The sequence below is a fragment of the Pogonomyrmex barbatus genome, unplaced genomic scaffold (genome assembly GCF_055798465.1).
Source record: "Pogonomyrmex barbatus isolate J1 unplaced genomic scaffold, ASM5579846v1 scaffold2, whole genome shotgun sequence".
Classification (NCBI taxonomy): domain Eukaryota; kingdom Metazoa; phylum Arthropoda; class Insecta; order Hymenoptera; family Formicidae; genus Pogonomyrmex; species Pogonomyrmex barbatus.
Window position 1 is genome coordinate 1,315,398 of NW_028297116.1, and position 72,089 is coordinate 1,387,486.

The 72,089-nt window shown below is 34.7% G+C and overlaps 8 protein-coding genes across 9 annotated transcripts in view; 4 read left to right on the forward strand and 4 right to left on the reverse strand.

Moving 5' to 3' along the window:
- The window catches only part of LOC105430449 (uncharacterized), a 3,664-nt gene extending 1,227 nt beyond the window's left edge, over positions 1-2,437 (reverse strand). Inside the window, 3 exon segments of the mRNA XM_025219147.2 lie at positions 635-842; positions 919-1,811; positions 2,185-2,437. Of these exon segments, the coding sequence (XP_025074932.2) occupies positions 635-842; positions 919-1,756 (1,046 nt within the window). The 5' untranslated portion in view covers positions 1,757-1,811; positions 2,185-2,437.
- A 5,586-nt stretch (positions 2,438-8,023) lies between these two features.
- LOC105430448 (uncharacterized) lies at positions 8,024-9,432 on the forward strand. Its single transcript, XM_011644016.3, has 3 exons — positions 8,024-8,110; positions 8,563-8,713; positions 8,854-9,432. Exons 1-3 carry the CDS (start codon positions 8,099-8,101, stop codon positions 9,162-9,164), a joined length of 474 nt encoding a protein of 157 aa, XP_011642318.3. The 5' UTR covers positions 8,024-8,098; the 3' UTR covers positions 9,165-9,432.
- A 1,701-nt stretch (positions 9,433-11,133) lies between these two features.
- Positions 11,134-17,535, forward strand: tko (30S ribosomal protein S12 technical knockout). The gene is made up of 5 exons (XM_011644015.3): positions 11,134-11,302; positions 11,506-11,547; positions 11,609-11,656; positions 16,916-17,140; positions 17,268-17,535. Exons 1-5 carry the CDS (start codon positions 11,239-11,241, stop codon positions 17,396-17,398), a joined length of 510 nt encoding a protein of 169 aa, XP_011642317.1. The 5' UTR covers positions 11,134-11,238; the 3' UTR covers positions 17,399-17,535.
- A 223-nt stretch (positions 17,536-17,758) lies between these two features.
- Positions 17,759-28,820, reverse strand: l(2)k10201 (zinc finger protein 511 lethal (2) k10201). Of its 2 annotated transcripts, XM_011644014.2 has the most exons (4): positions 28,504-28,820; positions 27,845-28,046; positions 27,584-27,772; positions 17,759-18,194 (listed from the first exon to the last, which is right to left on the reverse strand). In XM_011644014.2, exons 1-4 carry the CDS (start codon positions 28,773-28,775, stop codon positions 18,132-18,134), a joined length of 726 nt encoding a protein of 241 aa, XP_011642316.2. In that variant the 5' UTR covers positions 28,776-28,820; the 3' UTR covers positions 17,759-18,131. The 2 variants fall into 2 exon arrangements, with proteins under 2 accessions (XP_011642316.2, XP_011642315.2); XM_011644013.3 differs by lacking the exon at positions 17,759-18,194 and having other exon boundaries at positions 18,727-27,772; positions 28,504-28,819.
- Positions 24,972-26,924, forward strand: gt (transcription factor giant). Its single transcript, XM_089075981.1, has one exon. It carries the CDS (start codon positions 24,972-24,974, stop codon positions 25,941-25,943), a length of 972 nt encoding a protein of 323 aa, XP_088932107.1. The 3' UTR covers positions 25,944-26,924.
- Positions 28,821-29,120: 300 nt separating the features above from the next.
- LOC112552867 (uncharacterized) lies at positions 29,121-39,168 on the reverse strand. The gene is made up of 3 exons (XM_025219149.2): positions 38,966-39,168; positions 38,745-38,810; positions 29,121-29,920 (listed from the first exon to the last, which is right to left on the reverse strand). The coding sequence occupies exons 1-3, from the start codon at positions 39,059-39,061 to the stop codon at positions 29,828-29,830; spliced, it is 255 nt and encodes an 84-aa protein (XP_025074934.1). The 5' UTR covers positions 39,062-39,168; the 3' UTR covers positions 29,121-29,827.
- On the reverse strand, positions 29,920-34,338 carry LOC105430443 (uncharacterized). The gene has a single exon (XM_025219148.2). It carries the CDS (start codon positions 33,949-33,951, stop codon positions 30,775-30,777), a length of 3,177 nt encoding a protein of 1,058 aa, XP_025074933.2. The 5' UTR covers positions 33,952-34,338; the 3' UTR covers positions 29,920-30,774.
- Positions 33,731-38,725, forward strand: LOC105430444 (uncharacterized). Its single transcript, XM_011644011.3, has 4 exons — positions 33,731-33,868; positions 37,173-37,356; positions 37,915-38,138; positions 38,238-38,725. Exons 2-4 carry the CDS (start codon positions 37,345-37,347, stop codon positions 38,332-38,334), a joined length of 333 nt encoding a protein of 110 aa, XP_011642313.2. The 5' UTR covers positions 33,731-33,868; positions 37,173-37,344; the 3' UTR covers positions 38,335-38,725.
- Positions 39,169-72,089: the final 32,921 nt, after the last annotated feature.

Sequence of the window (72,089 nt, forward strand, 5' to 3'; positions counted from 1 at the left end):
TGTGAATTAGAACAGTAAATAAGACCATTTAATGAAGCATGAATAATTCTTGGATATATTGTAGGAACAATAAATAATTTAACAGACTATAGCCAAAATAATCTAATAATGTTATTAATACTTGTGGAATTATTTCAATTAAAAACTTTAGAAAATTATATTATTAGATTATTACTATTATTAGATTACTATTACTTATTATTAGATTACTATTACTTATTATTAGATTACTATTAGAAAATAAATTATATATCGATATATAAACATAAGCTTTTGTTTTATTCCTTCTTTATATTAAAAATTTATATCTCACATTTACGAGTTTCAAAAAAGATAATAATTTCAATCACTTATAAAATTTTAAAATGTAAAGTTTTCATGTAGCAAGTAAATTACAAATATGCAAGAAAGTATCAATACAAGAGCCTTAGTTAAGTACTTTAGTACAAAATTATTTTACTCTTCACATCTGATTAAAAATTATATATTATGTATTTATTTTATATAAAATATAAATTATATCTTTTTTAAATTATGAAATATAAAAATATTTAAGGAACAGATAGTGACCTCTGCTCTTGCTAATTTAGAAATAAAGTTTCCTTCGGATGGCAAAGCAAACTCTCTGTTTTACCTATAACGAGCTATACAGTCGACTACACCTTTGTAACATAATTTCGTGTGAGCCACATGCGTTTCGATTGCTTTCACATAGCATATATCTTTCAATATATATTGAACGCTCTTAAAAGCAGGTTCAATTCTCGGAGGAATCTCACATTCTTTTCCAAGCAAGCTTTCAGCTATGCATGAATGCAGTAACTTTCCCTCTTCTAATAATACTGTATCAGGAACACAAATAAATTTGTTTATTAAACTTATAAAAATTTCTCTTTCATGGAAAAGCTTATTAAGTACCTTTCTGATATGCCGTGAATCCTTTTTCTCCGAGCTTTTCTATCATTCTTTGCTTCCATACTTGTAGAGCCAACTCTGACTCTGATGACATGGTTTGCGCAAGGACATTTGTTACACTGGGAAATCTTATCGTTTCTGAATCATCTCTCCCAGATATAGATAATATTTTTGTTGATTCTATAGAAGAATTTGTTGATTCTATAAACTCTTTTTTGCTGCTCATAATTGGAAAAGATAACAAATTCTTTACAATAATGTCTGGCAATGTCTCACAGTTAGGTCTATCATATTTTCTAGCTATGTCGTCAGATCTATTTGAATTAAGTGACGATGCAGTTTTTTGATTGCAGTTATCTTTTGTGACTACTGACAAATTAGAAGTTGTATTAATAAATCCAAGATCTGTTTTTTCAGTATTATGATTCGATTCAGAATAAATAAGATTTTTTGTATCTTGTCGAGTTGAATTTTTAATTTCCGTCTTACTAAATCTCTTTAGAGACTTCTGATCTTTATCATTTACTTGTTTATTTTGCAACTTTGTAGTCACAATTAGTCTTTGGAGTTTGTTGTTAGAGTATTTTTTAACCCATAACAATTCTGCATCTTCTGTATCTTCCATACTTGATTCTTGATGGACTATCTTCTTTTTTTCTTCTAACTTTTGTTTCTTTTTTCTTTGCTTTTTTGTTTCGATTAATGGACCAAATAGTGATTTAGAATCTCTCATTAACTTTTTGATTCTATCAGCTCTTGAGATATGCCTTTTAATAAATGGTTGGCGCATACTTTGTACATTAAAAGATATATATAGAACATATTTGGAAGTAATCAACATAATTGTAGTTTTGCAGGTTATAGTCTGTACTTTACATATACTTAATTTCAGTGATCTATATTAATAAATAATTAAATATGTTATAAGTATACATATAATTAATAATATCATGTTTTTCTTTTAAATTTATGTTGAATAAATTAAAAATTATATATATGTATATCCATAAAATAAACTATCAAATTTGACTATACTGAATTATCTATAAATCATTGTTTTACAAAAAATTGTTTCAAACAAAAACTAAAATTATTTACATAAATATAAAAAATTATACACAAATAAAAATAAATAAATATAGAGAAATATATCCATAATATATTGTGTATAATTTTGTAGGGAGATAACAGTGTGATATTTTATTAAAGTATTTTATATAAATACAGAGTTATCTCTTAATTACAATAAAATCTAAGTAAAACTCTTACCGGCAAAAAGCTTGTATTTCTTTTATCCTTTGCTAATATTATGCACTATAACATGATTTATCTATAAGAAAATTAAATAGCTATAAATAGCAATAATATATAAGGAAAGCTGTTAAAATTAATTCAGTTTAATTTATTAATTATACAAAATAATGCATTCACAGCCAATCTTCACGATTGTAATAAAAACCAATGAAAGAGGTTATGTACACGTGATATCCCCCCTTCCGTCGATAACAGATTCCTATTGCCATCTAGTGTGAATTTTCTATATTGTTTTGTTACCAACATTTGATATGAAATCTCAATTTTCGTATTTTCATTTTGAGAAATTATCCTAATTTTATATTTAATTTATTCTTATAAATATAGAAATCTTTTAAAGTTTTTATAAAGATAAATTTTAATAGAATCGTTCAATAATAATAATTTTATTCATCTGTTATATTAAATATATTTAAATACTAATTAATCAATTAAGAAACTATTTTTTTTTTATAAATATTTAATACAATAAGTTATAAGTTATTTTAAAAATTTTATTAATGCTTCATCTTTTTTGATAATATAATAATTATATCTTAATATATAAATTATTTGTAAGTTTTTTTATATTATTCTCTTAAATTTTTCAGTCTAATATATTGCTATGTTTTATCATTTTTATTATTACAATATATAATTATATTTAACATAATTATTAATTAATATAATTATTAATATATTTATTAATTAATAATTATATTTAATATAATATTTATTAATAATTAATAATTTCAAAAATAAAAATTTGATAAGAATTGAATGTAATTAATAAAATATAATGCAAAACAATAAGATAATTTTTCAAGGAAAGTTTAAAGAGAATTTGCAATTTGGTTGTTAACTTGTTATATCGCAATCTGAACATCAGAAGGCCAGAAGATTGCGTCAATTACGCACATTAGCACAATAGTGAATAAATCACTCGATTAATTTTGCTGAATGAAAAATTCCGTATTTTGTACTATCTGACCATGTGTGCCGTTTTATATCCGTTAATTAAATCTAATTTTACACAAGTATTTTACGGATAGTAATAAAATTCATTGATATACTACTATCAACCATCGCACTTATACTGTTCCCGACTGTTTTCACATTATCGGTATTCGTGCGATCAGTATTATGAGCGCATTTCGCAATAAGAATCTGCAAAGCGGAAACTGAAACAGCCGTTCGGCCGTACGTTTTATTTTATTGCCTCGAATCGTGTGCTTGTTAAGAGAAGTTTCAGTTTTACGCCACTTTTTATTAATATTAAATTCTTGTATTCTCTAAGAAAATCTCTGTTTTTACCCTTTTCATGCGCGAATCATGATGCACGTATTAACCATCCACAACTATTACGTATTAAAAAAATTATAAATTGAGCAGAATTAAAGATAAAAAAACTTTCGGGACTTTTACAGAAAATAAAGTATTCATTCTTTATTTGTCGAATAAAAACATTCAAAAATTCACTACTCTTTGGTAATGAAATTTTAGTACGTTTCGCACTCCTGGCACTTGTAGATCCTTATCGATCACGAAGAGACGCGCGCACTTGTAAAATAAAACATTTATTAGGATAACGAGAAATTAATGAATCGATAGCGATTAAAAGATTAGGAACGCAATGTAAAGAAACGGAAAGCAAAATAAGAGGGAGGAACAAAATATAAATAAATACTGTCTGAAACTTTTAGCGATCTAGCATCTAGCACCTACATCCGGTATCATGTATCAAACTGATTGTTCGCGATTTTTTTTTCCGTTTGGCTTGCGTTGGTCAAACGGGGTGTGCCTCGCGCAACCCTCTCATTGCGCATTGGTTTATGCAACAGTTGTTCACGTGTGACCTTTGATACGATATACAACCTTTCTCCCTTCCTCCGCAGAAAATTAACGATATGACGTGCTTTATCGCGCGACGTGCGCCGATACCGCTGAGTCTACTATCGCTGACGTAAGACCTCACCGGACTCAGGGCCCTTTCGAAGGCTCGAGGGTGTATCTCCTGCCCTCTTTCCCATGATTAACGAGAATTTTTCTGCTAATTTAATAACGGCCTGCTGTCGAATCGAGTTCATGGCAGACCATTTGTAAAACGGCGATTATCCCGAGTGGCGTCGAAGGTAACAGGAAGATAACGCTTGCAGCAGACATTGATATATGGCGTCGTTTAGCAATTAATCCTTTATTTCATCATTAAGTTACCAAAAAAAAGTATTATTGTCGTATATATTTTGATAAAATTATGACAAGTTGATGGAGGCCATTTAAATATTATTCATATTATTTTCATTGCCATTTTTGGAGATTAAAAACGGCAAATATTAATTTTGGATTTTACATCACGAGACGTTTTTTTTTTTTATTTATATTGTTATTCTTTTTGTCCGTTTTGTTCCCTCTCTTTTTCTTATTTCGTCAGTCGCGAGACATATGATAGGTCGCCACAGAAAGGAACTGCAAGAGGTGAACTGGACGGAAAAATATCTTCACGTTTTTACGTAACACTGCAACCGAAAACCGTCACAGGGCCGTGCGACAGTGAAAGTTTCGCCACATATGAAACTTAAGATGCGCAGAAAAAGTATGTTGTATATATCATATCAAGGGGTCAAATTGAGCAATCCTGATAGGCGGTACAATGCGTATTTAAATAATTGTATTACAATAAAATTACATTTATATTTGTATAATATCTGTAATAGCAGGATGTAATTCTAAGAACATTTAGAAAATATAAATATATAAATACACTTAAAGTTCACTTTATATTATATGTAAAAATATTATAAATATTTATTTGTTCAAGTTTTCTGTAATTGAAATAAATATATCTATACGTACATTTTTTTATATTTATTTCTCAAATATACTTGCTATATAATATACAAGATGGGACGTTTAAAACAAAATATCGAGATATTTTCGTTGCATTTAAATATATATGTGAAAAGATGCTATTATTAAATATTAGTTAATGTAAAGATAGAAATATACTAATAAAAGAATTAATGGTCATGATCATTTTTGAGCTTTCAAGCTCATTAGCTTTTTCTTAATAATAGAACTATATATTTTTTAAATATCTATATTAAAAAGAATTTTAATATTTCCTAAACAACACGTATTGATTGGTCATAATAAATTTTTAAAACCATCAATCAATCTATTGTTCCTTCATATAAACATATGAATTCACACTCAACTTCAGAAATAAGTAATAAAAATTATACTACAAGTTTCGAGAAAATCAGTTTCTGATTTTTAATCAAGAAAAATCAGTTGCATATTAAGTAAGCATTATGTATATTACAATGCAATTTTCAAAAGAAGAAATCTTTTATGCGATATTTACTTATGGTGAAAGTGAACAGTGAGACGGACACATCGCTTGTATAATCAAAAATTTCTTGTTTGTGAACAACATTCACTTTTTATGTTTCGTAATGTAATAAAAGTATTTAAAGATACTCGCAACAATTATTGGAAGAAACGAATTTGCCAGAAAACAATGTATGTAAAAATAATAAAAAAATTGGAATTCTAGCTGTGAATGTAAAACTACATGACAGCTTTAAATTGAAATTAACGAAAGTTAAGTTAATAAAAAAAATATTTTGCAAATATTTCATAATCATAGCTTTCATCCCTATCATATCTATCTCGCATCAAAAAATATATAGTGCTAATTTTTATACTTGTGTTTATCATTATTGGTAATATGATTTTTACCAATAAAATTATTTTAAATATTTAATTATATTAAATAAATTTAAAAGGTTACCATTATTGATCTATTGACAATACTACACTGATTAAAAATAATAAAAGTTTATAGAGATTAATGTTTACTGCAGAACAGTTCACAACCGCATTATTCAAAATTTAACATTATTAACAAAAATCTTAGTTTAGCAAACGATTTTTCAGGTATATTGCTAGCATTACAAAGAAAAGAAATCACATTTTATACATCAATCATTTTAATCCCAAAAGGATTATTGTTCAGCGCATAATACCTTAAAAATAATATTAAGAAGTTTGATAACAATAAACACTAATGATGTTATTGAATATAGTCTTAACATTTCTCACATTTTTCTAATTCAACTTCTTTCAAGATTTCTTGCAAAAATACTACGAGAATAAATTGATTGCGAGAGGTACTAGAACAATATTTACAAAAGACTTTTCACTAAATATGCTTAAACAATATTACAATACGAAAACATTCGCAACTTCATTTTTCACTATTTTATTATTATAGCATTAGTCAAAGAATATGACGGTCTTTCAGAGTTTTTTGAAGATCAATCGTGGCTTGTGGACAATACTTTGAATACCTTTTACTATGAATCACATGAAGGGAATAATAATAGATAAAATTCAATACTACAAAATATCATTTATATTAAAAATTTTTTACATGTTCTTTTACATTTTCTAAATGTATCATGTTAGATATCTTGTTATATATTTGTTATATATTTTGTTATATACTTATTATATATTTTTAATTTAAATAAATAACATTTAAATCATATTCATATCGTTGAATTTATTTTAAAATCTTCTTTAATCTAAACATTAAATAAATATATAATTCTATTTAAGAAAAAAACTTTAATAATTTTGAAAAAGCTTGAAAATGATATAAAAAAAAATAAGAATAATAATTTTTCTATTATTATATTTCCATCTTTCATTGAGTCATTTTTATTAATGTTATTTTTTTATGCATTCAAACTCCAAAAAATATTCTCATGTTTCGTTGCGTGTTCTATTCTAGTATTCTAATTCTAATGTTCTAATCTTAATATGGAGAAAATACTCGAGCACACTCGATACTGATTGCATAATGTATTATACCTCGAATATGTATGTAATATATGTATGTAATATTCGAATATGAAGAAAATATTGTAATCTATTTTGCGATATTCTTCCATATTCTTAGAATCTACATATGCAGTATATGAATATATTTAATATCTGCAAGATATAGATGTCATGCGATATTCAGGGGGATTATTTATATCGAATTCGGTTCGAGTTTAAGTTAAGTAAGTCTGAGTTGAGTAACTCATTGTCCAATTCAAATTGTGATCTCATCCATAAATAAACGAATAAAATAAAAAGATTGGATTAAGCGCTTATGAAATAATTACTTTAAAAATACGAGATTTATCTATAACTTCTTTTTAGTTTGGAAAAATGGACAAGATTAAGTGTAATTTTAATAGAAATGACTTTATACGAAAATTTCTGTTCTATTTTCAGTAAGAAAATTCAAATGACAAATGAAAAAAGTAAGAGATTTATCGATAATCAAATTACCTGATTGATTTCCTCCATTTTTTTCAAATTCTCAACGTTTCCAATTCAATGTAACGAAATTAATAGAAGAAATCTGATAATTCCGCATCGTGGATTCTTGGACTAAACGGAGTTCGTCCAAACGGAGTTTCATGAAGAGTGATAACGAAGTTCTTCTTTCGAGGGATTGATTGCTCGATTTTTAATTCCCACCGACACAAATCGATCACGCGGTCTAACAAAGAATTTTTCGTGACGAGAGTCACACTAGAAAAATCGTTTTAGAAAGGCGTATTAGCCACGCGTACCTTTACCTTCTTGTTCGTCGTGTACTATCGCGCCGCTAACTGCTCTTACATCTCTATTTACGTGCGTGTAAATGTGTATAAGTGAGCGGGATATTATGGTAGATGTGCCATATATACATATACACATATGTAATATTCGTCTCGGTAAGATGCAATGCTGTGAGAAAAGCCTCCACCGGTATAAAAGGGGATGTGTCTCGTGAGGTCCACATCAGTTTCAGTAGTGATCTCTGCATCGCCGCATCATTATCGCCACCATGAACGCTCTAGTGAGTAATCTTATATCCTTCCCCGAATTGAATAAAATCATTGTGTTACATTTAGGCGGGATATATTTTTCTAACTTCATGACTCATTTCCCGAAGAATAGTTTGCGGAGTTTGTCCGCCCTGCGAATAACCCCATCTTCAACACATGGTGCATTCACATGGTGCAACTTGTAAATTTCTTACAACATGTGGCATAAAAATTCTCATTGTAGAAGATTCTGGAAACGATTTTTAAGTGTGACACATGTCTCGTATACTTCTGTTTTTTTTTTTTTTTTTTTTTTTTTTAAAATTCAATATGACACATGATAAATAAAAATAAAAATATATTTTCTTCTCGCAAATTTAAATTACGAGTGATTCACCGATTATTCGCCGGGAAAATAAACCGCTACGATATACACACGTATTTAGCGTTACGTTATAAAAATACTTGAGTCGACACATTGCAGCTTGTATTAGCGATCCTCAGTCTGGCAATGCCCATTTACGGCGAGGAAAAGGCAGAGGTAGAGAAAAAACAGGACAAACGAGGCGTAGTGGGTTTGGGATATGGCGGATACGCAGGATTAGGAAACGCCGTCGTGGGATCGGGTTATGCAGGTATTTTTTTTTTTCCTTGCATCACCGCCGCCTCCCGCGCGGACAGAATCCAGAATTCCATTTTTTCGATGGATTCGCAGAGAGAGAGAGAGAGAGAGAGAGAGGTCTCACGCGAGACGCCCTTTCCGATTTTTTTTCAGGTTACGGGCAGGGTTACATCGGCGGCGCGACCTACTCCGCGGGTTACGGCATCGCCGCCGCACCCGCCGCCACCTACGGCTACAGCGCGCCGATTGTGTCCCACGGCTACGGCGCGCCGATAGCACCCGCGATTGTGTCCCACGGATACAGCGCGCCTCTGTACTCGTCGTCGTACCGCGTCGGTTACGCCGGCGGTCTGGGATACGGCGGCTCCAGCCTGGCAGGATACGGAGGACTTGGATACGGATACGGCGCAGGATTGGGATACCGCCGCGGTCTCGCCGCCAGCTACGCCGGCAACGGGTGGTGAAGATGCGAGCGGTGAAGATTTGCCCGGTCGTACACTCGACATGTCGCGAAATGTCGAGGTGACCTCCCCCTCCATCCCGCCCCTCCCCCCCCTCTCCCCCTCCCCCTCCCCCCTTCGGTTTTTGTCTGTCTGACTTTATCCCTTCCCCGAAACATTGGTCCCCGAGTTTTATATTTTGTGCGACTTTTAAATAAATCTTGATATTTTGTAATAATCCGCAGTGCCTTTTCTTATGCGTCCGTCCTTATGCGTGAGGGAGAACTGTTTATTGCACGAATATTTATCTCGGAAGTTAAAACAATCGATTTTTATAAAATAAAAAGTAGAGAAAATTGATCAAGTTACAGATCATTTAATCATGTGCTACGATATTTTTTTATAAAATTGAAAAATTTATAAAAAATGGAGTTAAACAGTTCTTCTTCTGGAAAGATTCCAAATATAATTATCATATTAGATGGCTTCTTTTACGAAAATGTTTATATCCGCAAATATATTTTTATATTTCCTTTCTTCTTGTTTTTTTGAGCTGTTTGTAATATTTATAAAATACATTTCCATTATATTTTATTATTTTCTTGCACTTTTAATATCTAATTTCTTTTAATTCTTTGAGAGGCATATTTTTCTATCCGACGGATGTTTATTAATATTGTGTCGATATATTTTTTGAATAAACAATAATAAGTCTGAAAATACATTTTAGAATTCAAACTTTTCATGTATTTAAAATTCCTTATATAAAACTAGAGCTCATAAAACATTTTTAATAAATCACATATTATAAAATAAGATGTATTTAATATTTGTTAAAATTTATAGCTTTTTAGTTTTAATTTATTTAATTAATTTATGTGCGGTCCAATTAATTTAAAAAATTGCATTTCTCTATTCTAGTTTATTTACAATTAAAAATGTATTAATTAATTTATTAATCAATACATATAGCTGTTTGTTATTAAGAGTAATTATAGCCATCCACTGTAAAACGATCTTTAAACTGAGAACAATTTTACAATTTTATTCGCCTTATTTTCACAATTGTTATTTTTATCCTAAAATAACAGTGAAAAGGTCGTGGCAATAATTACTTTTATTTCTTCAAAATTTTAAATAGAACGAATAAGATAAATAGTAGCTTATTTGACAGTTGCAGTTGAATGACCCAGATGTCTTTTGTCCAAGACGTCATGCAGAGTCATTTATCTCTCAGTCAGATTGTCAGAGGAAAGCTTGACGAAAACGGAAATACGTAAATGTAGCATAGTAGGAACATAAATGTAGCGTAAGAAAAGAATGATAAAAGCGTCAATGTTGCTTTTCTATGTTTCGATGTTTAAATAATATAAATTCAAACATCGAAATATAAAAAGAAGTTTCCCTCTAATATATTTATCACTAGAAAATCACTGTTTTATTTATCTCAAAAGTGCAACTTATTGGATGCGTAATTAATATATATTAATATATTAATATAACATATAATTAATATTGTTCTTTCAAAATTCAATTCCTGATTTACGAAATTAATAATCAAAATAATTTTTATTATTTACTTAATTTTAATTCTCCTTTCGACAAACTTTCGAATTCCAACGTGAGGAAAAGATAACATATAGAAATAGCTACAATAAAAAACGAATAAATCTAAACACATCAAATTAATTTATATATCTAATATACATATGCATATTTATAATTAAAGAGACATTAAAATGGGAAATATGAAATATACGTTTAGTTAGAAAACGTTATAGTTTTTGAAAAAAAGTATTAAAACAGGCTGTATAATATAGAAAAAAAACTATTAAATTTTATAAACAAAATATATTTTTGTATAAAAAAATAAGCCAAAATTAAATTTAAAAATAAAAATTATGAAAAAATGAAATATAATTCGATTGGATTTGGTAAGTAAATTTCCTGTTTTATATATATTTCGATTCATATGATCGTCGTCTTCTCTCCGCCAGATGGCGACAACAAACAACACAAGATACCGCATTGAAGATAGCTTAATAACAACCTAGCGAGGTTAAGTTATTGTGAGAAAAGCATATTAGTTACATTGATCATGAATTTCCTAGCAAGAAGTGTTATAAATATAGCGAGAAATTGTATAGCAAACTCAATTCAAGGTATGATCATTGATCGTGATATAATATTATTGTTTTTTTGATAACCTAACTTTTACAACATAACTTCTGCATAAAAGAAATGTTTTCTATGAATCCTTTTCTAAATTTTTATCTTTATTTATGTTGTTTCTTATGAATTATTTTAGCTGTAAAAGAATATAATTCGATCATTTCGTTTGTTCATTTCGTTTATTTCATTTCAGGTTGCAACCTAACGAAGCTTTGTGAGAATAGCTACAGCCAAGGTAATTTTGCACAATACATCTTTATTCAATAAAGAACTAAAATCGTATTCGTTATTAACAGGAAACATACTAAATGTCACAAGGACAAGCGTTAGTACAATATTACAAGGTAATAAAATTTTTATGTTTCTATACAAGTCGTAGAATTTTTTATTTATAATAGGAGACAGTTTTCTCGGTTTACATAGAAAATATTTTTCATGTAGATTGATTCATTTATTTTTCTCATAATTGTCAATTTACTTCTAGTTGATCTATTAGTTCTATTGGAAACTATTTAATATTGAGAGAAATAATAAGTTCATTTCTTTTTGATTTATTATTGTTACTCATATATGCTCATATCATTGCTAGACAGTACCTATCAATCAGCATTACATAAATATAATTTTGTTTGTCTTTAATGTTCATCTTTTGACTGTTTCTCTTTTCTTGTTTTTCAAATTATTTATGGATGGTATCTTTAGAGACCTTGTGCCTTAGAACCCATTTGCATAATTAGAAATAGGAAAACAGAATTTATTAGCCAATCGGCAGGAAAACAGAATATTGTAGCAGAATATGACAGCTATTATGCAACTTTTAATTAATTGTAACCTGTTAGCTAACATTTATCAGTCGCATCACATTTTGAGATTTTGAAAAGATTTTGCTTTTTAATATCTACCTTTACATTTCAGTTATTCTGTAGTTTCTCTTTTATATTCGTTTCATCATTTTACAAAGGGTGAGTTAGGTAATATCTTTAGAGATCTTCCATGCCTTCTTTATTAGAAATAGAAAAGCAGAATATTGCAATAGAATAAAATGACAGCTGTTATAACAGCAAGTCTGATTGATTGAAATAAATTTTGTATTCTGATTTTTAATTCATATTTTAATGTGAATGCATCCTTATTTTAGTTAATCTAAAATAGCAAAAAGCATTTTAGTATAGATTAATAAATGAAATTGGATTTATTATATATTTATATAACAATATAAACGCTATGTTTATAAATAATATACATTCACAAATGTTGTTCAAAATAATTAATTTTATTTAATTTCAATTGAGAACTTAAATCAGCTATTTAATTTTTAATAATTTATATCATATTTATAAAGTATTCTGAGAAGTCTTGGAACAATGAAGAAAATATATGCTGATCTCTTGACATGGATAATAACGATAATTATAATATTTTTCTCAATAAGTATATTTACTTCTACAGTTATGAATGATTCTCTAAAATGCCGATGAAAGGTGAAAAACTCTGTTGTCTGACGATAGGCGACAAAGATCAATGAGTGGCCATCCGAGTGCTAATATCGAGAGAAATATAAATTTCCATAATAAGATAGAATGAGAAAAGAATACAAAAGGAAACAATTTTTTTGAATTTTAAAGAGTTTGTTAACAATCTTACTCTGAACGAAATATTTATTTTATATATGTTTTATATATGTTTTTTTTTTATTTCTGAATGATATTTTTGCGGTATCCTTTTTTATAAAAATTCAATTTTTGACTATTATTATGTTTAATTATTAAAGCTATTACGAAATAATGAAATAATTACATGATAAAAATTTATTTAATTTTTTTATTTAATAACTGTTAATGATATATAAATATTTAAGAGATAGATATAGATATTATGATTATTTAATGATTTTATTATTAAATTAAATTCATATATCTTTAAATTATATGAAAAGCACGAAATTAGACGTAAATGAAAATATTTTGATTTCTATACAAAGGATGTATAGGATATATTTTTTAAAAATAAAAGATCGAGATATAATCATAAGTGACCTATTTATATCGTGTGAAATGTTAGAAGCATCGCATTTCTTATAAACTAGAGCCGAATCTCTCTGAATCATCTGTAAACGTTTGTCGATATGTATCCTTTTTGCGATTTACTACTCGAATCTGGATTCTGCAAAAGAAATGGTTCGGAATTTTGAAGGAAAGCGGCTGAATTTTTGTGACATTTTTCCGCCACGAAAATACTCGCAGTCCTCACCTCTTTGATGTCATACAGATCTCGAAATCGGGGATGCGGTCACTTTGCAAGAAAGGAAGGGCTCGCGCTACGTAAAGATGGTGTGGTCACTACGAAAGTCGCACACAAGGGGATTGAAGGGTGTGACGTGTCCATTTGCGGTTGACCAGTTATAATGTGGGATTCTCGTATATTGTATTTTCGCCCTTTCCTCCCTTTTCTCGCGTCTCCAAAGAGAACACCCATCCATGAAGATTCATTCACGAGAACGTCCGTAAGAGCGTTCACAGATGCCTTATCAGAATTAGAGATCCCACGCATTTCGTTAACTTAATAATTCCGCACAGAATTTTCTTATATATGTGCGTTTTGTATTATACGAATATTTTTATTTTTAATGTTTTTCACTTGCTTTCACTTCTGTGATTCGGGCTATTGAATTATTTCATATTAAATATCTTATATTATAAATTTCGCAGAAAAAAAAAATATTGTAAATGCACAAAGAAGTAAAAACAGAATCGTAAATTATAATTAAAAAAAATTAATTTTTTATTAAAAATTCAAGTCACAATACCGCTGAGTTTATCTCATTTTCATATGCTTTAGAATCTCGGATATTAAATGAAATTAAAATTAGTTTGATATATCAATTTGACATATTAATTTATTGTTTTTTAATTATTCTCTCTGTTCTATCTCAAATATTACGACATATATGATTTGAAATGTGAATATGATTTTAAGTATGAAGAAAAGAAAAAAGCTCTTTAAAAAGCTCCTTTCTGGTTTATATTTATAGCTATCTTGAATTACGATATAAAAATTCTTGCAAAATATGTTAAAATGGAAATATTTTTAAAATAAAATAATGTTTGCAATCTATAGAATAGATTTGCAAGATATACCGAAAATTCACTTTTGCTCCGGTAATCAATAAATAATTTTAATTAATAATCTGAAATTGAATATTCTTGTTTTTGATCTTGTTTTTGACTGGAGATCTATCGGATTACTTTGTAAGAAAAAAATTTGCATTGCGTAAAGAATGAAAAATAGTTGTAATTTATTTTACTAGAATTTCTCATCATATATTTTCTCACTTCTGATCTAAAGCTATATTCTAAATTATATCATCGAGATAACAGTGGCTCTTTTTTTCTTTGAATGACCATGATGAATGACAGACAAACTTTAGCACAGATAGACAAACGAATCTAAACGATTTAAAATATAATCTTCGTGACAGTAACGATAATACGGAATTGAGAAATGGTAATGCTAAGGGACAACACAGGTCAATAACCCTCCCCCCCCAATTCAACATTTTCGCAGGATGAAAAGGGATACAGCCCTCACACCTAATAACTCGCCGCGCCGCAGTGAATGACCAAAAGAAGGGTTGTAGCGAAAAACTTCTACAGCAAAAAAATTGACCAATCACATTCAGTCATTCTTCTTACGGTCGAGGAATTTATCTAACAGATCACTCTTCTTAGGCAATTTTACTGCTTAAGTTCTTATGACGTTATTTTATTGTTCAAGTTCTATATGTTATGGATTTAAAGGTAATCCTCGACTATAATACTAGACAGAGCATTTGAAAATCGCTAATTCTTCAGGTATCGAATCTAAAAAAGAGAGAAATAAATAAGAATAGAAAAAGAGAAAAATGGCTCTCTCTCTCTCTCTCTCTCTCTCTCTCTCGCTCTCTATTAGTTGAATTTTAGTGAGAGAGAGAGAAAAGAGAAGAATATTTGTACAAATTAGAAACATCTCTTAATGAGATGTAATTTTTAAGTATGTAACGCTGTATCGTAAAGTTGAAATTATTATATATTATATTATTAATAAATAATTAATTAATAAATAATATATTAATAAATAATTAACCATAATTAAAAAATTATGGTTTCTACTTATTTATTACGTTTGAGAAGAAAACAAAATTGCTGATATACTCGAGCCGCTTTCGCATTACTGTTTCGATACGAAACAGTTCTGTCCAATGTCAACGGTCAGAAAGTTTTGGAAAAATTTTTAGAAAAGAAAAAGCAAAGAATCACGTGATTCTTAAGATGCAATATGAAAGATTTTCGCAATGTAATCTTGCGCATCTATGGAATGAAGGGTTTGCCTTTCGTTCCTTTTGTTCGGTTCTTAGTGAAGGCTTGGCCAGGATTAGCTAGGTGCTTTCCCACATCTGTCGTATTGATGGACAGCGGTCATTTCAAAATGATCAACAATGATACTTTCCTTCGGTATACTTTAGATGGTCACACAATGTCACAAATTCAGCAGGCAGCTTTAAAAATTGTCACATCATTTATTTCATTTATTACGAAGACTCGTGACTGATCACTTTTGTAACTTTCTTGTCGAGTATCTTTTTTGCCGACTGCATACTTGTTATTCGATTCTCGTTCTAGCTTTTTTGAAACAGTTTTGCGTAAGTTTGTCATATTACATACATCCTTTCTTTCGAAAGAGATCAAACGTTTGTCAAACATATATCAATGTTGCGTACCAAAATCAAATAATTAATTTATCGCATGACAAAAAAATATGGAAAAGTAAAAAATTTAATATAATTATAAAATACCTAAATATATTTCGAAATATATTTATGATCAAAAACTGAACTATCAGATTTGTTATACTCTCTATATATAAAATTTAAAGTTTTGATAAGTTTTGATGTATATATTTTTTTTTACGAGTTATATGAATTTTGAAAATGATATAGATTAAATTTTTAAAGATTGTGTTATAGAATATTTATGAATCTCAAATAATTTTATTACAATACATATCGAAATAACGAAAATGCAAAAAAAAAAAGCATATTTGAAGAGTTACTATCTGATGATACAATATAATTGACTTTTCAGTATTATTCAACGATTCTTCTATATTTGAGCAAAGTAAATTTTTTTAAAATATGATTATCATCCCTATTTGCTAACCATAAGAAGGTTTCTTTCTTTCCTTTTTTGGGTTCGCAAGAACTATTTACAATAGTTATCTTATTGGACTGTCTACCACAAATTTTTTCGGGTTCATCATCATAACAATCTTGAATACATTTCATTAGAATGCATTTTTTGTCTACATTACTTCTTCGGTTAGAATATCCTAATGATGTATCGTAATGATATTACTAACAGGTGGTGTTCCTTTGAATAGTAGTTTCAAAATTGTAGAAATTTATTTCGTGAAACAAACGATTAAAACCCATTAATTGGTATTTAAAATTAAAAGTGTATAGAAAATTGTATAAAAGTTGCATACTTTTTTTATATAGCCATACATATATATAACCGATGACAATTCTATTTACGCGAATGACCGCATAATTATTGATATTGACGCAGGATTGGCACAGATCAGATTCGCAAGCTCGTTAATGCAAATGCACAGGAGAGGTGGGCCATACAAAAAGCGCAAACCTTCGAAGAATCCTTTGGATGGTGCGCCGTTTTTGAAGGGTGTAATCTTGAAAACTATCATCAAAAAACCAAAGAAGCCCAATTCCGCGAATCGAAAGTGCGTCGTTGTGAGATTATCAAATGGCAAAGAAATGACAGCGTATGTGCCCGGTAAGATTTGTAATTCATGCTTGCTATTTCAGATTTGCAATACTACATTCGAGTTACTCGTGAGAAATTAGTCACCAGAAGAAACTGAAATTGTTTAGATAATTTAGATTGTATTGTATTGTTTCAGGAATTGGCCACAACCTGCAGGAACACAATATCGTCCTCTGCAGGAATGGACGTCTGCGAGATACACCTGGCGTTAAAATAAAATGCGTGCGTGGTAAATACGATTTGCCGCATGTATCTAAGCGCGAATAATTTATAATTTTTAACTGTCATCAATGCTAGTCTGAATTGATGAAATTTCTGTAAAAAAAAAGCAACTGTCATTATTGTGTATACTTGGTTAATTATGTACAGCTCTATTGATAAAATAATAATTCATTTCTTAAAAATCCACATCTCCTTATTCCTAAAAATAACTCGTTATAACATCATCAAATGTAATGTGGATATGTATTCCTGATAAAAATATAATGAAGAAATGATCTTTATTAATCTACTCATCGGGAATTTTAGACTTTAGAAATAATTTATGTATTTGATAATAAAATTGTTATAAAAAGTATTTTTGGAATAAAAAAAGATCATATCGAGGAAGTGGTAGTATTTGTGAGAAATGTTTTAAATCGTTTATTACGATTTTTTAATGAACATCAAAGATGTTATTGAGATCGCAACGATCGATACATTTCTATTTCTATTTCGCATAATCGATCAAAGTAATGCCTGCGCGAATGGAAAGTAATTTTCGGGACGTCACGTTTTCGAGATTAGTTCTGGGAAGGTTCTGACGGTCTTTTGACACACTTTTAGAATTCTACCGTGCATTTACCGTTACCTGGTTCGCATGGTCCTCATTGTAACGGTGTGTTCTCTGTATTCTCCAATACAAAGCAAAAAGGATTGTGACACAGCCTACCCTTTCGATATTATTATGGAGGGTTGGTCTGGCGCATCTGCAATCTTTACTCGCCCACGCGGCCACTGGCTAGCGACCATATGACATGCTGACCAATATCTCGATATTTGGATTTGGAGGCCGGCTCTCAACCTGAATTTGAATTTGTAAACAAAGAAATGTCTTTGCATAAATTTTTTCGCGTATGTATAAAACGATTTAAAATTACATTTTTCCTGTCCAGTTGAGCTTACATTATTAAAGATAAAGTAATTCTCTCTAATGTTGTAAATATAGATCTTTTTATATATATAAATATTAAATACTGAAATTATTTAGAAAATTTGCAAGTATGATTTTTCGTTCTTTGTTTTCTTTTTTTTTTTTTTTTTTTATTTAGATATTTTCAATTAGATGTGTGAATGAGAACCTATTATGGAATATATTTATTCCAAGAGTTGCTATCTTAGGGGAAGCTAGCTAGCGCCACGAGGCATTTGTATACATAATGTTTTATTAAACTTTCGTGATATATGTTCCTTTTATTTTGTGTAAAAATACAGTCGTTTATATCATCGCATTGTTGATATTTGCTCAGAAATTATTTGATATTTATTCAGAAATTTATTAAATTACTAATGAAACTTTTAAGACTATAGGATCATAAAAATAATTGTTAAAGATCTTCATATTTTCAATTTTTATTTTATTTTAATTTACATCAGTTAGAGATATAACTTCGATTTGATGTTGGAAACATTTTTCTGTTAACGAACATTAATTGCACAGACTTGCAAAATTAAGAATGTTATTTGACAGTGGTATAGGTGATTTGCTACATAAGTATGCCGAATATAAATCTGACATAGAATTGTCTATCATACCATATCAAGATAAATGGACTTTTTACCTCATTTATTTCAAAAAACCTGACATGGCAATTTCTTTAAGGTCAAATTTGTATTCAGCATTACAAAATTACACAAGAATTCTCAGCTTCAAAAAAACATCATAGATCTGTTATTTTTCATATTTTACATCATTAATCATTTTACTTGAGTCTCTTTTCAAGGTTGCATGTCAAATCACAGAGAAATTGTATGAATATGCTTATTTCTATAAAATTTCTAAAAAATAAATGTAAAAAATGATATGCCTTTCAAACTATGCTAACAATAGCGAAAATTTATGATTTATCTATATGCGTATATGTAAAATTTTCTGTTTTTTGACACAAAAGTTCCGTGGATTTATTTATCAACTTAGTATACTTTTATACCACTTTTTCTTTTGAACGTCTAATTTTCTTTCCTTTGATACTGAAACTGTATCCTATCTAGAACAAACACAGGATGACGGTCGACTTGTCGATTATTAACAAAGATTGTATAGCATTTATTTTTTATCATTTTTATAATAAAGAAAATCTGTAATATAATAAAAAAATTTAGAGTTTTCATTAGATGACTATTCTTAAATTGGATCATGTGATCGAAAAGAAAATAGCTGCATCCATTCTAATTAGGATATATTTCATTAGGATATTTGTTTGATGTAGATATTTCTAATATCTAGATATTTCTAATTCATGACATATATTTAAATTGACTTTAGCATATACATCTTCAGATAAAATAATACATAATACTTATTAAAAATAATGGTTATCTTATATATTTTAATACAGATATTAAAATTCCAAATTAGAACTATAAAATCATTATTAGGGAGGTTTATTTGACAATCTGTATAGATAATGATAAGAAAGTAAAAAAAATCAAATATCAGAAGAAAATTTTGATAAAGACTAGAATAAATATATTTTGAATATTATTTGCGTATATTATCAAAAATAAACATTCTTAATGACTTTCGATAAGAAGAATAGAGTCAGAAATGTACATCATTAAAAATAAAGATTATAATAGCCTAAATATACGTCATAATAGACTATTCAGAAGGCTATGAAATAGAAAATCTCGCTTGCAACATCATTATATGACGCAATTCTAGCAATTCTAGTTAATTTCTTAATAGTGTTCTTAATGTGATAGATAATAATATAAAGCCATCATTTTAATTGCCTCGATCTCTTGTCTCAGTAAACATTTATTGACGTGAATCACTAAGCGATCGAAACTTTGCATAAGTAGAGGCATTTTATCTCCGAGGACGTGTTTAAATTAAAATTCTGGTGAAAATGTTTCAAGCATGGGTGCGCACAAAGAATCTTCTGGTACGGTCGTCGAGCTGATTCAACAACGGTAACAAAATCGAAAGAAAGTTTACAATACTTGAGTCGTCAAATGACCAACGGTGCTCTCAAAAGCCTCTCAAACAAATGGCGAGCAAACACTTTTCGTGCTGTTGTACGATCGTGTCTTAACTCTTTGCCGCTCGGCTTAGTAACCGGATACCATGCGATCTTTGAAAAATACAGCTTTGAAAAAGTTGATAATATGCCAGAATTGTCAGAGTTGGCATTTTCTTCCCGTAAGGGAGACGTATTTCTCTTTATGCCATATGTGTGTACAGCTGTACTTCATTATTGTGCGTGTGTGTGTGTACGTATTACATATTACATATATGTAACAAAATTAATATATTTCATTTATAAAATTAATATCTCTCAATGTTAACGACTGATTTAATTTTGCACATAGGCGTGTATATGGTGATACAATATCGTCATCATTTTTTTTGAAAATATACATATGTATATATATATATACTATTTTACATCACGCATATTTGTGAAATTTTAAGAGAAACAAAGAAATGATATCTGATAATAGGCACTTTTCATTTATACAACTTGTTTGAATGTTTATTTTCAAATTATTGTTTAAATGCAATTTTATTGAAAAAAAAAAAAAAAGCTTGCTTTATCCGATACAGAAAATTATGGTGTATGTCCCATATGCACAAACCCTAGGATAATTGCCGGTGCAATTGTGGATACGATATTTAAAAATTATTGAAAAATTAGTGAATTCTCTTGAGAAAAATTAAAATTCTTCATAGAAAATAAAAAATTTTTAATTGAACGGGATTTCATAAATTTATAAATATATTATATAACTTTATTCGTTCAGCGTTGTTAGCGTTGAAGGGCTCAAGAAAATATGATGTTCATTTTAGATGTCCGTTCTTGCTTTATGGTTCTACCACTTGTAAAGTGAACTTTCAAAGAAACTATCAGTGTCAACGGTGCATCTGGCTATTCACAATCCGCTAATCCAGACATTTCGAGGAAAGTGATGGGGTTGCGGTCGATCCGATACCGTTAAGATGTGCCTGTTGTGTATCTGTGAGCGTGCGACAGATGCAAATAATGCATTCATCGGTCGCCGGGACCAGGCGATCACGGGAAAAATCGCAAATAACGGGTTGCGACGGGTCTCGCGGACACCACCATAGAAATGTGGGTTATGCAGCCAAAAGAGCAAAAATTTGTATACACAAGAAAGGAGGCGGTGCAGTGAATTGAGCACTGGGGGTGCTTTTCTATGGAATGACAAGGTTCAATCGGGACCCGGAACGGACGACTAAATTTGGCGTGATCGCGAGACACCGACATAATGAGGCATCGTCCTGTATCGGGAATAACTGCTCCTTCGCGTTGACAATTTTCATTTCGATTTTATTGTACTTCTGTCAGTCCCCTTTTTTAATAATTAAATGCAAGAACAGCGAATAGCACAAGTCCAAGTGGATGTGTTAAAAAATGCCTTTACCAACGTATGGCTTCGAAAATACAATTGTTTTCCATAAAGAAATGGCATGTGGCATGTGAATACGTTCTGAATCTAAAGTTTTTACCGGTTTGCAATTTTTTTCACTCTCATTTACTGTTTTAACGTTTATAATTGCTGCAAAATAGTTGCTCCTATTGATATAATCGATAATCGACTTTAAAATATAAGATTTTTTTTTGTGAAAATAGATAAGATTTATTCTTTTCTGTGATTCTGATTTTAGAAGAGACAGAGATTCAGATATATATTTTTTTAGAATAGAGCGGGGTTTTCTCATTCACAAGCCAAAGCGATAATGTTCATGTTTCTGAACATATATAATAATTCAATATTTAAAAATCATAGTTACTTTCAAGAAACAATTGTGTTCGTATAACGTAATTGTAGGCACGTTATTGTAAAGAAGTATGTTATTTTTCTGCAAATTTTTACATCGTTTTAAAATTGCAATTCACGGAATAGCTTACATAAAATAATATAAAATTCTGACATGGAAATAATATTAGCGATGTATATTGATGTCTAGTTTATAATAAATTTCATATACTATAAATAAATTCTATAACTTTTATTATTGTAACACAAGAAAAAATTGTCTATGAAAAATCTATATCTAATTTTATCTGATAATTTTTGATTAATTTGTAGTTTAGAATAAAATCAAAACAGAATTCATTTAGTCAGTTGTTAGATATATATTTTTATTGCTCTTTTGGAAAACAACATTTCAAAATTCACATATTTCTTTTGAAAAAGAACTATTTCAATATTTCATATTTCAAAAAAACCTTTGATATAACTATACAAGATTTCAATTATATTTTACGTAAATCATGCTGAAGAAAAAAATGTATTTGTTCATTTTAAAAGAACACTAGATTTATAATTTAAACATTAAAAATATTTTTAATGTTCTTATATGCTCAATGCTATTTTCATGTTGTAAAGCTACTTTTAAGTGCACTTGTTTTATTTTATTATTTGCAATTTTTTAATACCATTTTTAATATTCTATTATTTATTATTTATTTTTATCTATTAATTATCGAAGCAAGAGAAAAGCTTTTGGTATATTTTACAAATCCATTTTATCGAGTGCAAACTGTTTATTTTATTGAAAAATATTTTCATTTTAATATTTGGCAAAAATTTGTATTTTCTCCCTTCTGATGTCATCAATTTAGTTATAATAAGTCGGCAGCAATCTTAATGGACTTGTTATATCCTTTTTTCAATGTCTTGTGGGAACAATTCATCAATATCACGTTTCATAATCCCTGTAGTCAATTGTAACCGATAAGGATTGCATCTATCGTAATCAGTGATATCAATATAATAATGATAATAACTTTCTGTGCATTACTGTTTCGTTATACGTATTATATCTCGGAATATAAATATCTCTCTTTCTCTCCCTAAATCTCCTAAATGAAAATAAATTAGGTAAAAAAAAAAATATTGAGCAATAATATAAAATATATGATAACAAAAAGTTATGTGAACGTTTCAATGACCTCATCTCGATGTCATCGAATTGCTTCAACAATTTTGAAAATGATTGACTATTCGATGGGCACGTGCCCATTTCGGTATTTCTGACCAACAGATTATAGGGTTACCCCACTACTTTTCCTAAGAAAAACGCCTCCATCGGCTAGGGCCTTAAGGGTGGGATCTAAAGCGTTTTCAATTTGGACATCGTCTAGTCAAATTTAGGGTTTCACTCAGTCAACGTCGTGTACAAGTGCGTGAAACGCCAATATCTCTTTTGACTTTCTTCATTTTATGACATAAGTACGTAAGAAAGTAATCGCGAGCGTAATAATAATCGAATATAATAAACGACAGTATTATCGCCGACAGTGTTGTGCTACCAGTGGTTTCGGTGTAACCTTGGATTATTAGGTAAGCGTATTTACAAATTGTATGATAGAATTCCATCGGATGTTAGCGATATTTCTACTTTTTTAAAAATTTGGATTTTTAAAATTTTCAAAATTCTCGCGTGATTACAAACATATTATATATCATCATTGTTATATATCAAATTCACTCATCGATACATTTAAAAAAAGTAAAAAATGATCTTGACATTTTGCGCATAAATTTTCTCAATAGCTTTAAATTGTTCTATAATAAAATAAAATATTTTTTAACATATTAAACCATCAACAAAATGTTCTAAATTCAAATTAAGTTTAGTTATTTATTTCGAGACGTATGAGAAAAGAAATTATTATTCTTATAAATTTCTAAATTTACTTGACACTGAATAGTTCGTCTGAGTCTTTATTATGATCTTTATTTTTTACGATTACACGCTATCTTATTATCACTTGATATTGTGTACATTTTTAAGTAATCATATATATCTCATATATTTATATATATATATATATATGTTATGTTCTATTATTTTTACATTGCATGAATAATTCTAAGACATGTATTTAATGAGTTCAAATCAGTCATTGATGTCTAAGTTGATATGCAGCGCGCACATTAATTGTGATTAATTTAATTTATTTTGTATAAGTTCTTTCCATAAGTCTTCACTACGTCTTCTTCTTAAGCGATCTTCAATTACTGATTAGCTCGAGAAGAAGGCATAAATTGAGTGAAAATATATCAACAATACGCGTGACATGCACGTGGTCTCTAAGCGGTAAATTTAGCAGGTAGCGTGTACATGTGAAATCGAATGGTGAATGGTTGCGTAATGAATGTATTGCGATTAATAAAGTTACTTAACGCATTTATTGATTTTCATTGCAGCTAAAAGCAAGCAGTTCAAAAAAATTTGTCAAAATTTTCGAACGATTCAAAGTAGAAATTTTAAAACTTTAAATCTGAATTGATAATTTGAGCTATTTTATATTTTATTATTATATGTTGTATTATTTTAATGTCGCATTATTTTGAAAAATAATATGAAGAATTTGTCAGTTTGATGCAATATTTAATTATTTTTTATTTTAAAAAACAAAATTTCGTTGCAACTGAAAAATTGCGTTAATAACTGAATTGATTGAATCTGAATTATGAAATGGATTGGGATTTTATCTCAAAAAGATTTGATAAATTATACACTAATAATGGATATTTTTGCATTTTTTACGTTGATTTTCTCAATTATAAAATTATATTGTACTCTTATTGCAGATAGCTGCAAATGAAGATGGAGAATACCACAAATAATTATACGCAAAATAATCAAAGTCCTTATTTCATTCTTGAGGAAACGGATAATAAATACTCAGACCCAGACTCGATTCTAGATTTATCACAAAAAAATCCGACTGATAATGCAAATCAAGAAATAGCCATTGATTTATCATCACGCTCTTATGGAAGCAAAAAGCGATGTGTAGAACCAAATGATTTGGATAGTAGACCTATCGAAAATATCGCCGTATCGTCCCAATATTCCGAGTTGGACTCGTCAAAAGCACAGACAAAAGCTGTATCGTCCCCTGAAGATATCGAGTGCTTTAACTATATTGAGACATTATTTAAATGTTCATCAGGCATAATGTTGCCGTCACATCTAAATAGAGCTCAAACGATAGTAACAACTCCGGCAATCCATCTACCATATACGGATACAGCGCAGACTATTCCGAAAAATGAGATTAACGGACAAACCCCGGGAACAATGCCAATAGAATTTCCAACGTCTACGAATGTGATATTGCCATCGTCAACATCTACGAATATGATACTGCCATCATCAACATCTACGAATACGATATTGCCAACATTGGACATGGTGAAAAAGGCATCGAGACCTTTTAAAGCCTATCCGAAGGATCTCCTTTCCACCCAAGACTCGAATAAGGAATATGTAAAGTTTCGGGCAAAGGTGCTCGAGAAAGTTAGAAAGAACAAAAGCACATCAAATCCTAGAATGCGCCGAGTGTCCAGCAGTCCTGGACTGCCTACTAGCACCGTCGACGAGAAGGACGCTGCATATTGGGAAAGAAGAAAAAAAAATAATGAAGCAGCCAAACGTTCCAGAGATGCTCGAAAATTAAAAGAAGACGAACTTGCAATTCGAGCGGCTTTCCTTGAACAGGAGAATCGAGAGCTCAAAACTTTATTAGCTAAGTATGTTCAGATGGTTCATTCGCTCTACAACCATTAGGCTAATTTGATAAATTGTGAATCATTATGTGATAATAACGTATGATAAAATAACGAAGAGTTCTCGTGGTATATAAATTTTCTAATTGCAAAAAATATTTATATGTTTACTATAAATATAATTTATATATATTTGAAATATTTATGTAATACATTCAGTATATAATATATAGTTTGTACATATATATATTTATATAGTGTGTTACTATATTATACATATAATCAGTCTCATCTACGTCTTCCTGGTAAACATCCTTTATTAAACGTAATTTTTTTTGAGACTTTATGTATCTTCATTCTATAAAAATTATTTAACATCGAATGGCTGCGATTGAAATTTCAAAACTTATATACTATACATATGCACAAACTATATTATATACTATATATATTGCTATATATGTATATGTATAATATATGTATATAATATATGCTATATATATATATATATATGCACACACGTATATACATATATGCATATGTGTATATATATATATATATATATCATGTCATAAAAATATTCACAATTTATGAAAAAAAAATTTTTGATACATTTACTGGATTACTTTCTTGGATAAATATGTTTAAATAATTTTTTGATAATAACTTAGACTATATTTATAAATAATCACATGTAAACTCCGTATAACCGTGTGATGTTAGAAAATATAAGCTGAGTGTAAAGTTAAAACTGTGAATGAAGACTTATGCGATGATGTAAATATACTTTGTAATTAACATTATTGACTTGACTGAATGAATAATAAATTGATAATAAATCGATCGAAATGAAGACAAAAATGAAATGAGACATTAAAAATATTGTGGATAATATTAACAGAAAATGTAAAGGATTATATTCTTTTGTAATAATTTGCATATTTTAGATATAAATTAATATATAAAATTAATATATAAATTGATTGAAAATAACTTATTTTTATATGTAAATATAAATATTATTGTGTATGTGTTTATCTAATTAAATTTCAATCAGTTTAATAAAAATTCAGATTTTGTAAACATATTGCTCATATATATATATATATATATATATATATATATATATATATATATATACATGTTCATATATATGTGTGATGACACACATATATTACATGAATAAATACTTCCTTTATTATTTTAATAATGGTAATGTTTTATAATATTAAAATATATAAGATGTGTGTTATAATTATTACATAATTTGATATTCTAAGAAATTTTTTATTTATCATGTAAATATAAATATTATCTTGAATATTTTAAATACATATTATAAAACATTTTTTAAATATATCGTAAAATTAATATTCTTGTACAAAAAAATTGTTTGGAATATTTCTTTTGTTATTAAATTAAAATTAAAAAATAGAATATCTATACAAATTGTCAATTAGGTAATGCATCTACAAGTTCCATCATAGTTTCTGATTCAAGAACATTCCTTTCCTTATTTTGATTATTGGTAAGTACCTTCGAAAAGGATTTTTGTACTTGTCTAGGAATAAAAGCTAATGGTGTTACTGTACTTGTGACAATAGTCGATGAAACAGTTTCTACATTGGTATTATTTTTATATTCTGCACTGGTGGTATTTTTTATAAACATCTTGCTTTTCTGATTTTTATTTAACAATACCTTAGTAGGCTTCTTCTTTTTATTATTAACAATGTCAAGTTCCATTTTATTTGATTCCTCTTCCTTGCTATGGTGTGGTGTATCATCGAACCGATATTTCTTTGGAAATTTATGTATTTTAATACAATGGTCCTTCCTTTCTATTGGATCGTTGAATTTCATGTTACATTCAGAATCATAACATTGATACTAAAAAAATATTTGTATTAAAAACATTTGTAATAAGATTAATTCACTTAAATAGATAAGTCTTATAAATACCATAGCTTGTTTCTCGGACAAAACCTTGAAAAAGGCATCATGTGTTTCTTGAATATGAATCTCTAATAGTCGTGGATTTGGCCTGGATGTTTTACATTCAGTACAAGCATATCGATGAGAGCTATTATAATGCATTTCATAATCAAGTAATGTTTGAAAAGTGTTCTTGCATCCTGGTACGTAGCATGAGAACTCCTTGATACTGAAATAAGATACTAATTTTATTTTTCTCTACTCTATCAAGTAGATACAAACGCAACCATTCCTTTATTAAAATTAAATTTCAGATACTTGAAGTCTTTAATAAAGTCTTCTTTGTTGAATCTTCTAAGAAAGAAGTATTTGTAAAGATGTAATATTTCAGTGTTTTTTAAAAGACATAGATGACGCAGTATAACATATTAAATCATTTCATCCTTAATATTTGGCAAACAAGGATGAAACAATTCACTGTATTACACTGTCTTATCTATATCTCTCTGGGAATGCCCTTTATTAAACATATTTTTTTTTCAAGACTTCAAATGTCCTCAATCTGTAAAGGTTATGTGATACTGAATGACTGTGATTGAAACTTCGAAACTTGTGAGACTTTCTAAATAGATAGATTTTTAGGTTACGTCAAAAGCTTTTAAAAAAGAAATACCATCGATACTCACACTTCGTGACAGAGTTCTTCTTCATCGTCAATCGTGACACCTTTTCTTTGAAAAACCTTACAAACTTTATAAGAATCAACGAAAAAAGGATCATTTAAAGGTCGAATTCCAACACCCAATTGCTGAAGAATTTCCTCCATAATAGGTACGTTAAGAAACACTATGTAAGCAAATTGCGCGCATTTCTTGATGATTCTATATCTATTTTTTTTAAGGTTTACAATAAAAACGATCAAATCAACATTTGTTACACACCGACTTCGGCAATACATTGGCCGGATTTAATTCGAGTGACTTCGCTGCAATCTCTCGAACGAACGCATTTCTCGATACTGATTGGTTGCCTGTATACGATCGAGAATATAAACTCGATCGATAATCGAAGTTTGAATTCGAAAAAATACCAATACGATATTACGCTTTTGCGATAATCCGCGATGAAAATTTGCCAGAAAGTTCGCAAACCTTGATCGATAATGCGTCGATCAGTGACAAGATTTGAGTTTATTTCTCGTATTTTGGATATAGAAATCTTACGATTAATGTACGTCTATTTAAAATCCAAAAAAGCTAGCTGTCATGCTGCATTTCGATCATAGTCACGTAAATTTGTGAACTTTGCTTTGTTTATTGTTTTTTATTTGTTTTTGGGACTTGAAGACTTTTAAATTAAAAATTTAAGCATTACATTTGTTAAAATGTTATTCAATTGATTCTAAGTTAATTTTATGATTTAATATTATTAAAAATGTATTACTTTAAGACATTACATATTCGACAATTAATCAGATTGTTACTTTGTTAATAATATTGTATACAATATAATACAATATAATAATTATATTGTATTGACAAAACATAAATTATAAGTTCTTTTATTTTCTAATTATTATATATATAATGTTACGTGTTTATTGTCATATGACTAAAAAGTTATCAAGTTATTTGTTATTATTATTATTAAAAGTAAATTAAAATATTTTTTAATAGATTAAACTCTAAACTCTAAATTCAATCTCTAATCTCATTTTTTGCTTGCTTTATTCTGATTAATTAAAATTCAATCTGTAATATGTAATTTTTTCAATCTCAATTTTCGATATATAGTTCCATAGGTAGTTCGATTTTAGGAATTAATTATGAATCGATTCTTAAAAAGGATTGATTGATTAATAAGCACTTTACGCTGATATCAATATTATTTTATTTTTTTATTCTTATAAATTGGTGGTCTTCCACGCAAAACATAATAACAAAGAACGGAAATATAACATACATCATAAATTGTAGAAATGATATATAATACATATATTTAAAACTCGATTTATTCAACCAATAATCGCGTTTTCAAATTTTCCAATATCTCGGTCATCTTGTTTTCTAGCTCATTTCTTCTTTGTATCTCCTCTCTTTTCTCCTGAAACACACGGGTACAGATGCTAAAAATAAGAATATTTTGAAATGTGAATATAAGTTGAGTGATGGAAAATATAATTTTTTATCTTGAAATCGTTTCTAAAGAAAGTTTGAATTATTTTAAATTATTATTATTAGTTTTTAGTAAATATTTAATGTAAAACATATATACGCATACTATACTTTTACTTCGCTTAAAAAGTAATTTTGATTAAAAAGTAATTTTATGTTACATAATTAATTTTTATAATGGAGATGTTATAAATTTAATTTTTATCATGGAGGAGTACTTTGAAAATTATTTGTAAAATTAAATTTAATTATTTCCTATTATATAAGACATGCATATGATATATAATATAAATTATATACATAATGATCTCTGATTTATATTATTTAAATATAAATGACTTTATATTTGATTTTGAATTATAGACCCGTGTGCGTGCAGGATGTGACAATTTGATTAAAAAGGCAGATCTGTCAAGAATGGTGAATTGAAAAATCTTTTTTTATTTTTTTTAAATGTATTCTTATTAGCATGTATTCGAGTGTATGCTTTCATTTCACATAGATTACTATTATTATTATTAATATAATTTGTTACTATACTAAATTATATATTTCTTATTCTTCTATATTACATTTTACGTTATTTTCAAACAAGGAAATGCACCTTTTAAAATAAAATAAAATAAAACTTGAAATACTCATGCCAGCAATAAATGCTGTATGAATGCATGTGACGAATTTTTTGTACCGTAAAAATTTGGGCCTTATTAATGACGCAAAATTGAAGGATCAACAGCGTACAATTTACTTAAGTTATTTCTAACATTATTCGTAACACTAGGGTTAAATATTGCGTATAAAGTCTATGTAGTGGATCGGTCCGTTTGGCTTTAATTGCCGCCGCTCCGACACTCTCAAGGTCGCCACTTTATTACGATACTCCCTGACTTTGGCTTTCTCCATATCATTTTCCGCTTCATCGATGTGTTTCGTACTTTCGTCATCGTGATGATAAGCGACCGGTTCCGCTGAAACGAACTCGTCCGATTCCTCCCCCGCAGTTTTGCCATTCTCTTTCGTCGCATCGCTGCTTTCGCTTCCGAAACTATAATCGTCCTTGCTAAAGCCGAAGAAATCGTGAGCGCTTTGCGGATCATCAAACGGCTTGTTCTTCGGTTGCGCGACTTCCGCCTCTTCATCATTTTCGCTGCCATCCTCTGGCTGCACGTTCCTTCGTCTTCTCAACAGCTGTGGAAGCCGCGGTCTTTGCAACGGTCCCCTCTGCACATTCTGCACATTCGAAGACGCAATGTTCTGCAGCTGTGCGAAGATCGGCCGATGAGGAGATTGCTCGACTCTGTTATCTGGCGGCCGATATATCCTGTTCGACCAGTTCTCTGTATTAGGAATTTGAGTTCTTATGTCAATATTATCGACCAGTTCTCCAGCTTGATGAGTGCGTTCTCCTAAAGTGTACCTGTAACGATCGAGAACATTCGTTGGGACCTCTTGAGGCTGGTAATAGCCGTGAGGACTCTTTGCGGTCTCATTCAGATTATATTCAGTGAGATTAGGTTTCACTTGGACAAATTGTCGATTGGCGCTTTGTCGAGCAACGTAGACTTGGTCTCGCGGATGCGTAACCTCGGCGTTCGCGTGAGGAACTTGATTCTGTGAATTTCCAACAGCTTCGTTGGAGAAATAATATATATTGTAGGGATATCGATATGGATATGTCGGATTACCAACGACCACGACATATCCGGAGGGCTGTTCCGAAGACTTATCTTTCGCGTCTTGCGTAGCAATATTTTTAACAACATATTGATAATAATTCGGAGCATAGATTCCATCCTGTAGATTTGGCGGAACGATAGTCTTAGCTGGTTCCGTGTTGTCGTAGGCGTAGTCAAAAGGCGGCGGCCATATCTGCAACTCCTTGTGCTCGCCTTCGTGCAATTGTCGTGGTCTTTCGGGCAAACCGATCAGCGGAGTCAGCTTCTCTTTGGAGATCGCTGTTTGCGGATCGACATTATCCTCGCTGAACCGGCTGTCCGTTGATTTATCTGCCTTCTTATAGTTCAGTTGTCGCGTAGTCGCTTGCTGGAGTTTGTCGTTGACGTCGATATAGCGGATGGGCACAACCAGAGGCACATATCTCGCAAAATTCACCTCTTCCCGTGTCTTCTCCGATCTCGCGGCATCGTCATCGCGCGTTCGAAGTCCGTTCGTAGCTTCGTTTCCGTTTGATCCAGTTGGCGTTCTCGTCCGACTATTCTCCTTCTCGCCACGAAAACGACCCGTTTTAGGTCTTCCCGATCTTACCGACGTGCGGTTCTGGATCCGCTCGCTCTCTCTGTCGTCTCGGTCCGCTTCACCCTCGTCATTTATGTCATACTCTTCATATTTATTCTCCGGTAAGGCGTACTCCTCCCTGAGCTTCTGTAATCTAACTAAATGCTCGTCGTAACCATCCTCGGCAGATGTCTCCTTTTCAGTCTCTTCTCTCGACGCGTCTTCAGGGTGAGCTCTCTGCGAGTCGTACGGATCAGCTGGAACGTACGGTTGCTTAAACATGCTTATATAACCGGCAATTCTGTCGTCCTTAAGTTTTTTATTGTCCAATACCTCGCCGTAGCTGTCGCGAAGCACTTCGGGATTGCCCTCGTGGAAATAATCGCCGATTGGCAACTGCTGATTGTACACTTCTACGTACTTGTCGAAATTTTCAGGTTCTCTCAAATTCTCTTGTTTGTATCCGTTAAACTGCTTGTTAGAATCATCGTCGTAACTCGGATAATCTTCAATTTCCTCTTTTTTTGGTGGCCGCTTTGAGGGCTCGTTTGAGAGATTCGTATGATCGACATGTTCTCTGGATCTTTCCGCGGAGCCTTCAACTTCATCATCGTTTTTAATATACACTGGTCTTCTTTCTTCTGTCTCATGTTTAGGAACGTAGTCTCGATTTCGATTATCGATTTCCTCTTCACGGTTTCGGTATCTCTCGTTTCTTTCTTCTTCACTGTGATGAGGTGTCTTGTTGCAATTCCTCTCCTTCTCCTGCTGCTTTAGCTTCTCGACGCGTTCTTCCTGCTTGCGTAGCAGTTCGTTGGTTCTCTCTTCTTGTTGCTTCTTCCACCTTGGGTCATCGACGTATAACTGATGGGTATACTTATCCATCGGTTTCTTTACGTCCTTCTCATCGTAAATATCTTTATCTTCCACCGTGTATCGCTCTGTATCCTCGTTACTCCTGTATACTGTCTCTTGCTCTTTCCGAACCGGAGTTTCCGTCTCCTCCTTTGAACCACTTGCAATGGAAACTGGATTCGGATAGGATAACCCGAGATCCTCGATAGGCACAGCTGGCAGAAGCTCGGGTGCGATCGGCAGGGGAATCTTGACGAAGAACGGTGCCAACAGAGGCGGCTTCGTTTGCGTGTTCGTTCCTGGATCTATCGAAAGTTTGGCAGGAGGTATTGGCATCGGAGCTGGCTTGGGTCGCGACGTCGTCATCATGGGCATCATCGTACTATTTCGAGAACCGTGAAACATTTGCTCGTATTGCCGGAGGTGTCCTAGAATGTCCGAATTATTGCCGAAATTCAATACACCAGTAAACCTGATAGTTTCTTGTCGTCTCGGCACAGTGGTATTCGCAGCAGGCCGAGACGACGCGGCTTGTTGTTTCGTGACATTACCCATCATGGACGAATTGGCGACTGCGGCGGGTCTCGCGGTACTCGGGTTTGGCAACGAGGCGAATTGAATCGGAGTCACCGTGTATCCAAAGATCTGAGCCAGACCTGATAGAAGAAGGCCAAGAGCTCTCTTGTCGCGAGACTTATCCGTGAATTGTTCGTCGAATTGTCCATCGGCTTTCTGAATTTGGATTCTCGAAAGATCAACGTACGCCAAAGGACCCTCATTGAACCCGGTAATTTTCCTCGGCGGCTCCTCGGACGCACGCGCGACGCATAATAAACATAAAATAGCACAAATTCGTTTATACAGTTCCATCTTGGAAGAGATCTAGTTGATGTTCGGAAACAATCGCATATCGCACATTGGACATCAAACTACGCGCCGAGTCACAGTCAAATTAAGGCACTTTATTTTCGCGCGGATTGAACGAGAGAGGAGTTTCTTTCAAAATTTGTCCTTATTGTACCCGAACAATTCACGCATGCTATTTATATCTCATAGCGCCTATCTTATCTTATCTTATCTTATATCACAAACCACTGTCATATCGTTTTCATTATAGATGAGTGATAATAAGCTGAAATTGAAAAATAGTTAAAAATTCGGCCGTGGGAAAGATTATTGCAACAGCACTGCCGAATCGCGCGAAACCTTCGTGTCCCAGAACTCCACGAGGACTGCCGGCCGGATTGCGGTGGCGTAGCTGTCATTAAACAATGATTTGACGGGCGGGGATAAATTTTTGCATAATATCGGAAAGAAATGTCGAGTTTCTCTTGAATTGCATGGGCCCACTCGTTGATTTGCGACAACTGAAGCGGCACGACGCAATGCGCGCGCGGGGGTACGAGCGGGGAGGAATCGCTTAAGTTGGTGTCACTCGATGAAGAAAAAGAATGCAAAAAGATTTAAACGCGCTCATGCGACTCCGACGGGGATAAATTCTCTTCTCTTGGTTTAATTGTCCGTTCCCGAATGATACATCTGTTGCAATTATTTCCCATTATTTCCGAAAGAAGTATAAAACCACTTGTTGGACTTGTACTGGACTTTCCATGCAATTAGGTTTTGTTTAAAAATAAAAAACGGACGAAGCGAATTACCTAATAATATAATTGCTATTCCGAGAATAGCGAAATACAAAGCGAAAGAAAGGAATTTTTATTTTTAGTTCCTTATGAAGAAGTCGGTTATTTGCTATTAGTATTTCATGTGGTATTTTTAATTTTATAGATGAAAGATTTATTTGGTACATAAAAATAAAAAAAAATTTTGACGTAATGCATTAGAAAAAAACTTAAGATAACTGATTCAGCTATTAAAATTATGACAAACTTGTCGTGCATGCTTGCGTTTGTGCATTTTTTTTTTTTATTAACTTCCTAAGTGAAAGGGGATTCACCGGTGCGTATACAAGCGTAAAATTAATTTGTGTTTGCTACCGACATCTCAGATTCTTAACTTACGATAGCTTGTCTAATAAATGCAAAAATAGTTCTATTTGTTCCGTTCGAGAACTATTAATGTAAAATAAAATAATTGTTTCCATAACACTTTCTTATAAGGTCGATAACCTTATAATTTTAAAATCTGAACAAGAATTAGATTTATTAGAAACAATAGTATATAGTTATTCACCCAGATACATAAATTAACTATAGAATAATCGATAAAGATATTAATTCCGATAAATTAAAAATTTATTTTTATTTGTCAATGCATACATATAATTTATGTATGTATATATGTATGTTCTTTATTTTAAAAAAACATATTTTTTACATAAATTTTAAAAAATGTTGCATTTTGAAAAAAATGAGGTACTTTTTAGACACAATAATTAAATGTAAATATAGCACAATCTACTTGGAAAAAAGAGACGAAGTTTCAAAAAATTCTTATTATAATCTTAATTCTATTCTTAGTATTAATTATCCGTATTAATTAATTATGATATTAATGTATCTATCCAAAGGAAAATTTTTGAAAAATTTAAACTTTAAGATATAAAGAATTTATTTAAATGTAAATATTTTAAATATAGCAGCGTTACATAAGATATACACATGTGTGCGTTCACATGTTTCCTATAAAAAAAGTCTGCGATTACGGTCGACTGTGTGACAATAGAAAGATGGGAATTTACTGCGATATTGTGAAAGGTTGATGACAGTAAATATCAATTCGAGGTATCGTTTGTCGCGTACAGTCGACGTAGTCGGCCGCGAAGACGACAACACATTACGTTACGGACATTTCCTATCTTAGGCTTTCGTAAGTAGACAGGAACATACACAACCTGTTCTCCGATTCCAGAGAAAGTCGTCGTTTCCTAGCCTGGCATCGACAAAACCGCCTAGGACGTGACAATTCGCGAGGGAGAGATGGGAATAAAAAAAAACTCGCGTCGCGCGTTTAAGGAAGGGCTCGCAATTGCGTAATGTGCGTTCTTAGCGTGCTCGATATTACGTGACTTTGGATGGGTTCGGTGTGCTCGATGGAAGACGCAAACGTGAACGGCGCTGTTACGCTTTGATTGAACGGCAAATGCGAACAGTTCGCAGTTGCTTTATCTCATTTGGCGACGTTTGATTCTTAAAAGCGTGAAATGCTGAATAAGAAACTGAGAACTTAATTTTCATAAACGTCAATGTGGCAATGTAGCGAAAATATATGTGCAGCTGTGTGTTGCTGAATGAAATCGATTAATACCGGTCACGAGGACCAACGTTGCATATAAAGCAGAGATTTCACGATATTTTATTGTAATCTTACTACATAGCAGCGCATTTTCTAATTAATTAGAAAATCGATTCATTAAAAGAGATATCACGTCGGAAATATCGTAATAGATACTGCTTTTCCAATGTTTATTGCGTATTAATTTTTTTCAATACATATTAAACAAATTACATACTTGCATTTTCTTATAAAGCATAATAGATTTTAATTAATTTTATTTATTACTAATTTAGATAAGAAAAATAGTTATTTAAAAAAATTCTTTCTATAACGGATATCAGTTATCATAAATTTAATAAAAATTCTCAATGATAAGAAGAAGATTATTTTCCTTTTATAAAATAGTATTAAACAAGTTTAAGAGTCTAAAATACCTTTAAATTTTCCTAAAAATCTTAAATTTTGTGATAATTTTTTTCTGCGTATGTATTCTTTTATAGACTGTCTCGCGAAAGTGAACAATCACAATATAATGGCAACTTGTCAACATTTTTGCTTGATTCTTTGCTGTCGCGTGAAAGCAGAACATTTTTACTTCTTACACAATAATTAAGAAGACATTCTCTTCCTTTCAATATCGTATTTAATTTATAATCTGTCTAATTTTATTCTATAACTTTATTAAATGTTTCTCATAATAATGTTTTTTTCATCAAACAAAACAGCAAAATAATAAATTCTAATTTCTCATTTATTATATATATACGCATCGTATTCTCAGTTTGAAGACTGACCGTAGAGACAGATCGCAATACTCTTTCGTGTAATCGTTATGTCGTTTAACGATTCTTTAGATGGGAGTGGTTCCGCAGAGTTGTTAGTCGGGATGCTAGTTGTACGTGCACGCATACCGATGGATCTAGAATTCACCATAAATTTAGCGAACCACCTTGTATGAGAAATCCAGTATAAAAGAAGTGTTAATCCCTTGAGCACCTATCAGTTAGTGCGTACGCATTCTTAAGCATGAAGCTGCTGGTAAGCTGCTTAATTCATGTATTCACGGTAGAATACGGTTGAAGTATAAAGTTAGTGAATTTTTATCAGTAATTTGTATGCAAAATAACACCATTCTTCCACCATCGTCAATTTATATTACGTTTTTATATTTTGTTTTGAAAAAAGTGCCTTCAAGTGGATCATTTCTTCAAGTAAAAATATGAATAGAATTTAGATATTTTAGAGATACACTTAATTTCAGATGGAAAAATAAATATATGGAAAATGTTTTATTATAGATTATATTTGTCAAAAAATGCTGCGTTATTTAATTAATTTTAAAGGCTTGTTTACGTACGTAACAAGCCTTTAAAATAAAATTACAAAATTTGACAATTAACTAACCTTTTTATTTAAAATGTTCATTTTATATTATTATTATTATTATTATATATTTGTTATATACTAACGTTGTAATACGTTTTAACTAACAAAATAATCAATTGATACATCTCACACAGATTGCTTGCTAATGGTGATTTGTATTTATATTGTCATACATATTGTCTAAATTATTCTAGTTTTCAATTATTCTAGTTTTTAGTATCGTTGATCATTTTGGTTTCGGGAGACGAGAGTCGTCGTCTCGTTGCCGAAAGAACAGCCGACGGCAATGACGTATCCTCGCCAGTGACTACTGTTCTTCAAGCTCAACCAAGCGTTCAGGAAGTCGTAGGAGAAAAAAAGCTAGGGAAGAGAAGCTACAGTTTGCTTTCCCAGGTGCCCTACGTACGCACCAGCTACTCTCCCGTGTTGCCGTGGTAAATAGTACAGATAAATATCTTGTCAGCGGTGCGAATGTAAAAATCTCGAGACAGCAATTTGGCGTTGACAGTTGATTTATATGTTCGATTTCTCAGGTATCGATTGGGCGGATTGAGCAGCTACGGCTACGGGTATCCGAGCTGGCCGTTATCGTATGGTGGTTGGCAGGGGGGTTGGTACAAGGGGTGGTAAATTTCGAGATTTTTTAAGTATGCGGCTGAAAAAGTACTCGCTAAAATAATACGCATCTTGTTTTCTGATTTTTGGCACCTTTTTCCAGCGTTTAATAATTTTCGAATGTAACATTTTTTTGTTTTATGACTATTATGATAGTTCATAATGTTTGTTGAATTATATTTATATGTGAATATATTGGAGCAAGCAACGTGTACAAGATATAAATAAGATTCATTATTTATTTTATATAATTTTAGATTTCGTAATAATTATAAATATTACGGACATTTCATATTTGTGGTGCCAATTAGTTATAGTCGTGCATCAATTGTAAGACGACAGCAATCGATCACTCACATATAAAAGATGGAAGTATTAAAATGAAATAAATTCATATAGAAAAAAATCAATTATTGTACGCATACCTTTAATCGTTTCTTTACATAAGTCGCCAATATTTCTTCGCATATGGTGAGGTTCTTGTCCGTGTCCTGAGCAATAAATCAAACGAAATCTCGTTTAGAATGGTCGTTTCAAAAATAACAGAAAAAGTAAAGTTCACTCCTTTTATCGTTTCATTCTTTCATATATCATATTTTTCATTTATCTTTTATCTAATCGTTTACTTTACTATGAATGATGACACCTTTAAAATGCTTGTCAGTTCTTTGATCTTTTGTAATTTGACTTGCTCTTGGTCGGTGATCCGTGAAACGTTGCACATTCGGTGAGATCCGTACATTTCAAAATGTGTGAAAAAAAATAGCTAGTTTTCAACAGTGCTGGTGATTTTAGAAGTGCATGTCACTTGTCTCCTTTGCTGCGGTACGTGTTCTTATGCGGTAAGTTACGTATACGTAAGACAAAGGGTTGCTTAGGAACGAAAAGGCAACAAATACCTTATCGGTCCCTTCTAAGCGAAATATTGAATATCCAATATTTCAATTTTCTCATACTTCGACAAATATAATAATTTTATTATAACATGACATCTGATAGTTATAATTTCTTTATTCGTCATTTAACTTAAATTAGATTATTAAATTTAATTTAATTTTATCATCAATCGATTTGAAACTTTCTATATATTCAACAGCGAATATTAGAGATTTTCTTCTTGATTCTTCCGGCGGATAAGTCGTCTCTCTCTTTCGCAGTCTATATTATTGCTTTATTCGATTATGTCCTACGCTTTTGTAACTTTTAATAAGCAATACTTTCAATAAGCAAGCTTTTAAAGCAATATACAATTAATTAAAATACAATTAATTAAAAACTTAAAGAATGATAAATATTCTTATTTATAGAGTTTGCCTAATATCGCAATGATAGTTTTCTGTGTTATCCATTCTACTACTTGTCTCCCTGCTTTTTGTTAGAGGGCAGTCAAGCCGCACATAAAATCGATTTTGCCACTTTCCGGCAGGGATGATCCGCACAGTCATTTGGGCTTAGTAAACCCACGGGCACGAGCTTGAAATGTATATATGTTTGATATAAATGAAGAAATAAATAAATAATAAAAACTAAATTTTATTTTTATTTACATTTTTTAATAAGAAGAAAATTATCACGATAGACACAATAATGTATCTACAAATATCACAAAGAATGATGTTAGTGAAATAAATATTTAAGTAGCCCGCGATTACGAATATCAAAAATTGTTATCAATAATTAATTTAATATTTAACTTAATTGCCGTAAAAATGAGAGTTTTACATATTGCATAAAAACAATCAAGATCTTTTAAATTATGAAACAACAATTATATTTTTATAAAATTTTTATAAAAATAAAAATTAATTATTTTTTGTTTAAAAGTTAGTTTGGTTATATTTATTTTTATTTAAATTAACAATGGATTTAAAATTTAAAGTAAAAAGAATCAAACCTCGCCTAAAAGTCCTCGGGCTAAAAGTCAAAGGCCAACTAGACGCATTCTTTGCGGTTGCGCATTTATTAGCTAGTAAGTGACGGAAGGAAGAAAGAGCGGTAGCATCTCCCTTTTGAATGGACCAGTTTTTTGTCTGCAACTGACCGCACAGAATCAGAAAATAAGAGTCAAAGGCTAACTGGGTGCGTTTTGTGGCCCGGTTGTTTGTGTACGTTCGAGTGGACAGTGGTCATTGTTCCGGGGGCAGCATCCCTCGTCGAATGGACCAGTTTTCTAAGCGGGCACGAGCCCGCGATGATGAGCCAGAATAACCTGAAACAGGACCTCTCGCCACGCGAATGAACAGGTTTCGCCGAACAGGCGGCCACGGAGCACATCCTGTCCCGGGAAAAACGGCTCGTGATCTGTATCATGTGGAAACTGGTCCATAGTTCGGGCTCCCCAGTTCAGCGGCTCCGTGTCGTCCACGTGCGATCTGGCGAGCGGAGATCAGAGATCAGGCTCTCAAGAAAAGCAACGAGCTCCAAATACGAGAGTGGGTAACAGGTTCCCACTGAATAAACGGGATCACGATCTTCCACCGCGCATCAGAAATGTAGAGCAGGTGGAATGTTTAGATCCGCTAGCGCGGAATGAGAAAATTTCTTATTTACAGTAACGGAAAACTGCCGGGAAATAATTGATTCAGCCATGCGTGAATTTAACTTCTTCGTTTTAACATATAAAAATATAAAGAGTAAAAAAAATATATATATATATATATATATATATAAATACCTAATTAAATAAATTGTTAACTTAAAAATGACATAAATCCAATTTAATTAAATTAAATCATATTTAATTAAAATAACTTTTTACGGAATATTGTATCGTATCATGACTGTATTACTTAAATTATAATTGCGTTTTAAAATATAAATTATATTTAATGACAATAAATTTTATTTGCTCACAAAATTAATAATAATGTTAAAACGCTTTTACATTTCGAATGAATGAATTAATTAATAATAACTTGAACAAATTTGTAATTTTAAAACGGAAATTACTAGCGAGACCGTCAATCTTTAGTCTACGTATTAATAGCACTCGTCATCGCAGAATTTTGTTTTATTATATTTTTCGAAGAGAGCACCGTCATCGGGCGTTAAATAAAGAATACGATAAAAGGAATTGTACTCCCTGTTGAGGGGGGGGCACAAAGAACAGTGCAGTGCTCAATCAAAAGGACACGAAAACAAAGACCGATGACGTGTGTGTCACATGAGACGGCGAAACCAGCCCACATTGGCCACTTCTTTCACCTGTCCATCACTCCCTGTCCTCTAAAGAGGACGCTTCTGAAAGAGGACATTTGCGTTTCCGCGCTCGTACCAGCTATTGTACGCCTTTATCGGCCGTTTCATGCTCTTCTCCTCATGCTGGCAGTTCGCTTCACTGGCGACCGTGTGATTCGGTCGAAGGGAACGCATATCTGACGTGGGAGTCGAAATAATTGCACGCTGTGTACCTTCGGCCTGTAATCGGTATTTGCCGCATTATCAACCCGCAGCGGTCCGTTATCGGTATTTTTATTTTCCGTGTGAATGAACAGTAGCAGTCATGAAACATTATAGAACATAAAGTATCCTATTATAAATCCCTTTAATTAAGGTTGATTAATTGCAACGAAAGTGTGTATCTTTCTATCTTTCGATTTACACGATTATTTAATTTATAATGATAATAGTATATACGATTCTTATACTTAGCCATGTGAATGTATATTAAATTTATGTTGTGAATTCATCAATTAATAAATAAGAAATTTCTCTTAGCGTGAAAGATTATATCTATTGGCGAACAAAGTTTTGAAGAATGCCCAAATTTGATACGATGATTAATTTAATGAGAGACGTATGCCAAATAGAGGCCGTTAAAACATAAGAGAAAGAATATAGGAAACTTCCGTTGTTGAGTTAATTTCAGCTTCGGTTGCGAGAACCTGTTTGCCACAGGAGGCCATGAAAGGGTCTTGCTACCTACACAGCACATTACCTCCATTCGTATCGGTAACGAGGTCGACTTTATTCCGCAGCACTCTTCCTCCGTGATAGGGGCGGGAGGGAGGGAGGGGGGGGAGGGTCATAGACGCGCGCGTGGTATTACCGGGACACCCCGTATATAGGGAGGGCGTATTTGTTTTACTGCCTGGCTGCCGGCATTGGTTGAGAACGTGCTCCGCATTCTTGAAATCGTGCCACCCTTGTTACGGCATAGACTCTCTGCCATCATTTCCCTTCGCCCCTTCACCTCGTCATCAAACCTAGCTCTTTTCCTCGTCGCCGCAACCATCATAAGAAAGATCGTCGTCGATCCGCTTCCCTACACCCTCCCTCGCGCGATCGTAAAAAATTCTTAAGTCCTGTAGTAGTCCCTACACATAATACGCATATAAGTGCTGTACAAGCTGTATGTATGCTTTACGAGATGTTTTTGAAACCGAGGAAACATCCATCTAAAAATTTAGCGAATGCGTCACGACGTGCGCATAATAAGAAAAATGGAAAAAAAAATAATAAGAAAAATATAATAATAAAATTAAAGTACATATATATTCTCTATTATTTTATATTACAAAAATGTTGAAATTATCAAGTTATTCATCATTTGCTATATTATATATAATGACGATAATACATCTAGCTCCTGAAGTAGTACATCTAGGAGATACGTTTTCGCACTTGGCGTTGTAGTCGTTAGTAAGAACGAAAAGGTCGTCGAAACCGCGTCATTAATCTTGCAGTCTTTGCCGCTGTCAGGATCAGCGTTAAAATAGGAAGATAGTCTTCATCTCTTTCTTCGATGAGACTATAAAAATTTTTAACTCCTGCAATGGACACGAAGTGCTTCTACAAAGGCCATGTAATATTCTTCTCTCGATCTGTGAAGAAAAATTTACCGCGCTGCTACTTTTGCAAAATAATACTTTTGCAAAATAATTTTTGCGATTATCATCAAATCATTGAAAGATATCTTTATTTATCTTGATTTATCTTTATATTCTCAACTTAGATACAGTTACATCATCATATAATTTAATCCTTATAATCATCATTATAACAATTTATTATTTATAATTATTAATACGATTACTCCAAAATAATATTTTCTCTTTTCCTTTTAAAATGATTCCGGATACTTTGAAATCCCTTGACAGCTACAAGCAACGTTGCTTCATCTCGTAAAATTGTTATTTTCTTTAATGGTCGGTCGGCTCTCTTCGAGCCATCTCGGTGTCTGATTTTTCGATAACGGCGCATTGTCGTGCAGACACAGTCGTCACACGGCGGACTTAGACTATCTCGGCAAGGCGAGAGAAACGGCAAAGGAAGAGTCCGGCGATTTCTGCCGATCCTAATTTACGGCCGGGATTTCAGGCGTTTATGTCTTTCCGATAAGGTCGTTCACGCAGATGCCAAGTCTGCATCGATGGATCTTCTTCATCCCACGCTCCCACTTCTTCTTATTCCGTCCTCGTCGATTCTCGCGTGTCGCGATAGGACGCGACGAAATGTCAGAGCGGAGTTCGTCTTACGTCTTACGTCTTACGTAGTTCGTCGTTAACGAGAGCGGGTAGGAACGAAGTGTCGATTCGTCAATGGCGCGCGATCGCATCGGACTCGTAAAATTGCCAGCCATTCTTCCAGGATTTTCTGCCAGAAATGATATTGATCGTCGTCCCGTACAGGTCGCGTGGATGTAAGATTTAATCGCTTCTTGAATAATAAAGCGGGATTACTTACTGTCTCAAGAAGACGACACGAGATCACGCTAGGTGTGCAAAAAATAAAAGTGTCTTTTATCATTCATTGAGAAACTAATATTGTTTACGAGAAGATAATGTCTACGTTATAAATAATCAAAGCATTAATTTGAAGCGAATAAGTATAAGTTAGGAGGAAGTTAGGAGGTGAGGTCGTTTTGGACTTTCAATTGATCAAACACAGTCCGCGATAATATTTGTTTAAAGGACAAGCGACCGGAGATTCGATCAAATTGGAAATTTTGCCTTTTTTCCGTCTTCGGGAGGGTGTTAAATCCTCTGTGAGATTCGATTGGCCGGCGTTTTGCAGCAGGCACAGATTTCCGGTCCGGAAGAATCGACAAAATGGGTTTGTTCATGATTTTTTTATCGGTTTGACGCTTTCTTTATTGATTTTTCACGCTTTATTAATTTTCAGAACATATTTTATATATATATATAAAAAATAAAATAATATTTGCGCGCGCGTGTGTGTGTGTGTGTGTGTGTGTATGTAATGTGTGTATAAATAAATATTATTTTCATTGTAAATATTAATTATATTTAATGTGATCTAATTATTATTAACTTATGGTTTTTAATTAATAATGTAATATCATAAATTTAGTATATTAACATTAAATTATTCATGCAAGCACTAAGAGACAATAAAAAAATTAAAAAGCAATACGAAAAATAAAGAAAATAATATATGTCTTCTAATTTTATATAAATATATAATCTAGTATTAATATTATCTTATATAAAAAAAATAATAAAAAAAATATAAATTCATAATAGATTTTAAGTTTTTATTTTTAAGTATTTGATTTGATGCAAAAGTTTTAATTGCAGAATATGACTTAATAATTAATGTTGAAACAGACGAGACAGTATCCCATATTTGCATTTAATGTTCGCTTTTGATGTGGTCTTTGACCTGATAATTGTAAGGCTCGTTAATTATTGCTGGATGGTCTCGTGAATTAGGGATTGAATCAGAGAATCGAAACCGAAGTATTTATGGATAAAACTCGTCGTCGATTAGTTTCTCAGCAAAATACAAAAATAACTAGTTCGTCACATGTAAAATCATTTTGCGCTGCAGAGTATATCTAAATTTATGACTGATTGATTTGCAAAAGATATATAATTGATTTACAAAGTTTGATATCTATTCTTATATTTTGCCATTTCTGGCTTTAAAACAATATTGAAAGGATATTAGTAGATATATTGAAACATATTAAATTTCTCTTATTTTTATTTTATATTTTTTTACAAGTTATTTCGTCAATTACAAAACTAAAATATGAAGTAATTTATGAAAATAAAATTTTATTAAACTAAATTATTAAATTTTGTCAAATTTGAAGTTAAATAAAGCATTGCATGTTATGTACTTTTAAAAATAGGAAAGTTTTAATTATTTGTAATTAAAATATAACAGACGCTTGAATATTTTTGTTATTTATGTATGAAAATCATATCCCAGCCATGATTAAAATAATAAATAAAAATAAAATGTTTGGAAGACCTTATTTTATAAATTTTTATAATATAAAAATTTTTGTAACATATATATATATATATAAATTGTATTTTTTTAATGTTTAAAAATTTAGTTTTTAATACATCCAAATGACCTACATGACAATCATTTATAATGTAAGGAGTACTCCGTTTCCTACAACTAGGTCAAAACGAATTGACCGAATGAATGATTAATCAGGAACGATTAATTTGATCTTCCTCAACGCGCGCGAGCGCTGACAAGACTTGTTCCTTATCGAAGGACGCGAATTATAAACGGGGCTATTGGTCCACACTTTTTACTTTTGGCCACTATTCTGCGTCGACAAGGGGGTGTTCTGCGTCGACTAGGGTAGAAGGAGGTCGAGATGGTCAGAATTTATAGCGTCTTTGCGATGGGACCGGGATAGAAAGGAGGAAAATAAGATAGGAGGAGGTAGAGCTACTCCTCAGACTCAATGTTTTCTGCAGGGAAAGTCGGAAGTCGAGCCGAACCCTGGCCAGGACTAGCCGTCTACCATACGTCTTGCTAACAGACAGAAGAGGTTTGGTCGTCGAAACTGAGACAAGAGAAAATTCTGTAAAATCTTCTTATTAACTTAACGAGTATTTCTGCACGACATGTCTTTAATTACGACATCTTGGGTTGACCTCGCGAATTTCGTGTCTTAAATCGATACGATATGGACGGGGTGAATTTTCGAAGGGTTTCTGGGGTGGACAATTGCTATCCGTTATCGGGTAGATTTAGTTGGACGAGCGGGTCCCTCCATTTTCCGAATGGACTTCTGACCCCATCATCCCATGGCGCACGGGGATGCTTTTTATTAGACTCCGCCAGGATCACCCGGTATACCCGATGCGAGCGCGCTCGTGTGTGTGTGTGTGTGTGTGTGTGTGTGTGTGTGTGTGTGTGTGTGTGTGTGTGTGTGTATGCGTGTGTGCGCGCTTGTGTTTCTGTGTATGCGTATAAATGTACGCGCGTGTTACATGTAGGAAGAGCTCGTGTATGCGAAGGCAGTGGCCATGTTCAGGGTGGAGGGACAGCCCCATTCGCCAAATTAACTGCGTTAGACCGGGGCCTCGGAATTCTTTACGCTTTCCTCGACCTACGACCGGCCATTTTACGCTGGATCTCACGACGGAAACGATCGTCATTCCTCACCCTCGATTTTTTTTTCATTGCATTTTCCTCCACTTACCACGTGTAATTCCCCCCATAGGAGACGTGCGTCGGGCAGATTTACGGCAGTATTATGGCAGTATTCGAAACTGGGGAATTGTGCGTTTTTGACGATTTGTTCTAAACTCATCGTCATCGCAATTGATTATGATATTTCATCGAGAATTAAGTGACGGTTAAGAAACGAGAACGGATAGAAAATAAAAAAAGGGAATATAAAAACTTAAAAATGGTATAACACTGTATACATATTATTTTTAATATAATAAATTAAATTTATGATAATTAATAATCATTATTGCTAGTATATTACACGATGATAATGTCTCTGATATTTTGAAGAATGGAACGCGTGTACGATGTTGATGGTAATTATTAATAGCGCACGGATTTTCAGGACATGAGTAATTTCTTTGCGAACTATTCGAAAAGAAGCGAAAGTGCATAACGCGGGAAACTTAAGTAACGATTTCTCTAAGAAAGTTTCGCACGGCGAGACTTTAAAGCCGAGCGCCCGAGACGGCTTCTTAATCGAATCACTAATGCTTGTAAAATCTTTGTTCGAGACTTCTTAAAGAGAAGGAGATGAAGCGCCGCGCGCAACCGAGAGTAAAAGCGTTTACTGCGAGTTGACGAAGTACCAGAATGAAAAAGTGGGTTTACTTTTACCGACTACGAGAAACCACACAATAGTATATCTACAAGCTGCAAATGTTAATTATACCTTATTCAACATAATTTATTTTACGTATTAACATAAATGTTATGTTTGATTTATTTTTATGAAATAAATCGCAAAAAGTTCTAAAACATTTCTTGCAACAAAAATATTATTTAGAATGCGATAGAGTTTACTTAATTTGTATTGCCTTTTTCTATTTAGTTAACATTCAACAAATGCAGAAAATAATTTTCGGCATCGATCGAACTTCCATCCCGAGAAATTATCGCTGAGATTCATTATCTAATTGGAATCTCTGTTAATCTATGAAACGCGAGCACTCTTCGTTCCCTCGCGCTGTTGTGTTAAATTCGCTACTAGCCGGTCCACCTCCGAAGGTGCGGGATCCGCGTTCGATCGCGGGCAACTTTCTGAATAGGTGATCACGTAAAACTGATTTAGCAATTCGCCCATTCCCGGGTGGTGCGATCTTAGTTCAAATTGAGTATAGTCCAAGTCTTACTCGGGTGAACCACTACTAATCCAATTCCAGAGATCTCGAGACGTTCCGAGGTGAATCGAGGGTGTGCGCAGGGTGTGCGAGAGGTGGGGGTGGCCGAGGGGTGGTCGAGAGAAAGAGCCATCGGGACGCTCTGCGGATAGACGAAGGAGAGAGAGTGGCGGCGGCGAGGATGGGCGAGGGAGAAAGAGAGTGTATGAAGTGAGGGTGGGTCGAAGGTATAATATCGCCTATGCAAATAGCCTTTGGACTTAGACTGACTGAATATACTTTAGAGCCGGTGCGGCACGAGTTTAGACTGCCGTCGTATTTTCCGAGGAAGCGAGCGCTTCCGTGTGCACGCGCTCTTAAAAAATTCCATCATCGGGAACCGCAGCTCGTTACGTCGCCGCTCGTGAGACAAAGTCTTTGCGGCGCGATGAGGAGTTTCCTTTTTCGAGGTGTTTAAACGAAACACGTTTGGCAAGTTATCGCGAGGATAGAAACACAGTTTTCAGATTTTATGCGCAGCTGTTACGATTAAATTTATTTAATCGCTACGTGATCAATAAGTACTAATAGGTGAATTTTTAACTCCACAACAGAGTCGCGTTAAATTTTCATATCGGTTTAAAATCGCTCTTTTATTTTGTACATATTTTAATAATTTGCCTAGAATTATTTCTAAAATTATTATAAACAAAATTATTGTAAACAAAACTAAGATGCAATATAAATTCAATATACATATATTATGTACACATTTATATATATATATATAGAAGAAAAAAAATGCAAAAAATGCAAAAAAACAATAAGAAAGCGTGCAATTAAGTACAAAAATTTTTTATGTCTAACGATTAAGTCATTATTTATCAATCGATAACCAATGTATTATTTGGTTATTATTTAACACTTACTATTTCCATACGTTATACGACTCATCGCACTCGTCGCGGAAAGTAACCAAAGGAAAGCCGTACCGGCGTGTAAGTAAAATAAGGGGCCGCGGTAATAAGGGGAAAACTTGAGTACTTGAGTGGTAAACGTAGCCGATGGGACGAACAGAGGGCAGTGAAGGGGGACTGCAAAACCGTGCGGAGTAAAGGGTAGTAGGGGACGACATTAGGCTGGGTTTCCCGACGAGACGAGGGTAGGACATTTGAGGTCAGTTCGGGGCGGTTTTTTCACCCCCCGGAGCGACTCGCTCAATACCAGGCCGCCCCTCGACTGACCAATGGTCGGCCTCCGGCCCCCACTATTCGTCCTAGCTGACCAGTCAGCCGATTGGACGAAAACCTCCCGAGGGATACTCTATCCGGCGAGGATACTCTCTCGCTCTCGGCCCCGGATCTTCTCGAGATCCGCTAACTAACCGGAGAGGAGAGAGAGATTACGTACCGGGTGTGCTCTCGATATCGGAGATTCCGCGGAGATATTTCCTGCCCTCGGAATTCACCGCCCAGTCTCATCCGGCAAAGGAATTTCTGATGAGGGATTAGAATGAATTTACTGTCTTGGATACTGTACCGGTTATTCTCACGTGTTCCACAATAGCGTGGAAAATTGAAACCTCACGGTAATTGATTCTTGCGCCCGCAGGAAAACAGCGGTTAGTTTCCTTTTGTTCTTAACTTTCATCGGCTCATAAAAATTAATAGCGAAATTTCTGCTCGAAACGGCTGGAAACGCCGTTTATTTCCCTTTGTAATCCCTTTGTTTTACCACGTTTAACGTCGACGAAGCGAATTTTTTATATCCGTTACTTTGACCTATAACCAGGTAGGAAATATTTGTCGCGATATACGTCAGCACGAAAAAGTATATTAAAAGTATCCATTCCGAAGTGGAGGACGCATACACGCGCGACATAAACGTCCGGAGTAATATCTTTACCCGACTCTCGATGCATTTTATCGAGCAACGGAGAGGAGGCTTCCACTTTCTCGTCGGCGGTCTGGAAAGATCGCGATATGTCCGTTTTCGAGAAGAGTTCGGCATTTCCTCCCGTCACCCGCTAGACGCGTCACGGGATAGAAACCGTCACGCCGGGATACCGCGTCATCGATGCGAACGTACGTCGGCGTGTTTACCAATGTTATCAGCGTAATAATAGGACACCCCGTATCCGTCCAGCGGTGCGCCGGTCGTCCTGCCGCTAGTTTGCTCGAGATGATATCGGTCGTTCTCCCGTGCCTTTTCGTTAGATTTCGCCGTTACTAAAGCAGATGTGACCCGAGACTGCGCCGAGACGTGGATCAAGACCGATAACTTAAAGAGACCTTAAAGTTTGTGACCGCAACGTCCCCGGCAACGTCGACGGGCGGCGAGACACCCTCGCCGGAAATTTCGGACCGCCGACTTGACGGCCGATGGAAATGAAATCGCTAGTTAATTCGGATCGATTTCTAACTTCGCTATTACGCTTCTCAGTCGCGTCTTCCTATGCCCGAGGAAGGGAAACTATTGCATAGCTAATAGTTGAAACATTTCTTTTTCAAATAGTTGTCAACATAATAATCGTCATCGCGTTTTTGATTAGATGGTTGCAGTTATACAAAATGTAAATGTACAATTCGGTACAAAATTTCAACCGCGAAATTACAAAGAGCTTATTTAGTATTATCAATCAGTATAAATAACCTATATAAGTATTTACATGGTGAAGTGATCGATAAACTCTCTCTCAAGCGAATACATTCTCCCGCGATCAAGACATTTTTTATGACGGCTTCTTTTTGCCGAAACGGGAATCACAATTCATCCGGCAGGGGAGCTACGATTTTTTTTTTTTTTTTAGTACGACAGGTATTCCGTCGGTTATTTTTTTTCTTCTCCCGGCGGTCCTCACTCGTTTTCTGGCGCAGACAGGGTCAGGAGGAAGGAAGGCGAGGAGGGGCGAGTGGTTGAGCCCACGGGGAACGGGATCAAAGGAAGAATTATCAGGGTTCCAAGCGCGGCCCGGGATTTGGTCCCGTAGGAGACTTACCACATGTAAATAAGGACAGAGCTTCTGTAGCTTGGTGCTGTCCTGCGTAAATAACATTTTTCCGATAGCGCTGAAATAACCCACCGCGCCAGTCCGGTACAAATCCTTGGCACATCGTTGGACTCCTTTGTTACTCCTTTTCCCAACTGCATAATTTTGAATCTTCTCCGCATTTTATCCCGTCAAATATCGTATCGCGAGCAAATTGCATATCAGCAATATTTTGTTGTTTTTCTAGATTGTAAGAAATATAGTTAATGTTTCCATATTACTGTAGAAATTTATATCGACTACAATATAAGAATAAGAAAAATTATATACATAATATAACATGAAGCAATAATGCGAGGGGGGGGGGGGAAGAGGGAAAGCTCTTTATTTATTTATTTAAACTCATATATTTTAGCATCTAACTTTTATACATACAATTTACAATAGATACAATTTTTATACATCACTAAATTAAAATTATTTAATATTAAAATAAAGAATTATATGGTACATATTGTAGAAAGAAACCATTTAATATTTAACAACAAATCGTTTATCCTTTTAGCATAACGTTATTAATGTTGCAGCTAATGACACAAGCTTTTAACAAAATTTAACATATTTTAAATAAGATGATGAGCGTAGGTGAGCTTTCGGTGGAACAAAATTACATTTTGAGAGTTCAAAGGACAAAGGGATTTTAATACACAGTACATTTCGTACATTCTCTGCGCGTCTCTTGATTTTTCGTGTTTCTCGTTTCCTCGCCCCCTCCCCCCCCCTCTCTCTCTCTCTCTCTTTCTCTCTTTGTTGGACCAAAAACGAAAGCCGAGTATTTTTGTTTTCCCTTTCGTTTTTTCCTCTCTTCCTCTTTCTTTCTCTTTTTTTTTCTCGCTGGGCCAGCATATTCGGCGCGGTGGAGGTTCTACGTTTCAAAATGTATGCAAAAGACCGGAGCACCCCGCGCATCCTAACACGGTACACCCCGCGGAGAAAAGATACCTCTTCGTCCCAACGATCTCTCGAGAGTATTTCTCTCGAGATTGACGTCACCAGCTGTCACGGGAGATAACCAAAGACGTCCTCGAGTAATCGGTATCGATGGGACACTTTCCCCGAGACGAGTCATCCCAATTTCATCGTACGCTAATGCAAATTCGCGAAACGACATCGCATTCTTGCCGGACTGTACTGGAGTCCGGTCGGCGTAGTTACCATCGATTCGTGGTCGCAACTGTTCCGTCGTTTAAAAAAAGGAACGCCTCGAGTCCTGGGGTGGAAAGACATCTTTTCCCGACATATATTTCTGTTTGTCCAAGGGGCCAGGGCACCAACCGCTGAACAATATAGGGTCATTTTACGTGTTTCCTTACACGGAAGCATGTTACCGTTCTTCCCTTCGCGCGTTATCCTTTTTCCCGCAATACGTCATACTTTCTCCATGTACATCTCGATTTAATATTTGCTTTAAGAAATTTTTGTAAACACACTTAACCATTTAATATTCATACCAACTTGGCACAATGGTTAATCTTTCCTATTAAAACCATTTGTTAATGATAGCGATTTTCTTTTTTTCTATAATTGCTAAGTGCTAAAACATTATAAATCACTTAGCGTTGTCAGCATTAGATCAATTCATTCAGAAATATTTATAGTTTAACAAATATCGCCTCGTTACGTATAGGTTTTAATCGATTATAAATTTTAATTGACACTTATCAAGGCAACGTGCCCTCCGTCAGTGTTGTTCAGGGCTCAACGGAATAATATTCCTACGAAATTTATAGATGATCGAAGTCTTGGGAGCAACTGTACCCAGTGTTGAACGGGGCTACTTCGCCTCGTGAAGACGAGGTGGATCCCCGTGCCGCATATTGATTCACGATAATTTCATTATTTTTCCTGACCTCTCGCTAACCGATTAGCGTTTTCCTCCGAGCAACTGTCCGTCAATTGAAATGCAAACAAGCCGCGAAATCTATACGTCCGTCGACTCCTAATAATCCATCCGCTCGAATTCGTTCCGGCGATCGAAACTTCAAGCTGGCAGCTTGCTGAAAATTTTTCTCGCATCTCTGATTTTTTTTTTCTTTTCGCGCTGCGTGATAAGGGAACATATAAATGTGGAGACGTACACCCGCGAGATCTCGCGCGGCAGAAACGGATAAAGCGCCTGGCTGGCAGGAAGTAAAAGGGCGGTGAAGGGAATAAGAGCGAGCCAAGGGGGAGAGAAGAGAGAATTTTATTGGCTCTGACTTGGCGCCCCCTAACGTCTGCTCGTTTGCCTCGCAGATTTTCATATGTTTTCATCCACTTGGAAAATTAGGACGTTATGTAGAAATCGGACTCGCGAGTCTCTCCACGAGAGTCTTGATATTCTCGCGTACGTAACTTTCTATACAAGTTATTGGTTCTTGCTGGTACGACAGGCATGTCTTTGAGAAATATTCACGAGAACCGCGCAGGTTATTTAACTCGTTACACAATTCATGATTTTTCTTTAACACGTTTGTAGCACAAGTTTATGAGAAAGAGAGAGAGAGAGAGAGAGAGAGAGAGAGAGAGAGAGACCAGATTTATAATTACAAAAATACAAAGGTGCGACAAGAATTCATCTTTATTATACCCTTTAAGTAACGTGTTTTCCTTTGAAGAAAAAGAATCAACAATCTATGCGAGAAGGAGAATTTTAATTAACGTGATTTCATGCTAACCACGTTCCGTCTTGTGGTCCATGCTGGGTTAAAGAATTCATAAAGGGGGAAAACGACAGCTCGCACACGGATCTTTTGTTGCGGCACTAGCAGGACCACATTATGTGGAAAACGAATGCTTCTCGCCAGCCGGCGTTATATCCCGAACTAAGAAATTCAGCATCGACTCGAGGGTGGTATTCGTGTCGAGACGTGGGCATCACACATCCACCGCACAGGAAGGCGGCGCATAAAAAACATATTTCGAGGTCCTGCCGGGGCTGCGGCAGGGTGGACCTTCGTAGTAATATATCAAAGCAGATCGATACTATTCCGTAGACTTTGGTTGTTCGGAAACCTTCCAGGGCGCCCGTCCACCTCCTTCCCTGTTCTCCCTCCCTCCCTCCCCCCTCTCCCTCCCTCCCTCCCCCTCTCTCTCTATCTCTCTCTCTCTCTCTCTCTCTCTCTCTCTCTCTCTCTCCGGCGGCTACACTCTCAAATATCCTCGAAGTTGGAACATCGGCAAGACGTGGATAAGCCAATCGTAGACGTTGGAAATTCAACGAATCCTCGCGCCACACTTGCCACAACGATTTGATCAACGATACACACTACAGAGCCGTTATATAGTAGTATTATAAAAGACGATCTTTACAAGCAATGTATATTAAAAGACGAGTTCGTAATACGAAGATGTGTACTTTTCTAACAGGCCGTTAGAGCATCACAAAGAAATCTCGGAAACTCAAAGTAGTACGAAGGAAGAATTTTCTTATTCTTGTTTCGTTAAAATTTCCAATTTTTCCAAGTTTATCGTATTTTCCACGTCGTGTAAATTGGGACAGCAATCGATTTGACACTTGATCACTCGATCTCAGAAGTATTCCGCAATTTAAAACGGTGCTTCTACTACTTCGTGGAAGAAACGCGTCTTTGGAGAGGCGGAGAGGAGAAGGCGAATGACGTGCTTGAAAGGCAGTAACGAGGGAAAGTGCCGCCGAAATCTGTATCGATCGGCGTGAAGTGCTGTGAGGGCAACGAAATCAGATTACACAAAGGCCTCTTACCTGATGCGCCGCGTGCGAAGTCTGGCCCAAAACTGGCACCCCATCGCCGGGGAGGAAAGGGGTAAGCCTTTTCCGCGGTTGCAAGTTAGGGTTCGCGTTGTGTGCGTGCGTCCGTGTGCGCGCGGGAAGCACAACACCAGGTATATGCAACTTCCCCTCCCTCCTTTCCCCTCCCCCCCCTCTCTCTCTCTCTCGCTCTCTCTTACCCTTCCCGCTTGCCCGTTGGTGTTACAATAGTTGTAGCCTCGCCATACCAGCGACAACAGCGTTGTAATGCAAGCCGTGAGTTTAGGATAAATCTTGATATCGCTTTCCGATCGATCACGTCGCTCGCGCAAGACCGAGCAATGCCCCTCTCTAATTCGCTAAATATAATTTCTATGTTTACATTCGCGCTATCAACGTACATACATAACGGTTTGCACTATTTAATGCAAACGAAATTTTCCGGAAAGCGGACGATATATATATACGGAATGACTCGAATTGCTCTGAACTCATTAACAAGTCAAATATAAATTCGGATCTGCGATTTTCTGTAATCTCTTTCTCTTAGAGTGTTCCCTCCTAGATTATCCTCAATTTATATCCTCTGTATATGTTTTCCGATAATACGATGATTTATTCATTTACAACCTGTCTCGCTTTCGGTAATAATACCGATAGTTTATATCTCTGTACTTTTTGTAATGTCGGAAATGTCTGTGGGCACCTAAAACGCGAAATTTCACGTTACTTCGCGATTGCGAGGTAAGATTCCCCGTTTCCGGCGACGTGGCGGTTCGACGTGATCGGGATGAAAAAAGTTCCCGTGGAGATGGGAAGGGGGGGGGGGAGGGGGTTTGGCTGGATAGAAAACCGACGGTGAGATCCGGGATTCGGTAGAAGATTCGGTCGAGGAGAGACGATAGCCATGCGCGATAGCGCGAGAATTCGCGCGGCCCATTGGGCATAGGTCAGGCAGAAGCCAATCCTACGAAACTCTCAGATATATGATAAAAATTGACTGGAGGCGTCCCCCTTCTCGCCCCATGCTCGCGTCTCTTCCCGTCGTCGTGGAAGAGAGCCCGAATTTTCGTTCGTCCCTTAAATCCCTCGGATAACACCGTGCGAGAAAGCTCGTCCCTCGTCCATCCCCTTCGCCACCCTGACGATAACACGCGCGAGGCGGACTTGGTGCGAGCCGGGCCGCCGAGAAAAAGGACGAGAAAGAGAGAGGGTGAGCTGGCGGCAAGTCATCGGCGACCGATCAAAAAATGATCCAGGCTAAAAAGCGCGAGATAGGGTCGGCCCGACCGATTCTCTCGCGGATCGAGCTTCGCACGCACGTCCATCTCTGGATGGAATTCGGGATGAGTCATGACCAAGATCTTAATGGTCGTTCTTAATGGTCGTTCCTAAGCCGTATCGCATCTGTTCTCAACCAATTTCTTTAAATGCAGATTTAATCGACATTATTTCGTTTCTTGTGCTGAGATGGATTTTAAGAGATTTAATAGATATATAAATATATATATATATATATATATATATATATACTTTAATGTATCTCTGATATTCTTTGAGCATTTTTTATGGTTATCGCTGTAAAAATATTGAAAGATCGCAGGATTCGAGGCACACTGTCATCATTTTATATCATTGATAAGAGTCTTCCATGCGCGACTCCGCGAAATAATTATCATACGGCGGCGTGATGGTGCGCGCAGCGACACGAGTACCGGCGAATATCCATCGCGAAGGGAATTTAATATCGGAGGAATCCATTTTCAACGATGTTCCAGTATTATGATTCATCGCGAACGAATATGTCCGTGCGTTCTATTCCGTGAGAAGCCGTCGTCATTGTCGTTGCGTCGACGTGCTCTCGACGCGGAAAAAAATTCGAGGCATCCACTCTTTCTCTGGTTCTCTTATCCCAACAACTATGATGGTGGCGGGTGGAAACGATGCGGGAACTCACCTGGACGCGGAAATTTCCCTTGCAACGTACGGGAAATATTTTCCAAAGACCCGCAAAGCCTCTCCAAATCCATGCTGTGTATGATATCACTGCGAGTAGTGAAAGTTTTGTCGCCTGTTTCGCCTATCTTTGATTTGCAAACATAAAGAAACAGCGTAATTTGCGATACTGCGTTTTAAAAGTACCAGTATAATATAGATGTATTTCATTGATACAATATTTAAAGACTATTTTTCATTTATTTCATTAAAATTAGAAGCTTTGTAAAACGAAAGAGGAAAAGTATCCTATTTTTCAATGTATTTGTTAAGATTAGAGATTTGTTAAAAATAAAAAATTTTTTAGGAATATATAACAAATCGTGGCATTACTGATTAAACTATAGCAAGCGGTATACTATCAACGTTGTCTTTCGTTTCTTTTGTTGCTGGGAAAATGTCAGAAAATAGGGCAATACATGTCCGGGTTGGACTCGGCCATTTTTGTATTTGTTTGAAATTTTAATGTGGTCGCGGCCGGGACTTGGGCGGCCGAGGGCGGTCGAGGGTGGTCGAAGACCAGGAGGGTGGAGGAAACACCACCGGGTGTAAACCGGCGGCCATTACCTTCGATTTCGAAATAAATTGCGCGCCATAAACAGGGCGGTCCATAAGAATACATACGACCGGCTTACCACGAAGGTACCCAATGTTCTGAAAAATGTAGTCGCCGCCGTTGCCGATATCGATCCCTTCGTCGCCCTCTTGCGCCGCATTCTGCCTCCTTTTCTCCTCGCTCGCCCTTTTTTTCGTTCTCCCTCGTGGACGAAAGGAAGTTGGTCGCTCGGGTTGGCTTAATTTCGCGTCGAATTCAGTCCTTTTCAGAAAGAAGCGAGTATCTTGGCGACCTTTGACTTCAGGGTTCCTTTTTTTCGACGCTCTACTTTTGGCATCCGCCCGAGGAGCCGAAAGTGGCATGTCAAAGGACGATCTTGAATTTTTCAACCAGGTGAAAACAGGTGCAGATGCCGATATATATTAGATTTATTTGCCCGAAAATTTGATAACACAAAAATTTATTTTATTTAGTTTGTATAACTTATGCAAATTAAGCAATCTCTACATTTATTCTAAAATCAATGCAAATATAAATTGGTAATTGTCATTTCTATTAATTGTTAAATAATTCTGCTCAAATAATTTTTCGCTGATTATTAAATTCTACTTATTATTTTTAATTATTTTTTTTTTTATTTATTATTAGGAAACCAATATTTCTTCATTTACACCGCTATTTACTCTACTTAAATTTATAAAACATAAATAATTCCAAAGAGAGAAAGAGAAAGAAGATCTGCTATGTTTTTAAATATTTTTCTTGCAGTGGTTTAAATGTGTTGAACTTAGCGTAGTTTTAAAGAACGGAAATTTTAACATCGAAGAGAGGAAATAAAAATTGTGCGCACAAATGAGTCTCACATTGGTCGAGTCGGAAGCGGGAGGGACTTATAAAGACTGTAGCTTTTTCCATTTCCTTAGCTTGTGATCCCCTCGTTTCATATTAGGTTGGTTGATTGTGCGACTCCACATTGTATGGGGAGGTGGGAAAGTCAGCCGCTTTTGAAAATGGCCGCTGCCGCGAGCTGATAAGGAGGACCCATCGCGTTGTCCGAGGGGCTCCTCGACAAATGGCCCGTCACGATTCTCGTAAATCAAGACTCAGGATCAAGAAGGACCAAGAGCGTCGTGCTACGGTTTTGACTCCTCATTTTGCCGCGAAACAAATAATCCGCTTAACCATCGCGCATTTCCTGAGAAAACCGACTAGTTAAATCGGGATACTTTGCTTTAGATTTTTCAATCAGTTAAATTAAATCGGAGAGTTTTAAATCAAGAAGTGATAATTTAAGATTAACATTTAACATATTTATTAATAATGCATTTTATATCTATTTATATATAGAGGCCGGAAATAAGCTTTTTTTAAATAAATTTTTACATTTTTTCTTAATTGGCAACTATAATGTTATTTTTAAAAATAACATTTTTAGTGTTTCAGTTATTAAACATGTAGAAATTTAGGGAAATGAGTTTCTTCGGGAAGAATTAATTAATTAAATTATCAGTTTATTTGTAACGAGCATCAGAAGCATAATTTTGCAAGTAATCAGAATATACCTATACGTATTGGAAAAATCCAAATATCAAGAAATTTAAAAAAGTGTCAGTACAATTGAAAATGTGGCTGCTACAGCTCACTGAAGCGTAGTTGCGCACAGTAGCAGAAAGTGTAATATCTGGTGGCGAATTCCGTTACGTAGTACGTTGCGTTGCAATACTATCTCACTGACTACAGTGAGATATTTCATGCTATTACATTACGCAGTTATACACATAATTTTATTTCATTTGTACAAATTGCTGTACGAAAAATATCTTTTCCATGTTAAATGCCATTCTTATTACACATGAGAAAATATTATTGTTAAATTTTTTTAATTTCATCTTGAATTAAATTCTTCATCGTCATGATTATTACGCGTAATCATTCTTCCATCAGATCAGACTTAAGATTACGTCTAAATATAGTATTTTATTTGTACACATAAATATATGTATTGATGAAATATCCAAATTATTGAATTTAACAAATTGAGTTTGTTAGAGACCTAAGTGCATTCATTATCGTTCCATGATTACAAACATAAGAATGTATATATATATATATATATATATATATATATATATATATATATCTTTTTCAGAATCGATTTCCGCACATAAACCTTTATCAATTCGTCTGATTTTTCACGTCGTGCACGTATACACTCGCTGATGAACTTGCGAGTTGCAGGGTTTCACGAGCTGCTCGTCTGCGAGAGAAAAAGAAAGAGCCCGCTCGTTAGCCATTGCGTTGCATTCGCGAACGAGTGCAGTACTTCGGACTCGGTTACATAACGATAATGCTAACCCTTTGAGGTTGTCGCCGTCGAGTGCAAAGCGAGCGGATCTTCGGGGGTTGTCGGGGGTTGTCGCGCCACTATTTCATCGGCACCCGCTAGAGTTACCAGTCCCAGGTATACGGCCGGGAGGGCCGTGCCTGGGATGTATGAAAGGGGTAGCGGGACGGAAGCCGTTATACGCGAAAAATCAGTGGGAGAGAAATTTTAAATATTTGAATTAACCCCTTTCGGGCTCGAGGTCTAACCGAGACTGTATACCTGAGCGGGCCCGGGCCGCTATTATTTTATTCGGTTCGTCCTTCTTTGCATCTGGCGTATCCGTCGATATAATGTTTCCCTCGCGTCAAGATATAAAACTCATCGCATCGTTCTCTCTCCTCTACCTCTCTTATTCTATCGCGCTCCATGTAAAATTATGTTAATGGATTATCCTTAAGGGGTGGTACGGTTTTCCAGGTAGATCGCGCGAGCCAGAGGGACACCCTATCCCCGGGATCCTTTTTTTTTTCTCTTTCTCGTCTTTCTCTTTCTCCCTCTCTATAGCTTTTCAATCCTTTGCCTCGCAGAAGTAGGTCGAATTGCCGCGAATGGTTCGCACGCAATGCTCTCCGTAGGGATGCGCGCAGCGAAAGAACGACAGATGGGGTTAAAAAATCGGTGAAGAGGATTAGGGATGCGCCGAACTACATTATCGATTTTGCGTCGAACACGCGAGCGAACGCCGATAGGTTCTGCATTTTCATTTCGGTTAAAGCCGACAACCCTGCACTATCCCTTGTTCTCTTCTCTAGACCATTCTCTCTCTCTCTCTCTCTCTCTCTCTCTCTCTCTCTCTCTCTCTCTCTCTCCAATTTTCTATGTTCGCTTTGAAGAAACCACAACTTGATCGATAAAGTAAAGGCTTTTGACAAGGATCATTGGAAGCCATTTTAATCGGAATTCTTTTGTTTATATTCTGTCTCTGATCAACGATTGACCAACGAACCTGTCTTACATTGTCTAGAGAACAGTATTCGAATGTTAATAATACTCATCACGGAGAAAATTTTATATTCAAAATTATAATATAATAGAAATTGCGGACCATCGGGTAATTGTAAGTTTAAATGCAATAGCCATATTTTTTGAACAATAATACAACGTAATTTTTACACTTTGTTATAGTGAAAATTTTTACATTATAAAGGCAAAACTAGTTAGATAAAAGTTAGTATTTTGTAAAAATAAAATTAAAAATTGAAAATTGATAAAAAAATTGCGTATAGCAAATAATTATACAAAATTCAGATTGGAATTGTCACTTAAAATACCAAAAAGCTATTGTAAATATTGAAAAATAAATATAACATGCTCGACAATTATAATCGTCTAATTTATTTAATTTTCATCGTTTTAAATGGTGGTTAAGAGTTACCTCTTGAAAGATCCATGAAATGCCACATATAGCATGATACCACTCGAAACAATTTTGCTGTCCCTCTCGAAGCGTGTCAACCGAAAGAAATCCACCGATTTTTCGCCTGCAACGAAGATTGCGATCGGTTACAAGAACACTTTTTCGCTTACGCACCGCGCCAGAGATTTCGGATAATTCTTGAACGCGTCCGACCAGACTCGAGGGTTCTAGAGATACCCTAGATAAGATATTCAAAGCGTTTTGGGTATTTAAGGGTGCGTGTTATCCTTCGCCGCATGCATGTGCGAACGTGAATAAATACTTGCGAGTTAGGCATGAAATCTCACACGAAGGCTTATTAGAATGTTGTAGGAAATGGCTTCACAAATCATTATAGTCTTCAGTAATTTTTTCTGGATACATGCGATATATAATGTCTTCAAATAAAAACGAAAATTATTATTATTCTTTTTTTATAAATATTTTTATTCTTAATCTTTTTTATTAATTCTTTTTTATAAATTATAAATTTTTTTATAAATAATATAACATTCTATGTATCAAGAACATTCTTTTCTTTTACGATAATTTTTCTCGGGCTCTGAATAAATACTTGATAAATATACAACCTGTATCTTTATGAGTTTTTGAAAGATCGCTCGATTAATATCGGATTGAACCTGTTGAAAAAAATTCTTCGTGTTTGTGGTGGATCCCGAATCAGATATCTCTACTTTAGCCGTATTATTTGCGCTCTTTGTCGCCAATTTCTCGCTCCCCGCCTCGGGTATCGGTTTTCACGTTTTTTCGCCCAAAATCACCCTTAGGCCATTATACATCCAACACTTTCTCTCGCGCTTCCTTTTTTTTTCAAAAGCGCGTAATCCGGTACGAGGGGACGATTCGAGCATTCCGATTTTAACGTTGTGGGGCAGGTTGGTTACTGCAGGTACATAAACGCTTCCACAAATAAAATATAAATCTCTTGTAATGCGGTTTGAAAATCGAGCGTACTTACGAGAATTTTTTATAAGTAAAAAAAAAGTAGATGAAATACAGATAAATTTAATTGTAATAATTAATGTTTGCGTACACTTTTATAAATTTAAATAAAAAATTATATTTGCGTTTTTCATTGTGACCAGATTGTTATATAATCGCAGATATATTACATTTTGTGAATATTAATGTTTGATTTTGGCAGATTATGAGGCTTATCTTTCTACTCATCTACTTATCTATTATTTTCATAGAGCTGCGTAATGACGAAAATTAATGATTTTGTTCAAAAGAATAGAGAATAGGAAGAATTAAAGAAGACTGGCCCTTTTTTTCAAATGTTCTGTCCTAGAGATCGTTCATTTTTCAACGCTACAGACTGTCTCAAAAAAAGAGAATAGAAAAAAGAAAAAGTACCAGGTGACGAAACGACGTTGGTTCAATTTTGCTTTTCATTCAGGAAATTGGAAAAAGCGTCATCTGGTGCTCTAACAGAAAGAGAGACAGAGAACTGCTCGCAACCCTTTACTCGACCCGCCCGAATAAATGGCGTCAATGGTACGTCTATAAACCCTTCGCAGCGGGGTGAAAATAAATTAAATTAAATTTTTCTTAATATAGAAATCGATTGATATTTGCTCTTCATTTAATTTGCCATGCATACGCATCTGTAAAATAATAATTTTATGGTATAAAAAATAAAAGTGGTACGGCATTATAAAAACGAAAATACGTATGACAAATTTTAGATTCAAATAATCTCTCATGCGCAGGATTCTCTTGTCATACACACAAATGGCATATCTTCGACATATTTGCATTTCCAGGTAGTCGCACATACGCACATAATAATCCGAATCCACGTGCGGGTCTAACATTTGCATCCCAGGTAGTCCCTCTCTCTCACACATACACACCACATACATACGCACGCACCACACACACACACACACACACGCGCGCGCGCGCGCGCGCACACACACACGCACGCACACACACACACACACACACACACACACACACACACACGTGCGTTCACGATCCATGAATGGATCACGCGCATAAGGAAAAGAGAGAAAAAAATTTGTTGAGAAAAAAAAGTTGTTGCATAATAGGGCGTCCTACCACGAAACCCTTTTACTACCTGATCCCCTCTCCAAGCACAGAGATTGCCTCAGGTAAGATTTTTCGGGTCCTATCACACCTCTCGCGAGATGCGCGGGGTCTTGTCGATGGGCCCAGTCACGTTTCGAGCTCACGCACGAGGAGATCGCGTGTGATCCGTGAGGAAGCGATCTTTTGCCATCAAAAATCTCTCGATAAGACGCGTGATTTGTCGCGTGATTTTTTTTTTATCGCCGTTTCGCAGAAATTCAAGTCGTTTATTTTTGACAGTGGCAATGCATGGCGATGCATTCAAAATCAATGCATCGTGTCAATCTGTATGCGCATTTCGTCGAAATTCATATTTGGGGCTTACGTCATTCAGTATTAACCGATTCTCCATTGATTGCTCTGATTCTCACTTTAATAATAGATTCGCGTTCTATGAACGACACGTGTATATAAGTGCTATTTCACAACGTGCTCTCATAAATATTTCTCGCAATGGAAAATATTAATTTTTATTTGAATTACGGAATTTACGTCGCGTACAATTTCGACAGTATGTAAATTTCATGATACTTTGTAATCGCGGAGTGATTCTTCCTCTCAAAGTGCTCTAATTTTAAATCGTCACATCTGACGTTGAAGCGCGGATGATTGGATCACACAGCGATGTAGTGCTATCAAATTCACGATGAATCATGCACGACGTACCTTTAGATATTTATTATCCATTTTCTTACAAATGTGAGCATTACTTATCGGAATCGTCGCCTGATACCTTCAGTCGAGAGAACGCGGTAAGTGCTATGTCATCGATAGCTATTCCGTGACGGCTTACGAAGCGTAACTTCTAAGTGCGACATAACGGCAACGATTATATTATCGTCTCTTATAATTCTCGTAATAGTGTTGTGCGACGTAGAAACTTGCGCAGTAGAGTGGTGTATAGAAATTAATGACAGTCAACTGTAGAACGTAGAAAATGGTATATGAATTAGTTAGGAAAATAATTGTTATTCATAGATACAATCGAATCTTGTTAGTCGTAATTCTCGTTGTGGCAATACGCATTCAGACAATTATGCCTTTAATTAATTTACTTTGCCACGCGGCCGTCCGAGTAAACGTTGTACGATGTAATACAGACGAAATAATTAAGAGGATATATTTTCCGGTGGCTGCGCGAAATTTCGTTTGCCGCGAACGAAACTGTCGCGTCCTTGCCGGAAATGAAATTGCGGCGGGACGTTTGATCGAACGGAAATCAACACAGTCTCCTGACCCGCGCGAACACGTGATCAAACATATTGATGCAACGGTTGACGAGAGTCTAATTAACGACCCACCTCTTCCCGGCGTAGCTCTCGATTCGACTAATTGACCGTTTGCTTCCAATGCAAAATGTCGTCCACGCTGATCAATATTCAACAAGCGCCGAGTAAGCGACACGAGAAACCAAGAGAGGAACAGGGGGGAGGAGAGAGAGAGAGAGCGAGAGCGAGAGAGAGAGAGAGAGAGAGAGAGAGAGAGAGAGAGAGAGAATATGCGAGGAGAAAAAAAATGTCGAGGGTGTGCTATTGGGGGTGCCGAGTTCAGATACGTGCGATCTCACACATACACACACACACACACACACACACACACACACACACACACACACACACACACTCGCGCATACGCACGAATAAAGGGCGATTCCAGTGGGTGCTTGTGCTTGGTCAGCACTCAAAGGGTGAGGTCACCCTATGGTCCAGCGAGCCAATGGCGAGGCTGAATCTTTTACATCGGTACGATGGTAGTCGGGGAAAATCGGACTGAAGAGGGATGAAATAAAATGGTGGATAAAGCAAGTGAGGCGGCTTTTTTCGAGCATAAAAAATACTACTATTCCGAAATCATGATAATACAATCGATATTGTCGATTCTCCGAAAGAATATAACAACAAGCACTCTTCCAAGAATATTTTGAAAAATATTTCTTCATGTACAAAGTTTACTTATGTTTTTTTCTTTTAATATAATGTTCAGGATCAAAACAGAAATTCTTAATTTTATATTTAAACCAACCATGTTGACATTATATGTTTACCATAAAATCTTCGAGATACTCTTTGATCGGATGAAAAATGTATAAAAGCGTTTCATAAAATTCTTAAATAACAACATCGTTGGCATCGCGGAATGACAAAACATGTCGCGGTCGGGATCGGAATTTTTCCTAGCCTGGGTGAATTTCACATGACTACCCCCGCCAGCCGAGGGGTCGTAGCTCGGTAGGAAAAATAAAGGACCGGAAGATTCATCCTCGAGACGATGAGACGGCGAGATTCCTTGATCGACCTATTCGCGATCGGTTACCGAGCATCAGGGCATTCTCAAGAAACGGCGGAGATAGATAAAGATAGAAATTGTTAGGCTAAGAGGTTCCGGTGTTGAGGTAACCTTAAGGTGATTTGATTCCGTAGATAGCGGGACACTCCACATTATCTGCCATCGTTATTTCCGGCCGGAGTCTTCGATTCACGCCCGAGAGCGCATGGATCGACCGACCCTCTAGTAAAATGAGAGTCCAATAACGGAAAGTAACCTCCGAAAGTAACCTCGCGCCCGGATTATCGCTTCTCCCTCAAGCTCATGGCTGGCATTCGAATGGAACTTTGTTCTAAAAAAAGAATTGAGCCGTTCTTAGGCGTGGATGGCCATTCCGAGAAAATTCGTTCATTAACGAAGTAACGGCGGATTTGAAAAGATCAAGAAAGAGATTCAAGTGAAAGTCTCTCAAAGGGATTCTAATCTATCATTAGTCGAAGATTTGTTATAAGGGAGATTGTGATGATTGTCAAATATAAGAATCTTAGTTACTTTTTCCCGATAAAACAGATACTTATATATAATTTCCGTTTTACTTATATATAATAATACTTATATATAATTATTTTTATAATAATTTTTAAAATTGTGCTTTTATGATTATTTATTATATTATTTGAATATAATATATAATAGAATTTTTTTACATGTAAAAATTTATTAATAAATTTATATTACAATAATACAATATATGTTAAACTCTTAATTTGCAATATTTTTGTTAATTTGATTATTTTTATTAAATAATTTTTCATTACTTTGTTTTTGAAGTTAGTATGAAAATCAATACTCAACATTTCTATAATAACACATGTCTTTAGTCATGCAACTTTCCTCCGTAGCAATGGCGTGTGTCGTCTGGTTTCTGACCCGAAAGCGAAACATAAAAGTAATGCTGACCTCCGTAGACCCTTAAGAACCCCTTAGAACGTGCCTTAAAAGCGGCTAAGAAACGAGTTTTGACGTCTCTTGACCACGTGCCAACGCCTTCTTCCGACGTGTCGACTTATCTTGCTTTGAGCATGCATTAAAAATATATCATGTGGTTAAAAAAGTAATTTAGCATTTGTTTAATGCAAGGATTTATTAAAATTTAAATAGTTCCTCAAAAAATCTTAAGTAATATATGAAAAAAACGTTTAATTTGTGGCTAAATAATAAATGAAAAAATTTGTTTACACAAAAATTCATTACAAATAGTGATTTTTATTAAAAAACATTAATTTTTTTTAAATATTCCAGTATACCGTATAATAAATATATTGAGAAAAATGTGTTATATTAAAATTATACAATTAATACATGGTAAAATCAAATATTCTACAACAGAACATTATCTATTATAAAATTTAATTTTTTTAATATATTTCGATGATTTCGATCTATTTTGATACAAAAGAGCTAAATATAGAAATATGCGTTTCTCAAGAATAACACGGTTTCTCACCAAAGAAATAACGAGAGAGAGCCAAAGCGAAAGGAATAGGCGAATCGTTATAGTAACACCTTCGCGTGAGTCTCCTCTCAATTTTTTTTTTTTTTCCTTCCTGTCTCTTGTCCCCGCACTCCCATCGTCCGAGGGACGATCCCGGTATAAAGGACGATTCAAATAGTGCGGCACAAAACATCACTTAGAGGAGCCCGTCTCCCGTAGCGCAAACACGCTAATGGAGCTTCTACCGACGCGCGCCAGCAGATCTATATACATATACACACGACCTTCTTTTCGCACCTACATCAGGTCTCGCAGATACATCGATACGCGAGTGTCTCCTCCTTCTCATCCACCTTTTACCGTTGCGGATAACCGTAGGAACCCCTTTGAAAATATATATTCGGTCCACATCTTGACAAGACGCTCCTGGAAAGGACACTTTTCTCCCTTTAGAACATAATAACATCGAGCATTATGAACTTACCGTCTCGTCATTATCAGTTATTCGTACTCGTAGGACAAACTTGTAATGTAAACGTGAAAATAAGAAAAATTTTTTCTTAATAATAATAATAATAATAATAATAATAATAATAATTTTTTAATATAAGACGAGAACTTTAGCAAAAAAATGATGACGCACATAAAACACAGATGGATACTTGCAATTATTTGAAAAGTAACTAAATTGTACTGTCTCTCATTCAGAAATAGAAATTTCATATCATACCAAAAACAGGCAAGGAAATACTCTCTTTATATCTCATCTACATATATAGGCGTACGTGTATTGGTGTATTTGTTCCCTATAGCGCGAACCTCGCTGTAGATCAAAACGATGTATTTCCAATTTCACAGGGAGGGAGGGGGGGCAGAGACCAGACAAAAAGAAAGAGAGAACACGTCGTGTGTGTATTTGAATTTAAATTTCGAATTTCGATGTGACGTCCCCGCCTCCGGGGAATCCTCAGGGACGGCCCTGGTCAGCCGTCGGATGCAGTTTTCGGTCTTGCCGTCCTTCAATTTTTGAACAGGATCGGCCGGAGACAGATCCCGCGGGACGTCGACGCGAAGACTTTCCCCGTGGCGCGTATATATATATGTATATACATGTATATATATATATGTATCCGAGGTAACGGCGACTCCATCCCCGAACTGTAAACTCCGAATAACCCCCGTAAAGGTACATCGCCAAGTCGCCATTTTCGAGTTATTTACGGGTGAACCACACGTATATTCTATCTATCGGCGACGATCAGTGTGAAATAATCATGATGGAGTTAAGTTAGGCATCTCGAATTTAAAGTGATATGAATACTCTCCATGCAAATGTTTCTAAAAAAATTATTGCTCTATCTCTTTTAGGATTCATTAACGTTGTTATGCTAAAAAAAAAAATCTACTCTTAAATTTTCGTAGAATTTAAAAGTCTATGCTCTCTATGTTAAAGTTGTTTATTATGTTAAAAAAAAATGTTTATTTTTTTGTTTTTCAATATCAGCGAAACAGCGAAAATTTAAGATACAAGTTATCGTAAAAATTATTTCTATTTGTTCACAATATCGTAATTTTGTAAGAATATAATTATCAAGATGGTTCAGAGAAAAAATTCATCTAAATGTGTTACACGCAATAACTTTTTTATGATATTCTCTTAGATCTAAATAGTGCGTATAATCAAAGACTCGAAGCCATAAAATCATACCTTCTCGCGCGACGGTAGTAAAAATCTTTTATCTAGTAGTCAGAAATTGCAATCTCGCTAAATGTATCTAGATACAAGATGAAGACGTAAAACTTCACACGACCCTACGAGCATCCTGATCGTCTAACCGCTTTCGTCATTGCTCTCGATCAACAAATTATCGAAAATGGCCTTCTCCATTCAGTCCGAATAACATCGTTCCTGTCTCTTCATCTTCTCCTACCAATATCCAAGTGGATGCCTCGTAAATCCTGATGCCTGGCGGCAAGTCCTGCGACCCTGCGATCCTTCTTTTACTCTCGTTCCGATCCGCTTGGCGGAAGGGTTTTCCCAAGGAAGAGATCCTTCCTCTCTCCTTCCTCTCTCAGGATGTCTTCCCTCGCCTGGGGAGAAAAAAACCGTTGTGAAAAAAAACGCAGTTACGCGATCCCCGTTTGCAAAAGACATCGAGAAGCGTACAGGGGAGGAAAAGGGAGGGGAGGAAGGGTCGATCGAGATGACGATAAAAAAAAAAGAGAAGGAGAACCCCGCTACCCCGGATATCGGAACTGACACTAAATCATTAATTTGGCCGGCCGGCTTTTTTCCGCAGGTAGATGAAACCCCTTTCCTCCGAGCAGGTATACCACCCCTTTTGTACGTCCTTTCGGGGTGCGTAAAGAAAAAAAAAAAAAGAACGCCACTACTCTCTACCCCGTTACGTCGCCCCTCCTTGCGCTCGACCCCGGAAAAGAAAACACTCCGCACTGTCATATCGGGGACTAATATATTTTTGATCGATACCCACCGAACACGGAGAGAAAGAGAATCGTGGGTCCCGGCTTTCCCACGAGGCGGAAACGAACGGGTGACACGAGAAAAGTCGTTGTCCAAACAAACACACCCGTGGACATATCCATCGCGCGTGACTTAGAAATCGCACGACAATTTCGCGCACTCACGGTGCAAATGACTTGTGCAACGTGACGACAGAGAACTGCGATGTGAGGATCATCTTTTGTGACTATTGTCATATAGAATATATAAATGAATCGTGGATTTTTGCAAAATAAAAATAGAACAATTAAATTAGAAAAGTGAAATTAAAATAGATTTTGTTTATTTCAACGAAGAAATGAGACGCAGAGATAAATTTCATCAATTATAAATGGCTCTTTTTGGACATAATTTACTCGTTGAGATATCGGATTTATATTCGATATATAAAATCTCCGAAACTGTCAATTATAATCAAATTTCTCAGTGATATTTTGGAATAGAGCTTCGTATTTTACTTTGCTGACCAGAACAAATTTTATTTCAAGTTCAGTGAAATTCCAAAATATCTCGCAAAAGATCTCGCGAAAGAATATTATCGAGAATATTGGAAATACGCGTCCGTATTTCGGGGATTGACAGTAGACTCTATTAAAGGGTCGAACGCAACTTAATATGCGACGTCACGAAGTTGGGGGTGAAGGGGAACGAGGTAGGACCGACCTCTCTTGCTCTCGTCTCTGTACTCGCACAATGGACATCTAATTCGAGTGCCGGTCCTCGTCGCGGGAAAGACGAAAAATCGGGAAATCGGCTTTTCGTCCAGATGAAACGCGAAAACCAAAATCCCCGATGTAATCCTTCCTTTCAGCCCGCGATTTTTTTTTTTTTTGCTCTCATTCCCTCGCCCGGCACATGCACGCACTCTCTTTCTCTCTTTCTGTACCTTTCCCTCTTTCTCCCTTTCTCTCTCACTCTTATTCACTTTCATTTTACGCATCATCCAACCCTCAGAGCATTCGCATCGACTTTTGCACCCCGTCTGTCTCCGAAAGGTCGAATGTGCCCCAACCCGAAATTTTAAGGGTTAAAAAATTGCACTCGACTCGACAATACGTTACCAAAAAAAAAAAAAAGAACATAGGGAAGAGTGAGAGTGAGTGAGAAGGATTGCATCCCCATAACATCGTAATATGTCTGTCTTGTTCCTGTTTCCTTTCCCCTATCCCTCCCATCTCCCCGCATCTATCACCTTTCACGGAAATAAATAACAAAATAAATGACAATCGTCCCGAAAACTGTTTTGGGTTTTGTAGCGCGACCATCCCTTTATCTCGGGGCACGCTCTTTTTCACTCGCGTTCTCATTTCTCCTTCTTTCTCCGTGCTTGGCCGGGGGAGAACGTGATTCCAGCGACCACCCGGCTAGAAATTTATTAGATATTTACTGCGCTTTGGTTTTGCACAGCCGGAAGGGAAGATTGTCTCGTCCTATTCCGTTCCGGCGTAATTGCCGTAGCACGATACTTGTTTAGTTCCGCGCATTTTTCCACCTTTTTTTTTACTTATTACTTTTTTACTTATTATTATTATAGCTAGATTTATGAGGCTAATTTAATTTAATGCCTCTGTGCAATATTTCGCATTAAGAGATTCAAATCGAACGATTAAAAGGCAGAAAACGTTAAATTATTATAGTAATTTAATTTATCCCTCATTTTCTCCTAATTTTCAAGGAATTTCGAATTTAAACAACATTTAAAGATTAAATGATTAAAGCATTAACGATATCAAATGTCGACAGTTTTTATATACACTTGAAACAATTTTGTGCAAATTTGACTAATGGCCGGAGTAGTAGTAATCGGCGGTGAATGATTGTGAACCGGAAACCTCGCAGAATTGATATGAATAAGAAATGGAAATTAGCGTTCACCTTGTGATCTCGCCGCTCTTTTCCCGTTTCCCTTTCGCTCGTTCAACGGCCGCGAAGTTAGGTTCGTCGAGGGCGCCGTTGTCGTCGGCGGGCAAGAAAAAGAGAAATCAAAAGGTCGGGAAGAATTTAATATTAAAAAACTGTCATTCTGTGTCGATATGAAAATTCCAGAGATATCAGCTTCCTTTCTCCGACGTCTGTTTTCTCCCTTCTCCGCGCGTTTGCTTCGCGTATATCGCGGTTCTCTTCGCCTTCTCCACCTCCACCTTCGCATCTTCATCTTTACGGCGGCACTCTCTCTACCGGGTGCTCTTATTGTTTGGCAAGACCCACCGCCAAACAGACAAATAAGGTTAAAAGATATTGATCTCGCGACAAGAGCTCGGAACGTGCTTGCTCGTCTGCGACGTGCTCCGACCGGTGCGATATTTATTGTCTCACGTTGTAACATGGATCATGCAATAATTAAAGGGAGATGCTACAGGCGCAAATCGATCGCGATAAATATATGTTGCCACTAAAAATACAATGTCCGAGACCTAGAAGAAAAAATATTTTAAGAACAGATTCTCCGAGGAATATATTTACTGCTGATTTTTTTTCTCTCTCCGTTGAAAATTGATGTTTGCAAAAACTACAAAATTTATAGTCTAAAATTATATTTGTGATCGATGTAAAACGATCGAAACGATGGAAGATTTAATATAATAGAAAGTATTTTAATTTATAAATTTGCAGCTTGTAAAAATGTCTTCAATTATTATTTTTACAATGGAAATGAGAAAATTAGGAATGAGATGGTTCAATGGATGATGTCATCACGAGTGATATCGATTTTGATGCGAACATTCGAG

Coding starts and splice junctions, on each gene's coding strand:
- tko (XM_011644015.3), top strand. CDS start 11,239: ATGAATTTCCTAGCAAGAAGTGTTATAAATATAGCGAGAAATTGTATA. Junction 11,548..11,608: donor TGAGAATAGCTACAGCCAAG/GTAATTTTGCAC, acceptor CGTTATTAACAG/GAAACATACTAAATGTCACA. Junction 17,141..17,267: donor AATGACAGCGTATGTGCCCG/GTAAGATTTGTA, acceptor GTATTGTTTCAG/GAATTGGCCACAACCTGCAG.
- LOC105430448 (XM_011644016.3), top strand. Junction 8,714..8,853: donor CGTGGGATCGGGTTATGCAG/GTATTTTTTTTT, acceptor ATTTTTTTTCAG/GTTACGGGCAGGGTTACATC.
- LOC105430444 (XM_011644011.3), top strand. Junction 38,139..38,237: donor TACTCTCCCGTGTTGCCGTG/GTAAATAGTACA, acceptor TCGATTTCTCAG/GTATCGATTGGGCGGATTGA.
- LOC105430443 (XM_025219148.2), bottom strand. CDS start 33,951: ATGGAACTGTATAAACGAATTTGTGCTATTTTATGTTTATTATGCGTC.
- LOC112552867 (XM_025219149.2), bottom strand. CDS start 39,061: ATGTACGGATCTCACCGAATGTGCAACGTTTCACGGATCACCGACCAA. Junction 38,811..38,965: donor AACTGACAAGCATTTTAAAG/GTGTCATCATTC, acceptor TTTATTGCTCAG/GACACGGACAAGAACCTCAC. Junction 29,921..38,744: donor ATGTAAAGAAACGATTAAAG/GTATGCGTACAA, acceptor CGTGTGTTTCAG/GAGAAAAGAGAGGAGATACA.
- gt (XM_089075981.1), top strand. CDS start 24,972: ATGAAGATGGAGAATACCACAAATAATTATACGCAAAATAATCAAAGT.